This window comes from Numida meleagris, chromosome 8, assembly GCF_002078875.1.
Source record: "Numida meleagris isolate 19003 breed g44 Domestic line chromosome 8, NumMel1.0, whole genome shotgun sequence".
NCBI classification, from domain to species: Eukaryota; Metazoa; Chordata; class Aves; order Galliformes; family Numididae; genus Numida; species Numida meleagris.
The window spans coordinates 1,159,781-1,226,674 of record NC_034416.1 but is presented as its reverse complement, the minus strand read 5'-3'; the positions used below and the strand labels follow the sequence as shown (position 1 = coordinate 1,226,674).

The 66,894-nt window shown below is 55.2% G+C and overlaps 6 protein-coding genes across 15 annotated transcripts in view; 1 reads left to right on the top strand and 5 right to left on the bottom strand.

Annotated features, from left to right (window-relative positions):
• The window catches only part of P2RY4 (pyrimidinergic receptor P2Y4), a 5,400-nt gene extending 2,807 nt beyond the window's left edge, over window positions 1–2,593 (top strand). The window contains exon 1 of the mRNA XM_021406550.1: window positions 1–2,593. This exon is cut by the window's left edge and continues 2,807 nt beyond it. Coding sequence (XP_021262225.1) covers window positions 753–1,874 — 1,122 coding nt within the window. The 5' untranslated portion in view covers window positions 1–752 and the 3' untranslated portion in view covers window positions 1,875–2,593.
• Window positions 2,871–8,404, bottom strand: LOC110403393 (diacylglycerol O-acyltransferase 2-like). Of its 6 annotated transcripts, XM_021406547.1 has the most exons (8): window positions 6,620–8,243; window positions 5,387–5,515; window positions 5,216–5,323; window positions 4,989–5,059; window positions 4,565–4,769; window positions 3,777–3,951; window positions 3,501–3,703; window positions 2,875–3,358 (listed from the first exon to the last, which is right to left on the bottom strand). In XM_021406547.1, exons 1-8 carry the CDS (start codon window positions 6,657–6,659, stop codon window positions 3,204–3,206), a joined length of 1,086 nt encoding a protein of 361 aa, XP_021262222.1. In that variant the 5' UTR covers window positions 6,660–8,243; the 3' UTR covers window positions 2,875–3,203. The 6 variants fall into 6 exon arrangements, with proteins under 6 accessions (XP_021262219.1, XP_021262220.1, XP_021262223.1 ...); XM_021406544.1 differs by lacking the exon at window positions 4,989–5,059 and adding an exon at window positions 8,322–8,404 and having other exon boundaries at window positions 2,871–3,358; window positions 5,413–7,399; XM_021406545.1 differs by lacking the exon at window positions 4,989–5,059 and adding an exon at window positions 8,322–8,398 and having other exon boundaries at window positions 2,871–3,358; window positions 5,413–7,127.
• Window positions 8,400–13,378, bottom strand: IGBP1 (immunoglobulin binding protein 1). 2 transcript variants are annotated; one of them, XM_021406551.1, is made up of 6 exons: window positions 13,110–13,378; window positions 12,737–13,021; window positions 10,717–10,912; window positions 9,629–9,714; window positions 9,191–9,303; window positions 8,400–8,932 (listed from the first exon to the last, which is right to left on the bottom strand). In XM_021406551.1, exons 1-6 carry the CDS (start codon window positions 13,361–13,363, stop codon window positions 8,784–8,786), a joined length of 1,083 nt encoding a protein of 360 aa, XP_021262226.1. In that variant the 5' UTR covers window positions 13,364–13,378; the 3' UTR covers window positions 8,400–8,783. The 2 variants fall into 2 exon arrangements, with proteins under 2 accessions (XP_021262226.1, XP_021262228.1); XM_021406553.1 differs by having other exon boundaries at window positions 8,400–8,929.
• LOC110403401 (protein Wnt-11b-like) lies at window positions 13,446–23,506 on the bottom strand. Its single transcript, XM_021406568.1, has 5 exons — window positions 23,433–23,506; window positions 22,984–23,219; window positions 22,614–22,891; window positions 21,713–22,005; window positions 13,446–21,491 (listed from the first exon to the last, which is right to left on the bottom strand). Exons 1-5 carry the CDS (start codon window positions 23,504–23,506, stop codon window positions 21,317–21,319), a joined length of 1,056 nt encoding a protein of 351 aa, XP_021262243.1. The 3' UTR covers window positions 13,446–21,316.
• Window positions 28,424–31,513, bottom strand: LOC110403392 (leucine-rich repeat-containing protein 32-like). Its single transcript, XM_021406543.1, has 2 exons — window positions 31,050–31,513; window positions 28,424–30,373 (listed from the first exon to the last, which is right to left on the bottom strand). Exons 1-2 carry the CDS (start codon window positions 31,155–31,157, stop codon window positions 28,448–28,450), a joined length of 2,034 nt encoding a protein of 677 aa, XP_021262218.1. The 5' UTR covers window positions 31,158–31,513; the 3' UTR covers window positions 28,424–28,447.
• Window positions 35,026–57,778, bottom strand: EDA (ectodysplasin A). 4 transcript variants are annotated; one of them, XM_021406286.1, is made up of 7 exons: window positions 57,565–57,771; window positions 44,681–44,710; window positions 41,287–41,466; window positions 40,718–40,752; window positions 40,344–40,395; window positions 38,270–38,349; window positions 35,026–36,279 (listed from the first exon to the last, which is right to left on the bottom strand). In XM_021406286.1, exons 1-7 carry the CDS (start codon window positions 57,713–57,715, stop codon window positions 36,028–36,030), a joined length of 780 nt encoding a protein of 259 aa, XP_021261961.1. In that variant the 5' UTR covers window positions 57,716–57,771; the 3' UTR covers window positions 35,026–36,027. The 4 variants fall into 4 exon arrangements, with proteins under 4 accessions (XP_021261961.1, XP_021261959.1, XP_021261960.1 ...); XM_021406284.1 differs by having other exon boundaries at window positions 38,228–38,349; window positions 57,565–57,768; XM_021406285.1 differs by having other exon boundaries at window positions 38,270–38,358; window positions 57,565–57,767.

Here is a 66,894-nt window from a genome sequence, read left to right as displayed (position 1 = left end):
GTGCAGCCTTTTTACAGCTTGCCCTCGCTTTTCACCCCCCGGGGACCAATTTGCCGGGACGATGAGAATCCCAGTCTTTGATCCAAACAATGCGCAAAGGGGGAAATGTCCCCATGGCTTCGAGCTGGCGCTGTGTCGGGCTGGGGCTTGGCTCGGGTGCAGCTCCTCTCTGTGCCGCTGAGCTCATTGCTCTCCTGGGGAGGAGAGCCTGCAGCTGGAGGCCCCTCGCTCCCAGGGACGCTCTCCCAAAGGCTCTTCTAACAGCCCCCCGAGGATTTCTCAGGGCCATTGTACCCCTCCAGACGATCCTTTCTTCTCCTCCTGCCTTTCTTCTGGGGAGGACCCCTCCGGGACTGGCAGCATTGTCACGGTGGTGCCAATTAGGCTGAGCCGGCTTCCAAGAGGCTGCGCTGGCACCGCGCGGGGGCTGCTGTTGCTGATCAAGGTTTCATTGTTCGCCGCGGGTCTGCTGGTTGGCCCTGGGCACCCTGCCCGGCTCCGCGCGGTGTCACGGCGCGCTGCTCCGAGCCACGATCCGCGGGTGTCACTGGGAGGGCTCCGGAGGGGAGGATGTGTCAAGCCCAAACCCAAGAGCTGAGAAAAAACAGAGAAGCATCAAAGTGGCCGGAGCTCCTGGAGGGGGGGAAAATCTGGCATCTTTGGCCGCCTGCCCCGCTTTGTGCCTGACAATGCTCGGGATCAACAGCTAATGTGTTTTTATTAACTGCTCCCGCAGCTCTGGCTGGGAGAACATGGACGCTCCGGTGAGGATGTTCTCACTTGCCCCGTGGACACCGACGCCGACCCCCTGGCTGGGAGGGAATACAACCGCTGCAGAGGCAAAGTGCGTCTTCAATGAGGAGTTCAAGTTCATCCTGCTGCCCATCTCCTACGGCATCGTCTTCGTGGTGGGTCTGCCCCTCAACTCCTGGGCCATATGGATTTTTGTCACAAGGATGAGGCCCTGGAACGCCACCACCACCTACATGTTCAACCTGGCCATCTCTGACACGCTCTACGTCTTCTCCCTCCCCACTCTGGTCTACTATTACGCTGACCGCAACAACTGGCCCTTCGGGAAAGCGTTCTGCAAGATCGTGCGCTTCCTCTTCTACGCCAACCTCTACAGCAGCATCCTCTTCCTGACGTGCATCAGCGTCCACCGCTACATGGGCATCTGCCACCCCATCCGCTCCCTCAAGTGGGTGAAGACCAAACACGCTCGACTCACCTGTGTGTGCGTCTGGCTGGTTGTCACCATCTGCCTCATCCCCAACCTCATCTTCGTCACCACCAGCTCCAGGGACAACAGCACCTTGTGCCATGACACCACCAAGCCCGAGGAGTTCGACCATTACGTGCACTACAGCTCCTCCGTCATGGCCCTTCTCTTTGGTGTTCCCTTCCTGGTGATTGTCGTGTGCTATTGCCTGATGGCCAAGAGGCTCTGCAAGCCCAGCTTCCCCAGCCCCGGCCCCCGCGTGCCCTCCTACAAGAAGCGCTCCATCAAGATGATCATCATCGTGCTCACCGTCTTCGCCATTTGCTTCGTGCCCTTCCACATCACCCGGACCCTCTACTACACCTCCCGCTACTTCCAAGCCGACTGCCAGACCCTCAACATCATCAACTTCACCTACAAGATCACGCGGCCCCTGGCCAGCATCAACAGCTGCCTGGACCCCATCCTGTACTTCATGGCAGGGGACAAGTACCGGGGGCGGCTGCGCCGGGAGGCAGCCCAGCGGGCCCGGCCTGCGCCCACTTCCCTGCTGGCCCTGGTGTCCCCCTCCGTGGACAGCAGCGTGGTCGGCAGCTGCTGCCACAGTGAGAGTCGGGGGACAGGGACAGCATGGAGCGGAGGTGGGCAATGAGAGGTGAAGAAGCGGGGCACACTGTGGAAGCCACAGTCCCACAAACCTGCCTGGAGCATTGACCATGGGTCTGAGGGCAGGTGGCCATGGGGCGCATCCCAGGGCATTCGTGGGGACAGGTCACTAAGACAACAAAACTTTTGTCTCTCCCCAGGCACGCACAGAGTGCATGACCACAGAGTGCATGGAATGGACTGGCACTGGGAACAGTGGAGGAGCAGCCCTGTGTCAGCAAGTGGTGACAGTGCAGACAGCATGAATGCTGGTCGTGGTCCTGGCCAGGGTCTCCACTGAGACTTTGGCCCTTGGTCCAGTGCTGCCGGCGCTGAGGGCTCAGCCCCCTGCTGCAATGCCCTGCACGGTTCTCAGGGTAGGGACACCTGGGGGACGGGCACAGATTTCAGAGATATCCCCATCTCTCCCACAGCATCAGCCTGGGGGAGGCAGTGAGGGGCTGTGCTGCTAATGGACCTCAATAAAGCACCTTCCCCTTCTCCACATCCCAAACTGGTCCTCCCTGTATCAGGAGGAAGAGGGATGACATATCTGTGGTGAGAGGACAGCAGTGTGGCCCCTTCGTATTATGGCACAATGCGGGGCAAGCTCGGGGCCATGGGCTGGGGGGGGTGGCACCACGCTGACAAGGGAGGGGTGGTGGAGGCCTGCAGGGGAATCTGCCTTTATGAGTGTTTGCTCTCTAAATGTTTACCCAGAGTTTTGTTTAACTGAGTGTCTGCGTAAAGACGAGCTGCCCGGAGATGCTTATCAGCTGCCTCCTGCGCCAGCCCGCAATGGGATGGGGCTAAATGGAGCTGTCCCTCCCCCTCAGTGCCCCCTCAGTCCTCCCAGCCCATGCTCGGGGAAGGGGGGCACAGCACCGTCAGTGTGTCACCACTACCTCCAGTGCCACCAAGCCCCACCGTCCCCACCCACCCCCATGCTGTGCCCTGATTGATCTGGCACCCCCAAGCACACTCAGGACACGGTGAGGGGGTTGAAATTTGTATGAGAAATATCACCCAACAACCACATCGAGGCCACTGTCACCAGTCCCCGTGCCTGAGTGTCGCTCCCCCTGCTCCAAGGGGGAACACCTCCCCAGCCCAGCCCTGCTCACCACAGGGATGCAACCCTGTGACCTCCCTCCTCTTCCTCATGACACCCCATGCCCTCCCTCTGCTCATGGTCACCGTATGGGACTGTGCCCATCACTGCAGTCCCTGCGGTGGCACCTCCAGGGCCTCCGTCAGCCTCTGGGTGCCACGGGAGGAAGAGGAGGAGGGGGAGCAGCGAGGCCTCGTCAGCCACATGTCCCCATGCCTGCATCACTCACACGATGCACAGCTTGTCCCCCTCTGACAGCCCGTACTTGGTCTTGTTGTCGTTGAAGAGCTTGAGCAGGGAGCGCACATACATGCCATGGTACAGGTCCACCACCTCGCTGCTCGGCTCCTCGATCTTGGGCACCATCACCGGCTCCCCCACTGCGGGAAGGGAACCCATCACCCCACTGGGTACGGGGCAGTGCTCGGCTCCATGGGTCATAAGCTGGGTTACAATTCCCAGCATCACATGGGGCATCCTCCTCCTCCCCACGTGCCCCACAGTCCCCCTGCAGCCACTCACCCACGGTGGTGATGGGCCGGGCGTAGGGCAGGAAGCCCCGCGAGTGCACCGAGGTGAGGCCGCGGCCGTAGAAGACGCAAGGAGCAAAACCCATCATCTTCTGGAAGCGCTGCTGCACGGCCCGCATCCAGCTGCCCTCCTCAAACACCACCTGGCGGAACAGCTCGTTCTCCCCAAAGGAGAAGGAGGGCACAAGGAAGGCGCTACGGAGGGGACATGGTGGTGTTGAGGGGGTGTACCGGGACCCCCGTGCCCCCCAGGTGCTCCCACGCTCACCCGTGCTGCAGGGCCATGCGGACGAAGCCCTTGCGGTTCTTCAGGATGAGCGTGGTGACGCCGGGGCTGCAGGAGAGAGACTCGGCCGCGCCACCGATGACGATGGCCACGGCATTGCCAGTGCCGTTCTTGGAGAGCAGGTAGCTGATGGCACGGCGCGTCACCGGGCACAGGCCTGCGGTGGGAGCAGTGGGGTCTGTAGGGCAGGGGGGAACCGTGCAAAGGACCCCACTAGGGAGCATGTCTGGAGGGGACAGAGCAGGGGACAGCAGGGGCTGCAGGCAGGATATGAACAAGGTGCATACAGAGCGCAGGAGCGCATATGAAGTTGTGCACGGGGTGCAGGCAGGGTGTGCAGAGGTGCGTGCAAGATGTGCAGGGGGTCAAAAGAGTGCAACAATCTGGGCACAGGTGCAAGCAGGGCATGCAGAGCATGCAAGCAAGGTGCACACAGGTGTGCGCAGGGTGCAGGCAGGGTGTGCACAAGGTGCAAACAGCACACATCAGGAGCACACAGGATGCGAGCAGGATGTAAGCGAGGTGTGCAGATGGTGCAAACAACGCAAGAGGAGGTAAGCACAGGATGCACACAGGTGCAATCAGAACGCAGCCAAGATGAGCAGAGGGTGTAAACAGTGCAAAACAGTTACGTGCAGGATGCCAACAAGGTGTGCACAGGGTGCAGGCAGTCTGAGTCCATGCCTCGCTTGCTCCTTGAGAGCACAGGTGGGGACCAGAGGTCATGGCTGGGAGCGGGGACACAGGCACCAGACCCCCACCCCACTCACCCCCACTCATGAGGTACTCCCTGAAGAGGGGAAGGCGGAAGTTCCCAGCCAGTGTGGTGAGGAAGGGCTGGATGCCCGGGAACAGCTCGGAGAAGCCGGTGGAGCCGGTGATGAAGTTGCAGAAGGCGCCGACGCAGAGGATCCCGTGGGGGTGGGAACCAATGATGTAGTTGTGGCCAGGGGACAGGTCATGCGTCTTCACCAGCTGCGGGGACAGAGGCGTCTGACAGTGGGGACATAGGGGACTGACAGTGCTCCATGGCAGCAGCGTGTGCTGCAGGCAGGGCTCAGGGACACCCGGAATAACAGCGCTGCTCCCGACCGGTTCACAGCAAAGGGAACTGCCTGGAGAGCCCAGCAGCTCCTTTAGGATGGTGCCACCACTGTTTGTGTCATCACCCCCACCCCATACCCTGCCCCGCACCTTCACAGGGAAATAGTCCCGAAAATGCCTCCACACCGACCACCTCCGCAGGCACGGCAGCCTCCTGCCCCCTGAGAATGGGACAGGAATGGGGTGAGGAGAGCCCATCCCAGCAGACAGAGGGCTGCATCCCTCTTGCTGCCATTTGTAGGTGGAAGGAGGAAGATGTGGCACTGTGCTGGGATGGACCCAGAGAAATGGGGTGTCCTTAGGGTGCCCCATCATACCTTTCTCCGGTGTGTCCCAGTCAAAGATGACCCAGGCCAGGTAGAGAGCAGAGATGGGCCAGAAGCGGGTGAACACCAGGTAGATGAGCAGCACCAGGGTGACGGGGCCTGCGGGATGGGGTGGGTGAGTGAGCGCACGCCCGGCCCTACAGCCCCCACGGCCCCACTCACCCAGCAGCAGGAAGCTGAGCACCCACTGGAGCACGGCGAGGAGCTGCAGCCAGGCACGGACATCCCGCTGCGAGGGCCAGGGCACGGCCAGCAGCGTGCGCAGGGCGGCATGGAGGCTGGCACGGCTGCCTGCAAGGACACGGGCACGGTGAGCTCAGCGTTCCCATCCACAGAGCCACCACTGTGCTAGGAATGGCCCTGGTTGGCTGATGCTGGGACATGGGATGGATGGGCTGGGGATGCTCGATGTCTGCCCCCCGGCAGTGCCAAGGACAGCGGCATGGGTGGCTGTCCGCATTGTCCCCGCAGGGACAGCCCAGCCCCACTCCCCTCTGCTGGATCTGGTGAACCATTAACAGCCCCGGACAGTGCCAGGATCCAAACTCCATGCAGAGCCCCATCCCGCCTCCCTAAAACGGGCCTGAGCCACCGGCCAAAGGTCTGAGACGCAGCAGGGCCTGTGAAAACAACCTGAAATCCGCAGTGAGAAAAATGCACAGGGGGAGAGGGGATGGAGCTGTCCCCATTGAGGACCAGCACCAGCCCCGGGGGGAGGCTCAGCTCTTCCCACCTCAATCCAAACCAGGAACAGGCAATTGGGAAAAACAGAGTACTGGAACCACCCCAGCAGAAGGATTCTTCCTCCTCAGTGCTGTCCCCATTCCGAACACCCTCCCTACTCTGCTACATTCCCAGAAATCCTCCAGCCCCACGGCTCTCAGCTTTCCCAATGCCCAGTGACTTTTCCAGCGAAGACACACAGCCCATCTGCGCCTACCCCAAAGTTGCTTTTTTTAGCCCTTTTTGCAGCCCCTCGAGCGCTCGCTCCGTTGGTTTCCAGACTGCACAATGAAAACCATCAGCAGAGTGATGGGCGATGCCCAGTGCTATGCTCACGCCGCTCCCCAGTCGGGTGGTGGGAGCCTCCCCCGAGGAGCTCGGCCTCTGCGGCTCCGGGCAGCGCGGAGATGAGAGCAGAACTGGCATCACTTTGCAGCATCTCACAGGAGGAGCGTTTCCTAACGCCTGGTCAGCATTAACTTAAGAAATCCCATCCTGTTGAGCAACTTTATGTTTTCCTCTGGTGCCGCTAACCCCAAATCGCTCCCAACACCTCCCTTTCCCCTGAGCAGTCTTAAAGCAAACAGACAATGGCGACAGCAAGCACTAATTGCCCGAGCCCCTACAGCACCGGAGCGTTAGGAACCATTCAAACATTTGGATCTTCCTTACCGCTCAGATTTTGGGAACAGGCTGCAATGATTGTTTTCATGGTGGCGGGGAGCTCTGCTCCGCAGCCCGGCTCAGCGGGTTAAAAGGCAGGTTTGGAAATCCTGGGCGGCGATTGATCGCTCAGCCGGCCTCGGTGACCGCCCCGGCCGATGCGAGGGGGACGTGCAGAGGGGAGCGGGGCCAGGATGGGAGCTGGGGCTCCCTGGGAGAAGTCACACTGAGTGACAATTCCTCCTCCTCGGCACCAGCGGCTGCTGCCCCCCAGGAACAGCGCTGTCTGCACCGTGGGTATTTCACAAACCGCTGTCCCGCTCTGCTGGCGCGATCCCTTCGAGAGCCGCCTGAAAACGTCACCCTGATGCTCGGTGGGGTGGGATGCAGCTTGGCGAGCTGGCTACTAGCCACGTGGTCCACTCCTCAGCAAACCAGAAGGATGGCCGGGGTGGTGCCCGGCACCCAAACTTCTTCCACTGGAAGATGCCTTCATGCTTCACCTGGTCCTGGCTTGCTGAAGGACAGGAGTGGAAGACCGAAAAGATGGAGTGTAACTAAACGAAACAAAGATGGGAAAGGTTCCCTTCCACACGTATGAAGAAAAGAGAAAACAAAAGCAGCATGGAAGCAGCATGGAGAGCAGGCTCCAGGCCAACAGTGAAAGCGACAGAAAGCCTGCAGGACCTCATCCAGTGGAGCTGCATCTCCTTCCATACGGACTTGCCAGGAGCAGCAGGCTGACAGCAACACAGGAAAGGGGTTAATTCCTATTTAAGATTGCACGCGCTGTTGAAGCAAAAAAAAGTTTCGGAAAGTAAAGAACCCACAGAAATCCATAATCCGTTCTAGTAAATCATAGAAACAGTATCTGGAAAAAGAGGGCAACTCCATCCATTGCAGACTACACGCAGTTCCACAGCATACACTAGCCAAGAGGTACTGAGATTGCTATGTCTAAGCAGTCCTGCAGCCCAGCTGGCTGCTCAGGTGTGCATGAATCATGCTCCTAAGAAGAACAAAGAGCTGAATTCTTCTCAAATCCCATTGTGCCCAAAGGTAAGGGAGCAGCCTGCTGATGAAACCTCTGACTGGGCCAAATAAAAGACTGGAACAGCGCTGTGGGCTGCTCTGGGTAACACGCTACCACACAAGGAGCAATGGTGCTTAGTTTGTTGTTGTTGTTGTTGTTGTTGTTTTTAATCCTGACATTTGTAACACGCTTTGTGTTTTTAACAGGTTTAGAACAACCTTAATGGCTGCTGCTGGCCCACAGTTGGCAAGGCCAGAGCTCCCAACAGCTTGCTTTAGAGGAATCCAGATCCTGCAGGGTTGTTCTGTAAGCAGATTTCAGAGCACGCTGACCACCAGTGCACTGCTCCTCTGAACAAGGTACTGCTTTGTCCCAGCATTGGCCTTGACAACATGCCACTAGAAGGTCCTGGGTACACACTATACATACATATGTACGTATACCATAGCTGCACAGACTCCACATTACACTAAGCAAAAGGACAAATGTTCATATTAAGGCATTTGTACTACTTGTAGTATCAGCACTTCAACACACTGCCCTCAGAACACCTGAACTACTTATAACACAAAAAACCCACATGTCAGCCTGCCCACATGGGAAAGAATGGAGTGATGAGGCAGTGGAAAGGCCAATGGTACCCCTGGCCAAAATAACTGCCCAGCTGACACTACTCACCTCTGACCTCCTTGGCTGCTGACACACACGCTCTGGAAGAAACCAGGACGAAAAGCAAGGGATTTTCACAGGGAGAACTAGGCAACACAAGAGGTTTTATTTTGTTTAAAACATAGAGGAAAAAAAATAAATACATCCACCAGCAATAGAAAGAGCGGTTTCCAAACTCAGGTACTTTTCTTTCAAGGACTTCCTCTGACTGGGAGAGCAGAGGCAGCCTGACCCATCGTGCAGCGCCCGCTGACAGGAGCCCCGTGGTGTCACTGCACACGACAAGCACCCTCCCAGCCTGACGTTTCATGTAAACCAAAGCAAACTGTCACGTTTACTCCTCTGACTCCAGTGACTCCCAGAGAATTCAAGGATACCTCTGTATATGTACAGTGTATTTATTCCTATATCTGCGAGACATAGGCAACTCTTACAGGATTTCCAGGCCCTGCTCTCTCTGCTGCTAGAGCATCAGCCCATGTTCTGCCGGTTGCCGTAGCCTCTTGGGTGTGTATCTTTCCAGTCATCCCAGTCCCGAGCTTTTTGAAGAGCTTCCTCATCATCCTCCTCCTTTAGTTTTTCCTGCCGCTCCTTCTGCAGCTCTTCATCATTTGTGTCTGCTAAAGGCCAAGAACAAGAGTGAGGGACAGCACAACACTGGAAGTTTCCCAGTCGTGGTCTCACAACTCTCCTGCAGGAATCAGCCTAGACAGAAAGCAGGCATTGCTGAAGAGCAGCCCAGCGACCCATTTATTACTCTCAAAGCCTAATGGAGAAAGCTAGAGCGCGTTTTACATCCTGAATACATCCCCATTCACCCTTCTCCTCAAGAGGGTTCCCAAATTCTCTATTCCCATTTTTGCTCTATTCTGCCTTACCTGGCGGCCTCTGAGGTGCGCTCTGCCCACGTGCTGCTTCTTCTCTTTTCCTCTGATCATACCAGTCATTTACAGTCATAGTTGGCAGGCCAGGGTATCCAGCACCAAACACTCTACAGGAAGAGAGAGATGGCCAAGGAAGGCACTTTACGTTCTGTACATTGATACTGGTTCAGTCATACAGAACTAATCTGTACTCCAATTTGTACCAATAGTTAAGACACTGAAGTATGCTGACAACAGAACAAATTAGAGAAAGTGGAAGAAATGTATCAGAAGTTTCCCCATCCCTCGCCCGTACAACACATGCAGTCTTGAAGTGACATGTCTGCCTGAAGACAATGACTGCTTTTCTGCATTTGAAGAAGTATCTTAGTCTCACCATGAGAACACAGCACTGCATCATACTGTGTTTAAAAAGTAAAAAAACCAACATACTTAGCCTGAAGTGCATCCCGGGTGAGAATGAAAGGTTTCAATGGAGTCCTGACTTGTTGAGAAGAACCATGTGGTGGTGCTGAAGACTGAAATGGCAAACAAGAGTCAGTAATCATGTAGATAAGAGTTCCCTTCCTTGCCCACCACCCCAAGCAAGTTACTAAGGGTCTTGTAGAAAAGAAATGCCTCTGCTGGCAGTGCAACATCCCAAACTGGACAATTCTGCCCTTAATCCAGTTTAAATCATGAACTCCATCTGTGAGCTTCCACAAATCACTTCTCTTTGTGCCTTTGTTATACCCATTCTGATCAAAGCAGAAAGTCAACAGAGCTAAACCAGATCAGCTCGGATCAAAGCATGAAATATAGCTTATTTTTTCCATGGATCAAACACAGTACATTATGAAGCAAATCAAGCTCATCATTCACGAAGATATCACCCAGGGCACTACAGAACAGCAGAGCTCTGCAATAAAGAATTGCACAAACCAGCTGTGCCAGCAAAGCTAGACTATGGTACACTGAGGCACGTTATGATTTTGTAATTCCAGACAGACATTTGAGGTGAGCAGCATAAAGTCCAGAAAAACTGTTCTACACACAACTGACAGGTCCCTACGCAGCTTTCCTCACATGGAATGGACATGTCTTACTGTAACATCAGGATTTTCTGTAGGCTTAGAAGTGCAGGCTTGAAAAAAATAAAAGCCACAAGGGTCTTGTTTTAATTAAAAAATGTATTTATTTCTTTAGAGTTAAAGGTCTGGCACAACCCTGCCAAGTGAAGAAAAGCCTCTGCTCACAGACCAGCTACGCCCTGATATTCAGAACTCGAGCATTTAACAAGCCACGACTGCCTAGGATGTATGGCAGCACCACGCTTTGCAAAAATCTGACCACTGGCCATTCAGAATTAAACCAAGCCTCATCCATTTATATTGCACATGAGTTAAAACTCTCATCTAGAATTCACAGAACAACATTTAGGAAACTCTGATGAATTCCTCCGAGGTTCATTTAGCTACAACAGTTTTTATCATCAAGTCTAACTATGCAGAGTTTGCAGGATCTCAAGAGAGATTTCCTACCTGTTTCATCGTATCTCTGCTCTTCAAGATGACCATTTCCTGGTCGATGCTCTCAATTTCCTCAAAGCTGATGGTGATCCATTTCTGGGCCTGCAGTAGATACAGCTCCCGTACTTGCTCCTCATCTGCCTGCCCACTCTCCACAAAGGTTCTCAAAGAGGCCAGCTTGTTCTCCAGTTCCTTTTTCTGCTTATATCTGGCTCAAAGAGAAAAAAATAATTAGTTAATTTCAATAAACTTTCTCCAGCACAGCCCAGACACTGTGTGTTCTAAAACAAACAATTTCTTGAACTTGAGTAAAATTTAGTTAGAGAGCTACCTCCTGTCCATGTTAATTGCTTTTCACAGAAGTGCCAATTGCTGATCACTGCTCATTAGGGTAAACAAATCCCAGACATTTATAAAGAGACTCATATTGTTGAGGAATGCACAGGTGAGAGCAGGATCCACTCATTCAACAACAGACAAACAGTCCCATAGAGCTAAAGCAATGACTTTCAGGAACACAGCACCAGATCTTACCAGCTGTCATTTCCTGATGACCTCTAAAGAAGCATGAGCATGAGGCAGAACACCAAGCATGAAGATGTAATCCCACCTCAGCGTGACTGACAACAAAAGTTTTTGACAAATGAAAACTACAGAAACCAGAAGAGTTCCACTGTGCTTACAAAGGCTTTGAAAATTCATGACCATATACACACCTGCAGCACTCAGATCTTCTCCACCCATCTTCCCCCTTGTGTCCTACTCTCAACTCCAACTTGGGCACTGCAATGGATTTTTACTAGTATTTGCAAGAGGCTAAAAGGACAACTAAGCACATTTCCAATTTCTGTCTCAGATGGTTATGTGCCTGCAGATGAGCTTTTTACTATACTTTTGGCTTTCTGGATTTTCTTGGTCTAGTTAAGAGAAGCAGGGGGGGGAAGAAGGGGTCTACCTATCCAACATACTTCCAGGGTAAATCCTTAAGTTACAGCATCACCAAAGAATTAACAGTAAGAACCAAAGATTAGAAGCCTATGGGAGCTGAAAGGACACAGAGCCTGTGAGCTGTTCTATAAAATGCTCCACAGAAAACCCTGAAAAACACGGTTTAAGAAGCTGAGCACCTACCTGCCCAGCCCTGTGCTGCAGGGAGGCAAAGCAAACCGCTCCTCTCTGGTTTGTTTGCAGCAGGATAAGCTCCCTTTAATCAACTACTGACAATGCCAACTGGGAGAAGACAGCTCTGGAGCCTGCGTGATGACACAGGCCTCTGAGAAGTTTTGTCCATGCAGTCTCTGCTGTTGTAACTGCAGTGTCTCGCCCTCCAAGCAGGTCAAGCACAGACCTGCTCGTGGCAGGGGTTAGGGCAGACACCTCCCGTCTGATGCAGGTGGGGTCAGCTGTGGTTGAGCTCAGCAGGAGCTGCAGCGTGGCTGCCTCGTGCTCCAGCACACACACAGTACCCATGCTGAGCAGCCCATGCAGGAAAGTCTCTGCTGTGAAGGGCATCACAGAACAGCTGGGTTGGAAAAGACCTTAATGCTCAGCCAGTCCCAAGCCCGGTACCATGGGCTGGGTGTCCCCCAGCAGCTCAGGTTGCCCAGGGCCCTCCAGGCAGGGCAGCCTCACTGCCCCCTGGGTAAAGGACTCCATATGAGAATTTCATAGTATCCACTACCCAAACCAGTCCCACTTGGGCTACTCCCTAGAACAGAAAGCACGTGTCAATATACATGCAACCTGCGTTGCTCACACACTTGTCTTGTGGCTTTCACTACCACCACGATAAGCAACAACCCGACCACCACAATCCTCAGCTAAACACGATGACGTATCGATGTGCTCTGTATTAAAGCTCGGTAGGAATAAAGCCGGGTAGGAAGCGTCCAACCTGGATGTCCTCACACAGTGATCACAGCTAAACCCGACGAGCCCCGTGCCCTCCTCGATGCCACCTCCGCCGCCTGGAACCGCCCCGCACCACCAGCAGCGCTACGCGGGGCGGATCTCCCGACGCGCACCCTCTCACCTCTCGATCTTGGCCTGCCGGCTGGAGGCCATGGCCAGCAGGTCGCGCTGGACGGCGCCCCCGGCCCCGCTGTCCTCCCGGGGGGCGGCGGGGGGCGGCCGGGCGCTGCTCATCCCGTAGGCGCGGCACAGCTCCAGGAAGCGGCAGAAGTGCCGCCGGGCGCTCTCCAGGTGCTCCCGCCGCCGGCTCGGCTCCACCTGCCGCAGCGTCAGAGCGCCCAGCAGCGCGGGCACCAGCAGGTACTTCAGGTCGGCCGAGGCGATCTCCTCCAGCTCCTCGTTCTCACTGCAAGGGAGAGATCGGCATCACAGCCCCGCTCAGCGCGCCGGCCCCGGCCCCGGCCCCGGCCCCGGCCCCGGCCCCGCCACCTCACCTGAAGAGCTCCAGCTCCGCCACCATGGCGGCCGCCCGCTGCAGCGCGTCCAGACCCTGCCGCACCTTGACCTGCACGGCCGGGGCCCCGGAGGACGGCTCGGTGCTGGTCTCCACTTCCTCCAGCAGCCGCCAGCCTGTCTCCAGCAGCTCCGGGAGCCGCGGGCCCTCGCCCGGCGCCTCCGCCATGCTGGGCCGGGAAGGAACCGCCTGCCCGCGCACTTCCGGCAACGGCGGCAACGCCCCTTCCGCCATCTTGGTGAGGGCGAGGCCGCCATCTTGGTGAGGGGTGAGGCCGCCATCTTGGTGAGGGCCGGCGATAGTGCCAGGCCCGGGGAGGGCACGGCGAGGGCTGGGTGCCCGCCTGGCAGCGCCCGGGGCTCCGCACAAGTGTACCCCAAAGAGCTGTGTCCCTCACAGGCTGCATACCCTCACTTTTATCTCCAAACTCCTGGATTAGTGCACAGAAGGTGGTGTCCTGTGAAAGAGCAAAAGCAGTGGTTATTGTCTGGCAGCATTGTGTCTGCCCTCAGAGAAGGGAGCAGGGCCGGGGCCTGCTCAGCACCAACACAGCTTGTCACTGCGCGGTGTCATCGGCTCTAAACAGTTCCTGCAGAACTGGAATCACAGAATCATTAAGTTTGGAAAAGACCACTCAGAACCGAGCCCAAAGAGTAACGCGAAGGAGAGTGTTGCATCAGGAAACAAATCGGAGGGACAAATCAAAATTAAAAACACACCTATTTAGATCTGCTCACCTCTCAGCCTCCAATTCAAGTGCACCCCAAGCGTGGCAGCAGCTGCCCCTGTTTTTAGGCCCCAGTGTATTTTGTAGTAACGTGAGATAATGTCTCACTCAAATTGTTCATCCCAGATTGCCCCAAGCCCCTCCAGTTCACTCTTATTTGACTCTTGCTGCGATATCCACTCCTCTGGAGATGATTGTTTTCCTGTTTTTGTTCCCATTTGTTCAGTGGTGTGAGTCTCTTTCCATTATCTCCATTAATTTCCATTAATTAAATAAAAAACACAGCAGAAGGCCAGAGTTTGCCCACACAGCACAGTGCAGCACTCTGCAGCAGGAGCCAAGCTGGAATTGAATGTGTTTGTTCCAGAATCAGGAACCATCACTGTAATCAATATTGTCTTGCCAAACCCAACCAAAGATCAGGATAACGAGCTGCCGTGCCCTACAACCTCACGTTGGTAGCCCTGCAGGGCTCAGCTCCCTGGGTTGGGTGCAGCCACCGTGTTTTGCTCATGTGGCTGCACCAGAGGGAGCCAAGCCATCACCGTGACACCCACACGCCAGGCAGCACAGCTGCCATGGGTCCCTGCAGATGCCCCCAAATCACTGCAACCACAGAAGTGTGTGGTGAGAAAGGCAGCGTGTCCTGCCCCAGGTTCAGGGCAGGTGCTTCTTGTGGTCCTCTCCTGCTCTTGGACGAGCCTTGATGGCACCTGGGGACGTCAAGGCTGGGACACACCATGGGCTTGTTCTGCACACAAACACCACTGCACAGCCTGGGACTGGAATGTGACAGAGCATCCATGCAACACAGCATGGACACTTGGCAGCGTAGCGCCGTGTTTTTCTGTTCAGGTGCAGTGCCTACTGCTGTTTCTTCTCCATGTGTTCTTTTCTTTGGTTAGCTCCCGAGTCCCTTATGACAGTACCCCTGAAATTAAAACAGGCGTAAGACAGATAAGGGTTAAAGCTTGGACTATTACAAACACAGAAACATGATACAAGTCATTGACCTAGATGTGATAAATTTATACGGTGTGACAATAATTCAGGGCAGGCTGGGAGCACTCCGTTTCCACAGATGAGTCAGTTTATGATTCGCTCTATTTGCTTTCTTCGTGCGTACATGAGATAGCATGATAAAAAGTTAATCATAAAAGCTGAAGAGTTGTGGGTTTAGGTTCATGTATGCTGTGTCCTGAGTACACCTCGATGGTTTTACTTTTCTGTCCTCCTCCCTCTGCGTGACCATTTTTCGACTGAAAACACAGACACCAGTGGTGTGAGCTATGTCAACAGCTTAACACATCATTCTGTGGTATTCCTGCACACAAGACAGGAAGTAAAGAACACTATGTCCAGCGGTGGGAAAACTAATTAATGTAATAACTGGAAGTAAAACAGGGCCAGGAATCTACAGCCATTTGTTCCTCACCAGCAGCAGATACTGTGAAATCCCCAACAATTACAGCCAGTTCACTTTCATTAGAAAGGCAGCACTACAGTTGATATAGCATCTTTCACCTTTGTGTGCATTAGTTAAAACCCACAGTAAACCTATCTCATCATCACCCCACCAAGATTCTAAATTTCAACAACGTTTTGAGGATCAGAGCAATAGAGAATGCTGGAGTGAACTCCTTCACCTTTGTGTTATCGAGATAGCCTCTAAGTGGTTCAGAGATCACATTGCCTATAGGATATCTCTATTGTTAAAGATTAAACATCTCCTTTGGACATTCTTCTTGGAGGCCTTCACCTCTCAGAACAAGCCAGACGGGTTCACAAGGAGCTATCTACTTGCTCTCCAAACAGTTGTGCATAGGCTGATGATGGAGCACGGGACCTCAGCCTGCTTCCCCTCCCTTTAGAACTGGGAAAAGAGGGAGGAGTCAGTTTTGACCCAGATTATCAGTGGCAGCACAGGACTGGCCTCGAGCAGCGCATTATCACTGCTCACCAGGCAAGCTGGGCTGAGAGAGCAGGAAATTTGTGTAAAGCCCTGTTTCCTCCAAGATAGAGAAGGAAGAGCCAAGTGGGCCACTTGCAAGAGCCAAGTGGGTGAACCTGTTTGCTAGTTGGAAGCTCCTACAGCTCTTTGCTAGCAGTTAATTACCCCTGGTTTTGTCTGCTGTTCCAAATGGTCAAGAACAGGCTTCACTTACACTGCAGAGCATGAAGTCAGTAAGGGCTAGTGACCAGATTGCCCGTGGTCTGTCTACTCTTCAGCCTCAATATAATGAACGGCACGTACCCATGCATGTTGTTCTCTTACAGACTGAAGACTGCCTGGCAGGACATGGTATTTTTTTGAGCTGCCTCTTCCAATTATAGAGGTGGTGTTCTCAACACAGGGGAATACTAAATGATTCTTTGCCAGGTGTGATTACCCAGCAAGCCCCTGACTACAGAAGTGGTGACTCTGACTGATCCTGCTACATGTGAAAAGGAGGAGTGTCCAGGCTTTTGCAAGTGGGATTGATCTCTCCTGCTCTCCCATTCTATTGGGTGTCTTGGTGTGGTAGGTTTTCAGCATCAAGTCAATGTCTAGAGCCCAGCTTTGCCCCAGATTCTGGAAAGCTCTTATGTGTCTCAGCCATGAAACATGCCCTCATGCTTTCCGCTATACAGGTAGTAAACCTAGGACCGCTGTGGTGTAGTATTGCATTTAAGGCATATGTGCAGAACATCTGGCAGTGCACAACCAGAAGGCCTGCCTGGTGCTCCCCGGCAGCACCAGCATATTACAAGTGCATCCAGCCTTCCTGGAAGGTGTCTGAGCTCCTGCTATCCCCTACAGCACAGCACACACCAGTAATGCTCCAGCCAGACAGAAGCACGCCTGGAAATCCCTTGCTCCACTGCGCAGTGGTCAAGGCTGACACATACGCAAACTGAGAAAGTCCTCAAAATCTGTCTGGCTGTGCTACCACGCCATGCCTGAAAAAGCCCCATGGCATAGAGACCCTGGGCAGCTCATGGGCTTGTGCCTGCTTCTGCTTTGTAGAGGTGGCTGTTCTGCAGTCCCCATCCTGCCTTATCCCACTTTCTGACTGCCTTCAGAGGCAGTACTATTTCATCATTCAACAAGAAGACCACAGCACCTTTTCTGTACTGGCAGAAAGATGGTTGGAGAAGGCCACAGAGTGCTGGAACAGAAGCAGGTAGCACTGTGCTCCTGAGCTCTCTGACACATGGATTTTGTTCTGGAGAGCAACAACCAAGCACCGAGGGAGGTTTTAACTTTGGAGTGCCGTTCTCTGTAGAAGCCTTTTGCATCTGGGAATTTTACCCTGCAACTTGGTGAACTGCAGGGTGCAGAGCTGGAAGGGTTTCCAACCTGCTGAGCCTCAAAGAAGGGATGGAAGACTCCTTCCTCTCTGAATCCAGCACAGCCATTACTGCAGCTGCCCTTTAAACTATGCTCAAGAGCCCTCGGACTGCGAACCAGTTCCCCCTCTGGTCTTATGTCTGTTACTCACCTACATCTCTCAGTTGAAGATCCCCACAAGGGCAATCCCTGTTTGTTACTTGTTGTCCTCAGGACTTCATGACATTGCCGAACGCTCTAGAAATAAAGGAGAACAAAGAGGCAAGGGTTTTTCCTTAAATACAAGTCTTCACTCATATTTGTATCTGGTGGTGTGATACTGTAAGCAGCAAAGGTCAAGGTAACATTCCCCAGATCCTTACAACAGAACAGGCATTGATCAACAGCGCTAACAGTGGGCTCAGTTGTGCCTTCCCCTTGTTCTGGCTCAGCTTTCTGTGGGCCAGCAGAAGGAAGGAGCTGTGCTGGTGCAGGTGGAGGTCTTCAAGCACTCTCCTCTCAGAGCTGCAGCCTAGGGCTGTACAGAAGAAATATCCCAGAGCGTTCTTGAACACAGCGCCATTCTTCCCACATAGATTTTGCTAATTAACAAAGGCTTGTTGCCCTTGCTTGGTTTGTCCTCCTAGGATTAGTTAAGCAGCATCCTTAACCAGCAGAGAATAGTCTCGTTCACACCTGTTTTACTCTTTTCAAACACAAAAGTCAAGCAATAACAGAGAGGAGGCTTTTCAGAGCAAACTCTTTGTCTGGTTGTCATCACGTTTCATGGAGAGGGAAGGTTTTCTTCTGTGCATGAGCTACATTCAGAGCCATCTCTCCCATGTCAGTTCACAGCACTGGAAAGTGAAGAACTTCTGCCATGACCATAGGGAATTCAGTTCCGGGAGTCTCATTTCCAGGGACTGATAAACAAAAAGCCACGAGACATGGGGAAAATGGGTAATGACAGTGAAGTCAAAGAGGTAGATCTGTCAATTAGCAGTGAGCCCGATGAGGGTTTGTGAAGCAGAGGGTAGTGACAGCAGCCTGCCACAGTCTGGAGAGGGCTGACTGTGAAAGTGGGGGCAAAAGAAACAAGGGAGGATGTGTCTGAAGGGCTGCAAAGCCATAATTGTTAGAGTGTTAGGGACACTGCTGCCACCATTGTCCAGCTGAATTCAGGTCCTGAAGAGGCACCTACCACCCCCTGAGGTGTTCGTGGAGGAAGTGAAGTTGTAGGCAGCTAAGGAAAAGCCCTCCTGCACTGATTTCTCTGGCAGCGTCACACTGATGGGTGCTGGAAGCCATGCGAGTGTGGTGTCAGGGTCCAAGTTTTCCCATCTTTTACCTTGACGGGTGCTTGCGCTGGCCTGGAGGAACAGGGCTCTGTGTTCCCTTGGCAGCCTTCTGCTGGCTTGCCTGCCCTGGCAGGGTTAGAGAGAGAAAATACACCCAGCAGACCCTGGGGCCAAGCAGATGGTTTCTTCCCTCTCAATCTCTTGCTGCATTTCATTTGCCTAGCTCTGGCTCCCAGTCCTGAGGAGACTCCTCCAGCCTTGCAGATCTCACGAGGCTGGAAATTCCAGCTGCAAACTCAGATTGCAGCACTTCCCATTCTAAACATTGTCAGTGAACTGCCACCACCCCCACCGCAGCCCCTCCTGCCAGCCTGACCCCTTTGCACTCTTCAACTAATTACAGCACTTCCCCGTTTCCCGCAGGACATAGACGGAGCCCAGCATCCCACTGCCAGCCGCCCCTGCAGCCCTTCCCTGCTGGGCCTGCAGAGAGAATGCAAGCAGCAAGAGGAGGAGAGGGCTCTGCATATTCCGCCCTTGACCCTGCCTTTTCCCAGGCAGATATTCAAACAGGACCTCTCTAGGAGGGGATCACGACATCTCCCCAGGGCACTCCTAGCTTTTGTGGCTCCTCTCCTCCACCCCAGGCGTTGTGTGTTTGCAGTTACCAAATGCAAATCACATTTCCCACCCTCCTGGCGGCATCTGTCTCTTCACAGTATCCTTCCCCTCTTTTCCTCACCCCAGTTCATTTTGCAATGCCCTGAGGAGTTCACAGCCCCTCCCAGTTTCACCTCCCTCTGATCTTGCACTGGGGGGGGGTGGGGTGGTTATGGGGAAGGTATTTAAGCAATCCTCCTAATTAAGTACCTGCATCACCTCTGTACTCAGCCCAGCTCTGGGCATGGAGCTGGGTTGCAGCTGAAGCCTCCCTTTTTGAGGAATGCTGGGGACTAACTCCTAATTGTATTTTAAAAGACAAAAGGGAGATAACTCCTCAGCCCTAGCAGCTGCGGCGGAAGCCTCACAGCTGCGGCCTTCCTGTGGCTCTGGGAAGGCTGTATGTCAGCAGCCAGACCGAGTCAATGCTGCATTAACAACTGATAATGATGGTTAACTCACTTGGTTAGCTATGTGAGCATATGCTTCACTCCTGAGGATTTCGGCTTCCAGCTCCCAGCCTTGTTTCAAGCCACCTTGGACTCTCAGCTCTTACTCATTGTTAATAGAGAAACCTGGAGCACATTAAATGGCGGGGATGGTTTACAATAAAAGCTTATGAATTGATTCTGTGACCCAGCTGAGGCTGTTAAAAATGATTGAATGAATATGGAAATGAGTAATCTTACAGCTGGACTCGGGGCTGAGCACAGCCAGCTCCATTCAGCGCAAACCACAAATTACACAAGGCGCACGCAAAGCTGCCAGAGTCTCTAGGCCGTGGTGGGAGCTGCAGGAAGCCGTCCTGGGATCTCAGGCGCATCTACCTGCACTCCTCATGCTGCGGGTTCTCCTCAGCACACGTATGTTTAAGTTCATCCCTTCTCTCCAAAGGTCGCACGAACTGGAATCTCTCATTCCATGCAAGCATTTCTCTGTCTCCTGTGTTAGAAGCAGTCATGGCAACTGAAGGGAGGAAGAGGTGAATCAGGACCCCATCCACGATGCACACTGTGTTCCAACCCATATGCATGAGGATCAGAAAATGAGCCCCAACTGCCTCTGTTTCCAGCCACCAGAACCTTATGCTTTGTGCTTCACACACTCCTTCCAGCCTTGTGCCCTCTGGGGCCAGCTGAATGCCAAGGGGATGGAGGGAGGAGGTGACACGTAGGTCTGTCAGAGAGGCATGGTATGGTACATTTATTTAAACAACACACACCGGAATCACACTTAACATTGAGACTAAAGAGTCATTCTTATTTCCTCCGGACCCTGGAATCCTGTCCTCTCTCCAGGCCAGGGCCAGCACACCTGGGGTCAGGGGGTGGAAGGAGCAGCTGAAGTGTCAGAAATCTGAAAGCAGAGGCAGGAAGGACACCACAGGTTGAATGGGCTTCCACCTCCAAGGTAAACGCAAGGGGCAGAGCTTCAGTGCTGCTGTGGTTGCCTTGTGAGCATGCGGCTGAGGTGCAGTTCTGCCACTGTTCCCTGCTCAGGACTGCTCCTGCCCGCAGACCTGTGTGCTGCCATCAGCCACAGCTGAAGTCTTGTCACCGTGAGACCTGCAGCCATCTCCATGCGGGTCGTGGAGGAGAGCAACGAGTTCTGTCTCCTGGAGACATAACTGGATCTGCCTCTGCTCTTTATTTCAGACACTGCAAAAAGCACTGGAACAGGTTTGCCCATGAGGAGGAACATTCGGTGGTGTTGGGTGAACCCACAGCAGAAACCTGGCCCCAGAGGATCTGCCAGGACCCCTTCACCCTCAGGAGCTTTCTTCCCTGCAGCCTTCCCCACATGGACAGCTCTTTACCCCTCTTCTCATCCATCACTCCTGGCTTTCAGGCCACTGTCAAAAACCTCCTGCAAGAGGACAATGGCAGTGCAGGGTCTCCATTCTCCTCTGTGTGCCAAGTGATAAATAGTTGTCCCCAGCTGGGGACAGAGGGCCGGATGCTGATCAGCTGCAGGAGGGCAGCCCTTTGTCTCGCTCTGGAGAGATGGGGCAGAGGTCACCCTCTGGTTTGAGGCTTGCCATCATCACCCAGTTTGAGGTCTTCTGTTGTAGTTCCAGACTCCAGTCTTGCAGCACAGTCCCCTTCAGAGCACTGCTTGCAGATGGTTCCCAGTCTCCAGCTGCACGCTGGAGGACACGGCACAAGTCCTGCTGCCTGCTGTGATGCCCCATGCTATTTACAGACATATTTCTCCACCAGCCGCCGGCATTTCCTGCACACCACGTAGCAGCACCAGTGGTACTTGCAGTGGCACCTCTCCACCACTTCCTCCATGTAAGCATTGTAGCCACGGCCACAGCACAGCAGGTTGCAGCCGTCACTGCCCGTGGATGTCTTGTTGCACTGCCTGCCAAGTTGGGATGCACAGGTCAAAGTGAGGGAGTGTGCCACCCACCCACAGCCCTGGTGCCCACCCACGGGTGGTGGTGGTGGTACCCACTCTGCATAAACCTTCTCCACACTGCTGAGAGATCGCATTGACCGGCATCCAGCATTTCTGCTGACACGCGGGCAATGGGAGCTCTCTATCTGGGTGGCTCTCAGAGCATATTTGCAGCAGCTCCTTACCTATTCTGTGTCCCCACAGACCCCAGGTGGACATTGGGCGTGCAGTAGTCGGGGGAGTTGATCAGATATACCAGGTCAGTCTCTCTCACCACCCTGATGTCCATTTCTGTGGGCTTCAGCTGCTTCCTGCGCCCCACGAGGCGGTGGCTCACCCTGATGGCTGCCAGGTACCTGGACCTGAGCTCGGAGGCGATTTCACCCAGACTCGGCAGCGCCTTCCAACAGGTCTTCACCGAACAGGAGCCTGAAACACCGTGGCATTTGCACGTGGTATCCAGGGACTCACTCAGCACCTGCAGAGGGTGGAAATAAGAGTTTAGCGGCTGCTCCTGGTTCCCGCTCCACTGACTGATTTGCAAGAACATCCACGGTGAGTTTCAAGAGATGGAAGAGCTCAGCTGCTTCCTGCCACCAGAGACTTCTCCTCTCTCATTCAGAGGTGAAAAACAATGGTGATGTTGGGACAGCCAGAAAGTGCCTTCTTTCAATGGGGCAATTGAGCACTCATCCCGCTTTGTTCCCCTTGTGATAAGAACCTAAGTCTTGGGAAGTGCCCTGGTGGAGCTTGCAGTAGGGAGGCAGCTTCTCCAGCCCGTACGAAGGCTCAGGAAGTCTGTGTCCTCCCCTGGAGCCTACCTCCTTTCCTCAGGCACCTGTGCACCCTGTGTCATAGAATCGTAGAATCACTGAGGTTAGAAAGGCCCTCTCAGATCCCCAACCCCAACCCACCCCACTGTGCCCATCCCCACGTCCCTCAGTGCCACATCCTCGTGGTTCTGGAACACTTCTGGGGATGGTGACCCCACCGCTCCCTGGGCAGCCCGTGTTGGTGCATCACCGCTCTTTCTGAGAATAAATTTTTCCTAATATCCAACCTCACGGGGCCAGGGGCCGTACCCACCTGCCTGCCCGCCACGTTGTTATGCCGATTCACGGCCCTGAGAGCCTGCATTCCCAGCCTGCTGGATTTGAGGGGGCTGTCAGCAAAAGCAGCGCCGAGCTGGAGGCCGTAGCGCAGGTTGTCCCCGCAGCCGCCCCATCTGAAGTCCAGCCCTGGGACCTCAGAGGGGACAGAGCCACAGGAGCAGAGCGGGAGTGACCCTGAGGCGCAGGCTTGGGCGATGGAGTGTGCGATGGCGGCGGCAGCGAGCGCGTGGACAAAGGCGGATTCCCTGGTCCCTGGAAAGAAAGTGGGTGATGTCTCATCTCCTGCAGAGTGAATGGCACAGGATTAACACCAGTGTAATGGCAGCAAGTTTTCTCTTCTTTACCTTTCAGCAGGTCGGGACCAAAGCTGGGGGCACGCTGGATGGAGGAGCAATTCCATCTCATGCCTGCAAAGGTCTTCTGGCAGATGCTCTTGGTCTCGCTGGCAGCCCGGACGATGCTGTGCATGACCTCCAGGTTCCTGCGGCACATCTGGACCTGGTTGGGCACGAGCCCAGCCAGCAGCCGGCAGTGGTGGCTTTCATCCCAGGTCACTCTACTGCCGTTCTCTGCCAATGCTCTGTTGAGAGAGGTTGGGTTGTGAGGGGACCAGAATGGGGATAAGCAGATGGGGTCGATGGGCACTAGGATGGAAATGAGAGGTTGGGGTCTGCAGGCATCAGGATGGGGACCCAGAAAATCCCTGGGAGACAGGGGCAGACCCCAGGGGACCTGCTGCAGGGGACACCCAAAGAAGCCTCCTCCTTTCCCCCAATTGCTCCCCACTACTCACAGCCACTGGATGGCCGTGGTGAGCCCCAGCTGGCAGAGCAGTGCTGCAGCAGTGGGCACAGCGAGGTGTCCCATGGCTGGGGATGGGACTGGGGCTACGAGCAGGGCCTCTGCTCCCTTTATACCCTCTGGCCACTGTCCTGCCCACTGGGGAGGGGAACAAAGGCGGTTTTGGTGCCATTCACAGCTCGCAGCTGCTGGGGGAGGATGGAGCGGCCACCCCTGCTGCCTGCCCTGGTCCCCAGCCCTGGTGCTCCTGGAGTGGGGTCTCACTGATCAGGTACCCCACTATTGCTGTGATCAGCCCTGAAACAGCAGCTCCTTTGGGAGCACAGAATAGCACAGAGCAGCTCGGTGCAAGGGGATATCACCTTCAGCCTCTCCAGGAGGTCTCCATTTGTTTGCAAAGCAAACACACACTACTTTTCTCAGCAGATAAAAACTTGTCCCCATAAGCAGGAGATGTAGGCTAGTGGGAATCAGGCAGGAATTACATTAGTACGGAACAAAAGGGGTTGGCAAGGAATGATACTGATTTCTGGCTTTTTTTTTTTCTTTTTTTGCTTGCTGCTAACTCCTCCTAAACACAGCACAGCCAGCTTCCCAACAAGCCAGCCCTGGAAACCTCCCAGCCTGGTGCTGCGAGCTGCCTGCACACAGCTCTCAGCTGCAGAGGTGCCACTGCTGGGGCTGCCTTACAGCGGGCAGAGGGGATGCACTGCAGGGCAGCAGCTGGGCTAATGTCCAGGGCTTCTTCTTGGGAATTGCACTTTCTCCCTCACTGTGCCACTTCCCTTCTGGCAGGAGGTGCTTTCTCTTTGCAGGACGTTGCTGCTGTCTGGTGAGCACTCCCTGACCTCCCACTGACTCGCTGTCCTGTGAACCAGAGCTGGGATGCACAGCGTGAATGGCTGACCTCCCCAAAGTGCTCTGTTGGGATGGAGAGGCCACAGTGCTTTGTGCCTACGAGGAAGGGTCCTGCTAGGAAAAAAACTGAGGTCACTCCCAAATCCTGAGCATAAATACAAAGGGCTGAGCAGAAAGAGGAAAAAGAAATGCAGGAAGATGCTGCCCGGCACAGCCTCCACGGTCAGAGCAGAGAAGCACTGCAGGGCAAGAGGCAATTCCTCAGCCCCAGCTCAGCTGCTCCCTCGCCAGCCCAGCACCTCCTGCAGCATCCCTGCTATCTGGGGCAGCTGCTGCTTGCTTTGCTCCTTCCACACCTCAGGCTCAGCACTGCTGTCCTCTGTAAAATAAACCCACTCTGGGTTATTTACTCCAACCCCAGGTGGTGAAAGGTAGAGAGGAACCAATCTGTGAACCCCACTCACCTCTGCCGAGGGCAGTGAAAAGATGCAATCCCCCCTGGAGCCCCTGGTGTGATGGGTTTGCTGTATAGACACCATGGCACATGAGGGTCTCTGGAAGTCCCTGATATTTTTTGACTTCCCACCTCTGCACCATGGCTTCTACAGATCCTTCTCTTACCTTGGCCAGAACCAGATGCGGTGTCCACACTTCTCCCTTCTGTGAGCCCAAATGGGCCTTTCACTCCAACCCCAAAGATTCTGGAGTTGTGAAGCTTTGCTCTCCCTAAGTTCCCTTTTTTCAACCTTAGGGAATGGGGAAATGTCTTGTGCCTGGAGGGGGACATCGTGGGGAAATCTGAGCAGCTTCTGCAGGAATGAGGAATTTTTTCAGCAGGCAAAGAAGCTTCTGTCAGCGCTGGGAGGTGCTCGGGTGCTTTCTGTGCACCACATGCTCAGCCTGCAGCGTCCCACCAAGCACACCGGGCAGAAATCACTGAGCAAAGGCCACCAGCTGCCCCTCATAATGTGAGGAAAGCAGCTGTCAGCGCAGCTGGTGCTGGAATGGGGACTGGGGCAGGAAGGGCAGGAAGGGCAGCAGTGCCCCAGTCTCCGCTGAGCGGTGCACAGAGGTGGGCAAAGTGCGATCCTCAGCGGGTGCTCAGGGTCAGCCCCAGCGGGAGGGGGCACATTGCCACCTTCTGGCCAGTGGCTTTGCTGTTAGGGCCACCCCTTCCCCTCGGGGTCCCCGCCTTCTCCCTGCTCCTCCCGCCTTGGGGCCACAGGTCCCACACTCAGCCCTGCGCTTCGTGCCCCACGTTGGCTGCATCACTGCCAGGAGAACTCCTCGAGGTGCAGATGCTGTCATGGTCTGGGATCTGGAGGGGTGCCATTTGCCGGGACACGTGGGGGACAGGTGGCAGTGGGATGGCATTGGTTGGGGCCCTGAGCATCCGTGTCTGACACCAGCCTCCTGCCTCCCACTCGCTGCCTCCCACCAGGCGATTTCTACCAACCCCTCTTCGCAGAAGTTTTGCAATGACTGAGTAGCAGGAAAGAAAGGATTCCTTTTAAAGCCAAAGCCGCCCTTCGTTTGATGTCACTTCCTCTTTCTAGCCTCATCCATGAAGCGAGCATGGGGCAAGCGCTAAAAATACCTCTTCCACTTCTATGTGGGGCTGCCTCGAGGCAGGAGGAGGTGAGGAAGGGGATTCCCAGCCAGGGAAAGGCATCCCCTGCTCTGCCTGGGAGAAAGTGCAGAGATGCGCAACCGGGGCCAGGTATGGTGTGAGAGCAGAGGGGGGACACCTGCGAAATGCGGCCTCCACCCCATCCCCATGGCCACATCTGTCATGTCCTGGGGGGTGCGGGTGGTGCCGGAGGTGCCTCGGTGGCGGTGGTGGCAAGTGACCTCAGCCAGACCTCCTCCTTCCTCTTTGCGAGGTGTCGGTGACCTCAGCGCAGGACGGATGCTCGCCCGGGCTGTGGGAGGCAGCGACCTGCCCGAGGTGCCCATCAGCTGATCTGTGGGGAGACTGACGCACAGTGACGCCGTGTCCCTGCTTCCCGCGGTGCTCGCTCAGCTCTGCCTGGATCAGCGGCGCCTTAAGGCTGGGGACGGGGACCACGGGCGTGCAGAAGCCGTGGGTGAGGGCTCAAAGGGAACAGAGCACGTGGGGACATGGCCACGGGGTGACTGTGACAGCAGCGTCCCGGCACAGACTGGGCTCTGCTGCACGCCCTGTCCCCAGGGCACCAGGATAGAAGGCGGCAGGGCGGGGGCACCCAGCTGCAGAACAGCTGTCTGCATCTGCACGGCTGCCCCTGAGAAAAGGCAGGGGATGCCTGGGAGCCGCCTTCCTGCTGCACTCGCTGCCAGCAGCTCTGCGGCTGTGTGCTGGAGGGTGGTGCAGGTCCCCGTCTGGCCGGAGCCCCAGCAGAGAGGAAAAGAGTGTCATGCATGACACGTCTGACCTCACCAATGAGGCAGGAGTGGCTGGCGGGGGTGGCACTGAGTCACGCAGCCGAGGCGGTGGTAGGGAGTGATAATGGGAAGCAGCGGTGGCACCGTCCCGCGGGAGGGAGGGCACCGGGCAGAGGTCCTGGAGGACGAGCAGATGGGGATGGGATGTGGAAGAGACACTGCCATCAGCCCTGGTCCGATCCCGAAGCCACAGAGTGAACACCACAGCTGCTGGAAACATAAATCCCACCTGTCTGCAGTACGGGGACAATGGTTTTAAGATCATCGCCGGCAAGAACTCGAAAGGAAGGGACGCCTCCAGCAGCAGCTCTGCTATCGTGGCTGTGTGTGGCTGCGGGTGTCGGGTGCGATACGGAGCAGGAGCCACAGCAGCATTGCAGGAGCTCCAAGTGCTTGGCCCTGCGTTACCCTACAGCGGAGCTGGGGGAGCTGGGGGCTGAGCTGTGCCTGTCGGAGGGGCAGCACGAGGGGTCTCTGCCCGCTGCATCCCACAGCTCCCAGCCGGGCTCCTGTCCCCGTGGAGAAAAGGGGAAAAAGCTCAACTGTGCCTTACCTCGGGTCAGTTGCAGGCAAGGTAATTTCCGCGTGAGTTAGCAGAACAGCTGGTTGGGAACTTCTGATAAAATCTATTTTACTTTGAAAATGAAATGATTCAGTGAAATGTGAAAGGTTTCCACTGGAAAGAATTTGTTTTGCTGGATTTCTCAACTGATTCTCCAGAAAATCTGTAAGGGTCAGAGTCTGTCAGCCACCAGCGCTCCTCTCAGACCAGAACTTACACTGCCCACAGCTTGGCACAGATCGCAGCATGCGGACACGATCATTTCAGTTGCTCATCATCAACATTCTTCAGATCTCTTAACCTCACGTTCAATCAAGAAAAAGCTCAGAACACCAAAACCACGGGGCTCTCCTGGGAGCAACCATGGGACACAGCTCAGAGCCCCGCTTTTTGAACCAGACACAGACGCAGAGAACCGTGCACTTTTTCCCTGGATTGCTTTCCACACTTCAGCCCCTCTCTGCCCTCCTCCACTGGCTCTCCTTGATTTCCCAGCCCCATGGCAGAGCCAGCACCCATCTGCTGCCCCTCGCACCCCGTGCTGCGTGGGGAAACTGAGGCACGGTGTCAGCACGGGCCCACCCCCCACTGGGTCCCATCCAGAGCAGCGTGCTGCAGCCCAGCAGGATGTGGGCAGCTCTTGGTGAGTTGTACAGAGAAAACATTCTCTGCTTCACAGGAAAACTGTGGTAAAAAATAAAGAGTTCGGTAATCAGGATTTTAAGTGAACTCCAAGCTGTGCTGCTCTCACATCCCCTAACGCCCCAGGTGTGCAGACACGGAGGTGGGTGCCCTGGGCTGGGGACTTTCAGAGCAGAACCACAGAGATGTGAAACACGGGAGGTTGGGGCACAGCCTCGTCCATCCCTTCCTGACCCTATGGGTGCCAGCTGGGAGCCAGGCTGCCAAACTCACAGTGGTGGCATCACGCTCCTGGCTGCGGGGACGATGCCCTTCTCAGAGCAGAGGGCAGAACCTCCCCTGACACTGCTCATGGCCCTTTGGATGGGAGAACCTTCCTCCCCGAGAGGAATGGGCTGCAGGGACCCAGCTCTGCCCGGTGCCTGCTCAGCGCTGGGCGTATGAGTGTGGGGAGAGGTGCCTGAAATATAATCATATTAATAATATTATCGACAACACGGAGCTGCAGTTTGTTCTCCCGGCTATACTTTAGTGTCGCTGTGTGCTGGCCCCCCCCCGGCCGCTCTCTCTGTTTGGGGCTGGGGAGGCAGGACCCCCACCCCGCGGCCCCGCAGCCGGCACGCCCCGCAGCCCGCACACAGCAGGATGCCGAGCAGGGCCAGCACCAGCACTGAGCTGCCACCCCAGGGCTGCGGGCACGGCCACGGCGGGCGGCTGCTGAGCGGGGCTGTCCTGTTTGTGACGCTGTGATGAGTGCAGCGCGCACGGTGCACGTCGGGCAGTTGCACACCTGCTGCCTGCAGCGCATCCAACCAGCCCAGCCTGCAACAATGGAAGGGGTTCCCTGCCAGGCACAGTGCCCGCAGGCTGTGGGTCCACCCCACCAGTGCCTGCTCGGGCAGCGCTGGCAGCTCGTTGTCGCTGACATCCAGGATTTGCAGCGGGGAGCAGAACAAACCCGTGGGCAGAAGGCTCAGGCGGTTGCCCGAGAGGTCCAACACCCTGAGCTCATCCAGGCAGGGGATCTCAGCCCCGCTGTCGTCCATGTGGTTTCCCCGCAGCCAGAGATGCTGCAGGGAGTGCTCCAGCCCCTCCAGCGCTGCCCGTGGCACGGTCAGGCCCCGGTTCTCGGACAGGTCCAGGGAGAGCAGCGGGGTCTGGCTGAAGGTGCGGGGCAGCAGCTGGGTGAGGCTGTTCCTGCGAAGGCTGAGGTGCTGCAGGTGGGGGATGTTGTGGAAGGCGGTGCAGGGTTCTGCCCCTGGAGAGCCGCCTCCCGACGTCCCCCCCACGTCACTCCCGCAGGGCTGGAAGCTGTTGGAGCCCAGGTCAATGGCTTCCAGCTGGGGCAGGGCATCAAAGAACCAACGGGGCAGAGCACGGATGGCATTGCCATGGAGGTCCACGGAGCGCACGGAGAGCACCGCGTCCTCCTGCCACGTGGCCGTGCCATTCCTGCCCCTGTCCCCGTCCCTGGTCAGCAGCTCCATGGTGATGTTCTGGAGGCAGTTCATGGCCACGCTGAGAGTGAACAGGGAGCGCATGGCACGGAAGAACAGCAGTGGGAGCAGCTGCAGGCTGTTGTAGCTGAGGTCCAGCTCGGCCAGGCGGGTCAGGCTGGCTGCGGTGCCCAGCGATGTGTTGAAGCTCACCACCTCCTCATAGCGCAGCACAAACTGCACCGGGCGGTGCGAGCCGGGGTCCAGCGAAGCGATAGCGTTGTGGGAGAGGTTGAGGTGCACGAGATGGTGCGCGGCCGGGAGCTGCGGGAAGGAGAGCAGCCGGTTGTGGCTCAGGTCGAGCACCTGGAGCAGGTAGGGACCCTGTCCCTCCTCCCAGCCAAACAGCTCCAGGGCGTTGTGGCTCAGGTTCAGGACTTGCAGCTGCCTCAGGCTGAAGCTGGAGAGGCAGTGCAGGGAGTTCAGGGCCAGGCTGAGCACCGCCAGCTCCTGCAGCGCCTCGAACGCTCCCTCCTCGATGTCCATGATGTAGTTGTTGCTGAGGTCCAGCTCTCTCAGCCGCGGGGAGCCCCGGAAGATGCCCGCTGGCAGCTGGCTCAGCTTGTTCCCAGGCAGGTGCAGTGCCCGCAGTGCAGTGAGGCTGTCCAGGAACCCCCCCACCATGTGGCTCTCCAGGCCATTGGCCGACAGGTCCAGCACCTCTATATCCCGCAGTGCGACGAAAGCCATCGCATTGTCCTGGTAGCTGTGGTGCAGGCGGTTGGAGCCCAGCAGCAGTGAGTGCAGCCGGGGCAGCCGGGCCAGCCCCGAGATGGCCTCCAGGCGGTTGGAGCGCAGGTCCAGGTGCTCGAGCTGCCCCAGCGCAGGCAGGCAGCTCTCCGACAGGTTCTGGAGGAGGTTGTGGGACAGTTCGAGGCGCTTCACTCCTGGGGGGAGGTCCTTGGGAAAGCTGTGCAGCCCAGCAGCCCTGCAGGACACCTTCGTGGGGCTCTACAGAGAAACGGGGAAACCCATCAGCACCGGCCGGCACAGCTCCTGCCAGCGGAGCTGCTCTTTGCCATCTGCTCTGCACCTGCAGTGGGAAGGGCTGAGGCCACCAGGAGCTGCTCAGGAGACCAGCAGCTTCTCCATGGGGTGAGCTGTCAGCGGTGAAGGACCTTGCTTTTTCCATCTGTTTTTGTGCATGGTGCCATTTGCTGGTTTGGGTGCAGGCCGTCACCAGCACTCCTGAGCCTTAGCTCTTGAGGATAAGCGAGGGAGAGGAAGGCAATGTCTGCCTGATGGTGCTCCTGGTCGTGCAAGAAGCCCCGCGCTCTGGCCCCGTAGGCTGTCCTCTCATGCCGTGAGTGAAAGGTTAATGGCATCACTGACAGTGCTGCCCTGCAGAGCATCCCTGTCCCGTCCAATCCCCTGGAAATGGTCTCACTGGTTTGAAAGGTGCCACTGATGGGGAGCAGCTGTGACAGGCTATGGGCAGACAGCTCGAAGCCAGCAGAGCAGAGGGGAGCAGGAAGGTGGGGAGATAGGGATGGATAAAGAGGTGGGGGCTGGATGAGGTTAGTGCCGTGGGGGAGAGGCGTGTGAGACCTCCCTTTGCTGCACAGAGGGATGGGTGCTGTGAACCAGCACAGAGTGCTGTGACAGCCTCGGGAAGCAGCAGCCTTACCTGCTGGCACGGTGGAGGCCTGGGCTTCGCCTCCCCACCAGCGTGGGCCTCGAGGATGGCCGGCAGCAGGCAGAGCAGCAGGGATCCTGCCCCAGGGACGCTCCGCATGGTGGCACCGCCAGCCCTGCTCGCGGCTCCACTGCTCTGCTCCAGCCCCTGCCCAGCGCCCCATAAATAGGCTGCGGCATGGACGGGGGAAGGAGATAGCGTGAGGGGGTGTCGGCAGCTGCGGAAGTGGGAAAGGAGACATATACGACCACGGAGGGGAAAAACAGTGCACAAAACCACAAGGAAGGGAAAGAGAAACCGCTGGAGGCAGGGCTGCACGAGGGCTCAGGTGATCCACTGAAACCACCGTGGAAATGAAGCATCAGGAAGGAACGCTGTGCTTGGGAGAGCGGAGGGTTCTGCAGGAGTTCCCCGCTCAGAGCTGCTCTTCCCCTGCCCTGTGCCAAGGCTGTGCCTGCAGCCTGGACACCCCCAGCTCCCACTGGGGCTCCCAGCACCACAGGTGAGCTCAGTGCCAGGGGAGCAAATCCCCCTCCTGCGCGACCTGAGATACAACCGCTGCGCTCTCACCGCTCGGCCCTTGGTTGGGGGGGCACGAAGCAAAGCTCTGGGTGGGAGCTGGGGTGGACACAGCCCTTCCCTTGTCCCCAGAGGGGACACAGAGCCAGGCTCCTCACTGCCACCTCCCCACTGGGCCTGGAAGAGAGCTGCTGTGCCCCCAGCCCACCCTGGGGCTGTCTTTGTTCTGGGTGCAGCAGTAGAGCGGTTGCTCTGTTCCTAGACATGCCTGGCAGAATAATACATACTAAAAGCATTTTTCCCCTACTTGCATATTCCATACATATGTGATTATATCTAAAGACACAGCAGTCTGTCTTTTCCCGGGGTTGCCCTTGGCCAGCTCACACCACGGAGAGCATTCTGTTGCCTCTGGGCTGTGGTTCCTCCTGGACAGACAGACAGCAGCGCTGGACCCCCCCGGTGCCGAGGGCTGAGCCCTCCCCACCGCCCGCGGTGGATGCGCTCGGGCCAAGGGCAGCTGCAGCGGAACAACCCCTGATTGTTCTCAGTGCACATCTCTCCAGATGTGGAACCAGGCAGCTCCACCCAGGAGCCACCGGCCTCTGGCTGAACCCGCACGTCCTCATCTCCCTGCACCGGGCGTCCTGGGGTGCCCCAGCTGTCACCCGAGCCCTGGGTACGGGTCTGCAGGGCACGCAGGAAGGAGGAAATCAGCCAAAAGTCCCCGATCAAAGGCAGGGACTGCTGCGGAGAATCCCTGGCCGTTCGCATCCTGCGCCTGTGAACTCCCCGTGCTGGACCCATGTCCTGTCCCCTCTCTTTTGGGGCACTGGTTTAGGGCACAGCCCGCCCTGCTCCTGTGCAGGGATGTGTCTGAGCTGGGGCTGCTGCAGCACGGGGACGAGCCCCTCCGCGCCCACCACCTGGCTGATATCCAGGGACACCCAGAGATCAGGAAAAAGCTTTATTTGCAAAGAAAATATTGACAATTTACATAAACTTACATCCTAATTTATATACATTATGTATATTTTATATACAGATAGTGTCTTGAATAAAGATGTCGAAGCACAAAACAGCATCGGTATATCTCTGTGCAGCTCAGATAACGGGTGTGGAGTTGTGCCTCTTTTTCCCACAACTCCTCTCCCATTCTGTTTTGGTTGGGGGGCGAGGAGGGGCTTCCTCCCACCCCTGCAAGCGATGAGGGTGGGCACGGCGTGGGGCCAGGCCAGAGAGCACAGCACCCACACACGGCTGTGCCTGGGCAAGGGAGAGCCCAAGAAATGGGGCAAACCCCAGCGAGAGGGGCTCAGCCCACAGTGCTGAGTGCTGTGAGCCTGCTCCCATGCTCTGAGCCGGGACAGCACCTCTGGATTTTGTGGGGCCGGGGAAAGCGCTCACCTGAGAGCAGCCCCGGGGTGAGCACCTGCCCTGTACCTCTCAGCCTGGGAAATACAACGGCCCTTTTCTAACGCCCAATGCTGAGAGGACAGTGCCGCGACCCTGACGGGCTGGTGGTGGCAGCAGGAGCCCCTCAGCCCCCGCCCTGGGTGAGGTTGGTGCTGGAGGAAGCACAGCCGGCATCTGTGGGTGGGGAGCCACGACCTAACGAGCGCGCTGGGGAGCATCCCTCCTCCCAAAGGCCCCAAACACAAAAGCAGAGCTGGCTTCCCTACGGGCTGTCTCTGTACCGGAGGTCTTGGGAGGGAGAAGGGTTTCAGACACTGAGTTATATACCAATTGGCTGCTTGCTACATTTCTGCAACTGGAGTCCAGCCGAAGGCTGAGCAGCAGAGCTAAGGCACGTGGGTGTGGGCGAGCTGAAGGAGCGCCGGGAGGAAGGCAGCGGCGGCTGTTCTGGCGGAGAGACACCAGAGGCAAGGATGGAGCGAGGCCCTGTTCCTGCTGGAGCTTACAACCTTCCATACAAATGAACCCCTCCAGCTGTCCCGAGCTGCTTCCAGGCCCTTTGGCTCCAACGACGGAAAGGCGTAGAGGCACCAAAGGCGGTGGCACAGAGCAGTGTCAAACAGAAGCAGCTTTACTACAGCCTGGGTAACCGCGCCGCAACACCGCACCCACGAGAACGCGCTGCTGGAGCGGCCCAAGGGTTTCAAGTACTGAGGACTCCACGGCTGCCAGGCACGGAGCAGCGAGGGAGGACGGCCACCAACAGCCACCAGTGGCCACCAGCAGCCACCAGCAGCCACCTCCTGCTGCCCACGAGGAAGGGGCACCGCCTCCTGCTCCTGCCCCGTGTGCACACCAAGAGGGATCGCGGTGCCAGCGCCGGGGTGTTCGCAGCAGATGGGATTCTCCCTTTTCCTCCTCCCGCTCGCGGGCGCGTTCAGAAGCGAAGCACAGCTCCTGCCAGCGGGGGACGAGGAATGCCAGCGACATCCACCGCGCTCTCCCGAGCCATCGCGTTATTTATGCTTGCCCCTAAGCCTCGCTGCTCAGACTGTATTCTAAAGCAATTCTGTTAATGATTTGCTTCATGTTCTCACTATACGCAGTTGTCCCGATTCATTCTTGTCAGAGGAACGTGTCCTTCTTAATCCGTTTTAAAGGAAGTAAACCACAAAGGCTGGTTCAGCGCCCCTCAGGCTCTCGCTAGCCCGACACGTTAAGGCTAGAAAGGAGGAGAACATATTGAAAAAGAACTCGCAGGCAATTTTTCATGCAGCTATTTTACAAACTGCACGCCTCCTGTGAATAGCGAGGCTGAAGCCAAAGCTGAGTGCCCCCGAGAAAAACTTATCTCCCCATAACTGCACTATTTGGCAAGTGAGATCACTCGCCACGGCCGAGGGGAGCAGCGGGGCCCGGAGCGCTGCGGGCGGGGGGGACCCCGCGGGGGGACAGCAACGTGTGACGTGGGGGGACGCCGGCTCACGCTGCAGGTGACCTCTGCTGGGGGAGGCCTGGCTGCCACCCGGACCTTGGTTCCCCGTCTGCCTGTTGGCGTTTGCCATAGGGTCTGCCAGCTCACTGCCCTCTCTGCGTCGCGAAAGGCGCTCGGAAGGAAAGCCGCTCGCCGAAGGACGCGAGCAGGCGTGCGCTACGGCACGGCACGGCACGACGCGGCAATTAGCGCTTCGGCCTCAGCTCCAGCGCAGCTTACAGCTTCAGATCTCGCCCCCAGTTGAGGGGAGGTGACGGGAGAGAGTTGCTCAAGAAGCCAAAAGAAACAATAGCGTCCTCGCTCCTCTATTAGTCACCAGAAATCGAGTTACGACTAGACCCAGCAGGGCTCGGAGCGAAGAGAAGCGGTGACTTCATGCTAGACCAGGCTTTTTAAATACACATTTTTGCTAGAGACTCCATCACCGCTCCTTGGAGCATTTTAGGTAGGAGGCTGCCAAAAGGGACGGGGTGTGGGGAGGAAGGATGAAAACCACATCTAAGAGCAGGGCAGTTGCTATTAAAACAGAAAAAATAATTTCCTGTTTGAATATTTTATTCTTAAACACGACAAACTTCTTCAGAGTGTTTTCACAAGTACTTGTGTCTGCTCTGCGTGGCTCCGGGAAGCCCGTAGAAAAGTGTTCTGGTTTGCAAAATATTAATTAAAAAGACACCAAAAATTAAAAAAAATTAAAAAAAGAAAAAAAAAAAAAAAAGCCCAACCCCCAAATGAAAACCAAACCACCGGCAGCTGTGACAGCAGCAGTGGGTGAGGGCAGCCCCCGCCGGGGCAGCGCGTCCCCCCGGGGGTAACGGCAGGAGCTGGAAGTAGCAGAGGCTCTGGAACCGGAATTGTCTTTCTCTTTGGGACTTTGTGATTTCTGGAATGCGGAGGCAGCTCTCCATGTGCTAAGCCTGCTCTGTTAAGCACCCACCTTCCCCTCCGCCGCGCTGCTCTCGCAGCCCGCTTCCCAGCTCTGGCTGAGGCACTTTGCTCTCCTTTCTCCCCCTCCTGAGGATGAACGCAAACACCGCTGACTCTTACCCAGCTCCTCTCGCGCCGCGCATCGCTCCAGTTAGAACTGAGAAGGCAGGAAACCAGAAACCCCCGCTCCTTGCTCTCATCAGCGGGCAGAAGCAGGAGCGCCAGGTAGGGCCGCCTGGCAGGGGTCTCTCCTGCTCCTGCCTGGGATGATGCTCGTGCTAGTGCAACATAAAAGCAGAGACCCACGTCACACCCAACAAGCCCCACGTGAAGATCACAGAGCAGAATATCAGTGCAGTAATACTTGAAATACTGAGACAAGGCGGACACAACAGCCTTTCTTCCTCACCACGCTTTTTCAGCTAGCTTTTTGATCCAAGTCTCCGTGCAAGTCACAGAAGACATTGTGCTTCCTGCATTCACATATAGGAATAAATAGCTCTGGATCAGTTTTCTTTATGGCCGGATTACAGAACCCCCTGAAATACTGATACGCTTATGAACAGCAGCACGGTGCAGTTCTGTGAGTATCCTCGGATGTGCCAAGTTCATCTAGGACGCTGGCGCATCTCCTAGGCGGATGGCCCCGAAGAAAGTTGTGTGCTTGCTCATGTTGATGGAGATGTCAGCGTGGACCATTTTCACAGCGATCTTCTGCCTGGCTTTGAGGAGGCAGACCCCGGCTGTGTAGCAGGTATTGAAGTTGGTCTTGCCGGTCTCAATACTCCGAGTGCATTGCAGAAAGGGTTTTTCATCTACCACCACCTCATAGCTGGCAAAATCTGTGAAGTTTATGTAGTATACCTGATGTGAAGCAGGAAGAAGAAAGATCGTTAGGCAGTGCGTTTGTGAAGCAGGAACAAGCCCACGTTCCTCTCGGTGCATACGTTATGTTCCCTCTGCTAACGATCCTCTCCTCGGCCCCCAGCCACCCACACTCACGGGAGGCTGACTTGTCCAAACGACCCTCGGGCCAACGAGACATAAGGAGACTCCGTATTTCACTTCATCCTAATACAAGCATGCAAGTGCCTGTGAATCCGAGCATCTCTATGGCTGAGCTGGGAATCCTCATGCCAGACCCTGCTGTCATAGGAAACGTACAAACCTGTGCAGGCCTAGTTACTACAATCTGAGAACAAATCTATCTGCCGCAAACAGCTTTCCATCCGACAAACAAACAAAGTTGTTAACTGAAGTCCTCTGGCACTTACCTGGCAAGTCCTGCTTTCTGGGTCCCATGAGCCTCCTTTAGTGCTGACATCAGCAATGCCCTAAGATGTACTGGGAGCTGCCTTCTTTGTAACTGGACTTGAGGTGCTCTCAAAGGCATAAGCTGTTACAGGGAAGACACTGTCCCAACCTCCACAGCTTGGAAGCAAATGACCTTATCGTATCTGTACTGATTGAACTCTTAGATCTGGGGACTGAGTCCCCAGGATTGTGCAGCTTTGCTGTAACTTAACGTCTCCCACGTATTGATTCTGAAGAACTCCAGGATGCCTGAGAAAGGCCTGCACAGAGCGAAGTCCATCCCAGGGAGCTGCTTCTTCCCAACAGAAGGAAACTACTCAGTTTGGATGCATCTGCTAGTTCTTCTTAGCCTACACTGTGTGACCACGGAAGCTGAACAAGGCCGAGTCCCCTTTTTCCTTGATGGACCACAAATGTCAACAGCTTCGGTGGCCAGCAATTAGCACAAAGCATTTGGGAAACAATCATACTTTGGCCCAAGTAGAGTTATTTTCCCTGTCACCGTCCAAACCGGGCACACAACCATTCCCACAGAAGAGCCCTGTCTATCCTGACGTCCACAGCCCATCCTGCCTCCTGCCATCCCAGTGGGGCTGCCCACTGAACGCAGCCAAACCGTGAGCAGGAGTGCAGAAATCTGCCCCACAACCTGCACTGCTTTTCAGTCCACAGCTGCCCGGACACCCCGGCTGCTGTGGAAGGGCAGAATGTGGCAGTCCATACCCCACATCAGAGGCTTGCAAGAATCCGGCAGCGCTGCATTAAATGACAGTACGCCTCCTGCTTTTTTTTTTTTTTTTTTTTTGAATGGGAAGATTATGGAAATTGTGTCTTAATTAGCTCCATCCTAAATCGTAATACAACCAATTGTTACTTTGTTCAGTTCTTCCCACATAAGCAGGTCTGTACACCCTAAACTAAACTAAAGCAGGCGCTGAGCCATCCTGCTGCACAACGAGGTTGCTGGTGCATGGCATCAGTCTGAAGCTACACACAGAAAGTGGAGGCAAAATGGAATTACCTGGGCTGCAGTGCAGCCGAGCCACCGGGGCTGGGAGTCCTACGCTTACAAAGAGTGACACAGTTGCTCAAACGTCACAAGCTGCGAGGGTTTTGGCATGACATCCCTCGTAAAGCACAGAGCCCAGCTTCCCGCTGGGGCTCTCGTTCTGCAATAAGGTTTAGATTTGCTGGCGAGTGACTGCACAGACAATGTGGAGGGGGAAAAAAAAAGGCACTGGTGGCACGTGGGATTTGGTTGGGCTTCTGTGCATGTGTCGCAGTAACTAGGCTCTTGCAGCTGGTGTCGTGGCGGAACGTGTGACCTCGCACTTCCAAACTCTAACTTCTTCCTCTGACACACATTTCCTAGAGCACGAAGTGGTTAAAAGTACATACAAGTTCTTGGCATTTGCTAGTTGTCTGGAGCCCTCTCGTGGTTCATGCAAGGCTTCCATTGGAACACAAGAATAGGAGTTAGGCCTAGGACCGTACTCACTTCTACCTGACTATAGATGAAGTATGTGCCGTCCACCAGTACCTCCAGCTCCCCACTGCGGGCATGCAGCTTAAACACCTTGGGGTTCATAGTGATGCGAGACCAGTCATTGAGGACTCCACCTGAAAGATCTCAGTATGAGAAAACGGCAGTCACTCAGTACCCGTCAGAATGAGAAGCGCGGGAGCACACAAATACAGTCACATTGCAACGTTTCATGCACAGTGGCTGACAATGGAAAAGTCAAGGGAACTCGGTGAGAAAACCCCAGAACGAAGCACCGTGCTGCGTTAGTTCTGGCTCCTTCCCATGGCCCTAGCTCTACCTGCACCATCTCCTGCTGCTGCTTGAATGGGACACCCGCTCTGCTCAGCGCACACAGGGTGAGCGAGTCACATCTCTGCTCCGTTGTGGTTACGAGTAATTCCCACCCTTGAAATGCAGCGTGTAGCCCTGCGTGCCATATGGCATTCATCCCCAGAGCTGGGTGCAAACCGACTTGTCTTCTCCTGATACAAGGAGTCTCTGGCACACAGACACCAGTGCCGGTATTTCCAAAGTATTCGCTATGTTTTCTAAACAAGGCTAGGGTGAGAACTGCAATCCCTGCCCGTATGGGAACAGGACTAAACGTGGCAAACCTGCCCGCATGAAATGGCATCACGTCACACCACATTAACCCGTGCTGGGGTCCTCAGCACAGTTTGGGGTGTGTAGATCCACCACCCACTCCTCTGTCATTAGAACCAAGGGGATAACCGACAGCATCAGCAGTCACATCCCAAGGACACACTCTGCAGTCTGCAGGTTGTATCAAACACAATCTTTCCCCTCCCAGCCTTCATCTGCTGTTCTGCTCCCTGCCCCCAGCTGCGAGCCAGCCAGGCTGTGCTTTCTGCTCTCTGTCAGCTGGACAGCATTAATGTCGGAGCGCCCGAGGAAGGCAGGCTCAGCACGGCAGATTGTTCCCGAGCAGCAGGGAAGGACAGTTACAGGGTAATTCCCACTCTTAGAGAGCAGTGTATGCTCTGTAAGCATAGAAGGGTCCCATTAATAAGGGAATAATTGCTTTTTGAATGTAAGCACGACAGCATCTTTTCCTCCGTGCTGTTGTTAGAAACAGCAGATTTCCCTTTTGCTGCTGGGAGCTTTCCCCCACCCTGCTACAGTGAACACATTCAGCTTGAAGAACACTCCCCTAATCGTGAGAAATGTCAGCTCCCTCAGCTCACGCCTGGTGAGAGATAAACCAAGCCATCCTACAGGAGCCATGGCCAGCCCTCACCATCCCACGCATGGGGCAGCGGTTGGTGAACCCATTCCTGCAGCCCTGTCCCTTTCCTGCAGCCCTGTCCAGGTCCTGAGGTCCTGAGCCCTGACCCAGCACTCTCTGGGTCCGGGCAGGGGACAAGGCAGCTCCTCTCCAGCACAGCGAGACATCGCCAGCAGAGAGGCAGCAGCTAATGAATGAGACCCAGCTGTTGGCGAAGGGAACATCAGCAGAAATCGGAGACGGGTTTGGGGAGGAAGGAAGAGAGCGAAGAAGTGCTGGTGGAAGTGAGATGGCTCAGCAGGACTTGGGTGGGCATGGACGGGTGGGGATGCTCGGGGGCTGCATGCTGTGTGCCTGCAGCACGGCAAGGCAGGAGCTGGTGCCTGTGCATCTCTGCACCCTCGCAGCTCCCACTACAGCTGTGCTTCCCCTGAAATAAATTAATGGGGAAAATGGAGAAAAACACAGGCTAATGGGGCTGAGGCGGGAAAAGGATACACTGCAGGCTTAGAACAGGAAAACAAAACAGACTGGGAAAGGAGGCTGCTGGCCAGGGGACTCAGGAAAACTGATGATTTTACCACAGGTGGGAGGAGGTCATGGTGAAGTGAGCTCTAGTGGGGCAGAAGTACTGGGAGAAGCACAGAGACAAACTGGGGGATGAGTCTGACTGCAGGAGAAATGGGAGGACACTGAGCAGGGCTGCTCAGTGGGCTTTGGGCAATGGGAATCGATCTGACATGGTCAGCCAGCACTGACCCACGTCACTGTGGTCTTAGCTCCACATATACGCCCGGGGCTGCAGGATGGGCCCAGTAAGTGCCAATAGCATGAGATCCTTACCATTCTTCACTTGGATGGCTGAGCCTTGGCCTTGCAGGTGGACCACAGCTGGCTGCAAATGAGATCACAGGGATTTAAAGTTGGTCAGAAACACCGTGTCGTTTTACAGTAACTGGACATAGCTCCACAGCTCGGAGATCATTACTGCTTTCCATGAACGCAAAAGAGCAGAGAACAGGATCAGCACCGCACAAGGAGTGAGAAGCCCAAGCCAGATTAACACAGCCTGCTCCTGAGCAATGGGAAGAGCCAGCTCAGCCAGTCCCCTTGGGGTAGCTACAATTGAGCACACTCAGGAAGGGTGGGATTTACGTGTTAGTAAACACAGCAGATAACGTTAGTAAAGCTGGTTACTGGAAAGGAGGCCAACCAACCTGGGTGTCTCGGGGGCCGGCCTTGTCCGTGGCACCTGCAAAATGCAATTTCACATCGTTGCAGAGTAAGCCTGAAGGAGCTGCAGTAACTATTCCTTTAGAGAAACCTTCTCTTACCCCATAATAAGCACGAAAGACACCTTTTTTAACAGGACACTAGCAGCTGTATGGGTACAGCTCCGGGTCAGAAAGCACAGAAATAAGGAAAGGCCTCATCCCGCTCTTTTCCAGTTGAAATCCTGCATTTCTGCCCAGCATCATCGAAGTGTCCCCACGTCATTCAACCAGTGTCCCCTGGCAAGACAAACTGCAGCACTCTGCTCCTGACAGCAGTGGCAATGGAGGCTCCGGGCTGCAAAGGCCCTGGGTGTGAGAGCCAAAGCTCTAAGAAAGAGGAGACGCTCGTGGGCACCGCTCTGCAGCGCTCAGGACCTCGTGCTGCTGCTGGCCTGCACTCAGCAACGTCTGAGAGAGAGACTGACGTCAACCAAGCTTCCCCTTGAGAGCTGTGCGAGCCGTGGGGTGACAGCCCTGGCTTCTCTGAAGTGTTTTCTAATACGAGCGCTCACCTGAGGGGCCCTGCAGCCCTGGGGGCCCCTGAGGGCCTGGTGGGCCCGGGGGGCCGGGTGGTCCCATCACAGTGGTCCCGGGAATCCCGGGGATGCCGGGAATGCCAGGTGGGCCCTGGGGCCCGGGGGGGCCTGGTGGCCCTTGGGGACCATTGGGCCCCGGAGGACCGGCCTTCTTACCTGGAAAACACAAGGCCGAGCGTTAGCACACAGGATCACAGCGTCGTTCATGTTGGAGGAGACCTCTCAGATCCCCAGCCCAACCCCAACCCACCCCGCTGTGCCCATCACCACGTCCCTCAGTGCCACATCCCCACAGTTCGGGGACACCTCTGGGGTTGACCCCGCCGCTCCCCGGGCAGCCTGTGTCCGTGCATCACCACAGGTCGTCACCTGCAGTGTAATTACACCTAAACGAGGCACACACCCCCAGGGCCACCCGAGGGATGGAGCGTCTGCCCCAGGGACGTGACTGGAGCTTTCTGATGGAAAACAGTTGCAATCTTTCCCACCTGCTGTATGCAGATGCACTATATATAAACCTTCAGCATCACCATCACACCACAGCACGCCGCCCCAGCAACGTGACCGTGCACTGCTGCATTCCAGGCTGAGGGGCTCCCCCAGAGGGCAAGGTTGGGGCCGAGCTGCAGCTCCCTGCCCGCAGGATGGGAGCACTGCCTGGGCAGCCAGCACACAGCCAACCCTAGAGGGGTCTGCAGGGGAAGCCTGACCTGCCACTTCTGGTTTTCCAGATTCCCCAAGAGAAATTAGGGTCTCGTGGCATAGTTTTTGAAGCACAATTGCATCACTGCTTTTATGCCAAAGAGTTTTGATTGCACAGCAGAGCTGTTTCATCAGCTGCTGCAACAAACTCCGGTGGAGCACAGAATCACAGTTTTTAAGGCTGTGAGGATGGGAAATAAAGACTCTTGGGAAGGTTTCTGAGTACATCTCTGTACTTGTTTCTCTATGCATTGCTGCCACGGGACAAAACCACAAGAAATTTCAGTTCACACAGAACTGGAGGGGTATAACGTGGTGCACTGTGGCTATGAGCCAGGGACGAGGGACAGCTGTGCTGCTCAGCACCTTGCAATCCCTTCTCATGTTGCTGCTCCCCCAGCAGCCTGCACACAACTCACCTCCAGCCCTGTACAGAATCCTAGGGCTAAAGGAAGCAGAATGTTACCTTCTGAAGCAGAAAACTAAGTTAAACTAGCTATGCATAATTAAAATAATATTGCGGTAACGCCGGTATCCCACGAAAATAAGGCAGGGCTTAAGGGGACAAACTGTGACCTGCAATATTTCTGCCCAGATCAGCAGCTGTGCCTTCACACCTGAGCTGGCCAGGCTCCAGGCTGCCTCTACGCCAGCAATCCTCCACCTCGGGACGGTGACAGCTCTTGGCAACGAGCAGCTCGAGTCCCAGCCCTCACCTATTTCCCCTACAGCACACAGCAAATCCCTCTCCTTCAACCCAGGCAATCCCGAGGAAGGCTCACACGTGGGGCCAGCAACGCCATGGCTGGCTCCCCTGCTTTCTTTCCCAAGGGGACACACACCACAGCTGCTTTAACCAATTTATCTCAGAATCAGGGTCTGCGGCTCAACGTGCTGCTGGTTCAGCAGCAAAAGAGACACACATCGTTCTGCGGCCGCACAGGGCCGTGCATTCTGCTCCTTTGGTTAATTTCAACTCCTCCTCCGCTGCAATGGAATCCTGCTCACGGCTGTCACAAGGCAGAAAGTGGTTCCTCAGTAAAACATAAAGCTCGATTCATCTTCCAACTGAGGAGACCACTGCCGGGAGGGCTGTGGCATAGAGCAAGCGGTGCGCCGGGAGCTCAGCACCCACAGACGTTTGCAGTTGGATACGTGGGATCGAGACACTGCTGCTTCCCCTTTCTCCCCCCCAGACTTTTTTCAGAGCCCCTCACTGGGGCAGAGCTGCTGGTGGAGGCCCTGCTCCCAGGAGCCACGCACACTGCGCAGGCAGCGTGTGTTTTCCCTAATTGCCATTTGCCAAACAATAAGCTCTCGCTCTAAAAAAAAATGAAAATAAATTAAAAAAAAATGTGACAACGCCATAACACAGAAATATTTTATGCAGCCCTACAGCTGCATGTAATACAGCGCTGCGAGATCCCTCAGCCGCTCCGGGATTGCACCAATACCGCAGTCATCGTTTGCTATTAGCTCAGCTGATTTAGCAGGGTTTAGGGTTTCGGAGTTTTGTCAGGACAAACTTTGCGAACACAAAACGTGACGCTGCTCTGGAGCACAACCAACAGCCCGAGTTTCCGAGCGCGGCAGCCATCCGCTGCGAGGCTGCATGCAAGGAGCAGGAGCAGGCTGCTGTGCTGAGCAGGGGCTGCAGCAGCTGGGCCGCTCGGTGCCGTGCAGCAGTGGGTGCAGGATCCTGGGTGCTCCATCCCCAGGCGCTGTCACAGCCCCAGCTGGGTGCAGCCCCGCGTCGGCAGCGAGCGCCGTGTGCTGCAGAGACAGCACGTCCGGGGGAGCCCCTGAGTTGCACACAGCTCGCACCTTCCTGCAGCCTGTGGGGCGCTGAGGGCTGAGGGCGCGTGCTGGGTCTGAGAAGGGCAGATGGGGGCTCTGATGGGTGCGAGGAGCAGCAAGGGGCCAATGGGCACGCTCCCCTGAAACAAAGCTGTTGCTTGTTTTGAGAACAAGTCTGCAAAGCAGCCCAGATCTTTGGATTGTGTTCTGCTGGCAAATCAGTGTTCGGCCACTGCGCGTGCCAAGGAGATGGCACCAGATACCCCACAAAGCATGGAATTGTGTGCCCAAAACGTGAGTCACTACACCTCCCTGATCTGCTTCTTGTGGAATAAGTGCACCTTGCAAACAGCTCAAGGAACACGGTGAGAAAGCCAGGCAACACCTGCAGGCCGACCCACGCTCAGCATGGGAACGTCAGACAGTACTTCTGCATCTGGTGCACAACCAGGAGCTGCAGAGCGTATTCACAGTGAATCTGGTGGGTCTGGAGGAGGCACCAAGCTGCAGCCAGAGCCACGGCAGAGCACAGGGAAGCTGGAGCTGCAGAGAGCAGGCAGCTCGCCACAGCTGGCACACGGCAGCGCAGCTGTTTGTCATGGGAACGACTTCTCTGCAATGCAATTAACTTCCCTTCACTTTTAAAGAAGACTTTAGTAAAACGTCTCCAGCCCCGCAGTGCTGCTGGGGGATGCCGCGGTGCCATGGCAATGCTGGAGGCACAGAGAGCAGCCCCATGTGCTGCATCAGCACACCATGCCCACCGCACTGGTTTTCCCATTCACACTGGTTGGAGAACTCATAGCCGGAGTGCTAACACAGGTGCACCGAGGGGTAACTGAAGTCAAATTAAATTAAAAATCAAACTTACCCTTTTTCTTGTTTTTAACTGAACTCGGACCTATAAAGAAAAAAAAGAAAAAAAAAAAAAAAAGAAAAGAAAGCCAGTAAGATTCAGTGATCGTTTCATCTTAAAAAATCCCCACTGCCACCCATAGCACTTGGCGAGAGGGTTCTCTCCAGCGCTGGAACAGAACTGGTGACAGAAGCAGTCAGCCCAGGCCGAGAGCCCCCTGCTCCGTGCGGGATGCTCCGTGCACAGCTCCCCTCCTGCTCCCAGCCCGGCTGCGGCGCTGCCCGACTTCTGCACACAGATGAGCTGCGTGTATCCGCTGAGGTCGCCAATGCAATGGGGCACATCAAGCTTTTGGACAGCAGAAATCCTGAGCCACGACACAATCCCTGCAACACGGAACCCTGCGCACAGCGCAGCTGCTGCTGGGAGGTTCCGCAGAGCCCCTTGGTGGCACAGTGAATGTCCCAGGGAGGGCAGGTTGGGACGGGAACCTGGCTCAGCTCCTGGCTGAAAGCGGGGAGCAGAGTGCTTGCAAGCCAAAACCAAACCCAAAACCAGCCCACCAAAAGCAGAGGCTCGTACCGAGCAGCTCGCTGCAACAACGGGAGCGCGGCTGCCCTGGCAAGGAGCAGAAACATTGCTAGAGAAGCTGAGAAAGGGCACAGCTTCTTGAGCACCATTTTATATATAGATGTACAAATGTATACCCTTCTGTCAGCCCAGCACAGACGAGCTGCCAGGCACCACACCTGGCGCCCACCACCACGCTGCCCACACCCGCTGAGCACCACAACTCTGTGCTCAGGGAAAGCAAACGCTGCAGGGGACAGCACCCAGAACACAAACCAGGGCGGGCAGCGAGAGGCAGCGCCGCGTATGTGTCTCTTCAGACCTCGGAGTCACGAGAGTTTATTTCATGTTATATATATCACACCATTAGCGCCATAACCAGAGTGAAAGTACAAATAGCTGCGGCGAGCCAAACACATTGGGGATGGATGGAACCAATTAGCTTCAAAGATGAATGGGAGGAATGAGAACCACATGTGACGGGGATGTTCGCAGTCTATATTACAACACACGCATCTGTTCCAGGCACGGCAGAGAGAGATGTTACGGCTGTGCAAGTGAATCTTTCGACAAACACAAAAATACTTCTGACATGAAAAAAAAACACAATATTATTAGCCCTGGGAGCTTCTGAGCCTCTGGGGTTTGCATCTGTTCATCTCCCAACAGGGAGGGATGGAGAGTTTAATTGCACAGAGCCGCGGGGTTCACGGGATGCGCCAGAAGCCAGAGCTTCGCTCGGTTTTGCTCACAGCTCCTGGGATAGCCCTGAACTGACTCGAAAACGGTCACAGTCTCTCACTGAGTTTGGGAAGCAGAGTTCCACCCCAATATCTGCTGTGCGTTCCCTCCCATGCCGCAGGGCCGGGGCACAGCGACACACGTCGGCCCAAACACATACGTGCGGAGGAAACAAACAGAATCCTTTCTGCCACGCTTCCCCCAGCACGCAAACAGCGCAGCCCCTGCACACTGCATGGCTGAACCCACACCGCCCTCTGGGCACCTGCTGCTGGGGGGAGCAGGCTGCAGGACCTTCTTTTCCCTTGCTCCCAGAGAGAACCCGGACCTTGCTGTTCTGCAGCTCCCTGCTGTAGCCTCTGCTCTTCGTGCACCGCTGCAGCGTCTGCCTGCCTCAGCCCACTGGAGAGCTGGCTGGACTGGGTGCCAGCAGCACTATGGCCACAGCACGGGGCTCTTCTGCATTTGTATTCCTGCTTGACTTCTGCTTTTCTTCCTTGTAACCCCCACTTATATCCCTCCCTGCAAGCTTTCTGCTTGTGCTCGAGGCCAAACCAAATGGAGGGAAGTTTATCCTCCCCTCCGTTTCCTTCCAGCTGAAATGGAATTGGTGCTTACGCTGCAATCCTTCCTGGAAGGAGCCCGCAGTTCTGTGGAACCCTTTGCTTCAGCTTTCCTCTGCACAGGAAGGAATGCTGATAAGAAGCTCTAGGACAGAAGAGGGGCTGCAGAGGGAAGGCCTCGAAGTACGGGATGGGGTTCACTCATACAGGATGCACAGTCCTACAAACGACCCACACACATGCAACAAAGATTGGTGCCGCATGCTGGACCTCCTCCATACAGAGGTGAGTTTAAATGAGAATGTTTTCCCAGCCAGGTTCCTGCCCAAAGGTAACCAAGCTGGAAACGAGGAGGCTATTCCTAACCTCCAGGAGGAGCAGCATGGGTCTGGAGGGGTCTGCTGGCTTGGTGTGAGCCCTCAGCCCCAGAGGGCATGGCCAGGAAGGCTCAACAATTCATCACTCCTTTTGGAGAGACCTTCCCTATGGGTATTGCAAGCTGTAAGCACAGAACACGAAGCAGGCTGCTAACCTGGCTCGAAGCACTGAAACCAGCTTCCTGAGCTGCTTCTACTGCTCACAATCTCCTTCATCATCCCCAACCCAAACACGACCCCCACCCTGCAGAGGGTTGGCACAGCGGGGCAAACACGGGAAGGGCTCAGGGGCAGAGCCAAGCGCTTCTTCCAGAGTAATCCCTGCAGCCAGTTCTCAGAGCCAAGGGAGGGATTTGCAGCAGGTGAGCTGCTGCTGCGCAAGGCAGCACCTGTGGCTGTGTAAAGGGCACTGCAGTGCTGCAGGGATGGGGCCGGCCCCAACATCTGCTGCGTAACCACCACGGGCTGCAGAGAAACCAGATGGTGATGCAACCCGAGGATATTACACATGACATGTTTTCGCTTATGAAGATTAAGAGAGTTTACTTTTTTCCCCCTTGATTTTACTTTCTGCATGCTCCACGCTGCTCTGATTTGCTATAAATACAAAAATATCCCAAACTCCTTTAGGACATGTGCAGATATAAATAGCATATTTAAGAAAAAAAAAAAACCCACAAAAACAACCTGCGTTCACTTATTAGTTGTGTGTGTGGATTAACGAGAAATAGCTTAAATTCCTTCAGAACGGTTCAAACTGGTTTTACGGACGGGAACAGATCTTTGTCATTACGCTGATTTTAAAACCTGCAAAAGGCCGAGCACTGCAGAGAGCTGTCAAACAAAGCACGGCCCCAGGGAGGGCTGCTGAGCTTCGTCAGGTCCCCACTGCCAGGAGCAGGGCTGTCAGGGAGCACCACGGCCACAGGCAGAGCCAGACCCCGAATGCAGCCATTCCTGAGCCGGCAGCATCTTCCAGACACGTCGCTTCACTTGCAGCACAGTTGCACGCTGAAGATGAGAGCAGAAGCGGGAGCTCGATGCGACTTATCCAGCAGGCATTTTCCCAACGTCGTGGGCTCACAAAAAACCTGCAGCCTGTTGTTTGAAGCGGGAGCTTCTGGTTGTGGCTGCAAGAAGAATGCCAGGTTTAACAACCGCCGCTCTCAACAGCGATGGGAATTTGTGCGAAGCACTTTTCCGAACCCTGTTAGCCATCTGGTTTAACAAAGAGACCGTGTGCTGGATCTGAGGGAGCTCTGAATGCTGCCCGACTCCACCAGCGGCCCCTGGAGAAGAGAGGGAGGATCTCAGGGGAGATTTAGGTTAGATATCAGGAGGAAGTTTGAGGTGGTGACGCACTGGAACAGGTTGCCCAGGGAGGTTGTGGATGCCCCGTCCCTGGAGGCATTCAAGGCCAGGCTGGACGTTGCTCTGGGCAGCCTGGTTTGGTGGTGGGCGACCCTGCACTCAGCAGGAGGTTGGAACTCGATGATCTTTGAGGTCCTTTTCAACCCAGGCCATTCTGTGGCTTGCAGCGCCCACCTGGCCACGGCGGGGAAACCATCAGCAGCGAAGCGGCTGAAAGACATACTGATGGCAGTCACAGAGATGTCCTTCTGCCACTCGAGGCGTCCCAAAGACAAGGCCGTGGCAGTCGGTATAACCTTACCAGGGTGGGCACTGTCATCTTTCACAGCGGGGAAGACCAGAAGGAACCATGACGATGACCAAAGTTTAACAAAGTCCTGCCCAGTAGCCTCCCATTGAGCCCCGTATCCCTGCTTGAGTAATACAGGGGGAGCGGGGAAGAGACGAAGAAAAGCTCAAGTGTTGCTTCAGAGATGAAGATTTCAAGCAATGATGAATCCAGGACATGCTTTGATACGTTGTCTCAATGGGTGAGATCAGAAGGCCCCGTTCAAGCTCCACAACTCCATCATGTCGTTAGCAGGATGGGCGCAGTGCTGGTTCTCAGGGCTATGAGATACGTGGGGCTCCTCATTTCTAAGTGCGGCGTTATTAATGCCAGACTACGGCGGAGCTGGGGAAAGAAGGATGTTAGCTCCCAACACATGCTTAATCCAGAACACGTGGGTTTGGGGAGGTTCTGAACCAACATGTTTTCAACATTTTCAGGAAATTTGGCCTAGCCAGATGAAAGCTTCTTGGACTCTACTGAAATATCAGCGATGCAAACACTGAAGCAGGATGAATTTTCCCCTTCCCCTAAAAAGAAAGCACTTCTGCACCAACTCCAAAGAGCGAGGCAGCGGCTCCCGAGGAGCAGCTCTTCTTTGCTATTATCACTCCAGAAAATAGGATGAATTATAGATGTAGGAAAATATCCAAGACGTAAAACATCTCATGAGCTGCTCCAAACGTCTGGTATGCTTTGGCAGAGTGGGTTTTGGGGGTGGGAAGAGGAAGGGCGGTCTCCTGCTGAGCGCGGAGGAAAGATGCTGTCAGCGATAGCAGGAGGAAGGGGTGAACCCAAGCGAGGGATGGGATGTCCCAGGTACAAGGCCTGGAGTAATTTCAGTACATCCAAATATACCGAATATATTACAGAACGGAAAGGGGAGCTCACTGTACAAAGTGGGGGAGAAGGATGAAATTGTGCTGTTTGATGTACCAGCTTGCAAGGCAGAGCCCTGGGCCATGCAGTGATTCTCAGCCACCATTGTTGCCTCTCTCTCTGCTTTTGTTCCAATTATTTTTTTAAACTCTTCCAAGCTCATGCATGGCCACAGTCACCCTTAATTGTCCTGCTCTCCTTCTTCCTTTGAGATGCTCCACGATGGCCTCCCACACACCATAGAACCTATGGCAACCTATTCAAAATTCTATTCTATCCTATGTCCCACACTTCAGGGGTCTTTGCTTACAAAACAGTGACACTCCCAGCTCACTCTGGAGCTACACGCTGCTGAGCACCCGGCCCTGGTTTGGTCCCAGGTCAGAGCTGCCGTGGTTCTGACCCCCCACCCCTGTGCTGAACTGAACTAACACTCAAAACCAATTTCCCCAAGATGATGAGGATTTTTGCAGCTCTCCGTGCTCTTTCGAGACACTCCCTCGGCTCCATCCACTTTTGAGGCTATTCTTCATCTCCCTAGAGGACTTTTCCCACATCTCCACATGTCTCCAAGGGAAGTATCCCACCCTGAGGTCTCCCCTGACACTTCTGGGTCACCGTGTCCTTGGCCACAAGGCTCTGAGAAGAGCTTTGCACCAACGCCAAAGGCTGAAGATCATTTATCTGCTGGTGAATTCGGTACAAGAGCGGCTTTCTGCTGCCTCGCCGCTCTCCTCTGAGCAATCTGTCAGGGGACAAACCCACACCCATGTGCCATCCAGATGATCGTTCTGCTCCAGGAGCCCCACGGGTAGCAGCCTGCTCCCTCCCTGCTGCTCTGAGCCCACGCACCCCTCTGGGAGCAGCCCCAGCTCCTCGCTGCTGCTCTTGTGCTCCCTGGAGCCGCACAGCAGCCCAGCAGCAGCGCTCCTCCTCAGATCGCCTCGGGCTGCCTGACAGCTCAGCACCTCGCAGGTTTGTTGCTGTCACCATTGTTTTTCTCCCCTACTTCAGAGAGATTTCTGCCTGCTTTGACAATTAAGAAAGCAGGGCTCTTCACAATGGGAATAACTTGGTCAAGCTCATGAGTGAAAGGCAAGAATGCAGAGATGCTGGCTAACAGAGTCAGGCAGCTGTGATGCACTTTACAATGGTCTTTAATCAGATTAAAGGGAAAAAACCCATCAGTCAGAGCCTTTCAACTGATCCGGACCGAAGTGGGAGCACGACAGGCAGACCCAAGAGAGCAGCAGGCACAGCCTGGGTCCCATCTCCAGGTGGACGTACCCTGTGCAGCAACAGCCCCAGCAGGCAGCTCCCAACTGTCCCTTCTGGTCACGGTGACCCACCAAGCGCTTCGTGTCAGCTCTCGGAACCAGGCCCAGCCAACAGCTGAAACTCCAAGGTTTCATCACACCAGAGGTTCTTGTTCTCATCGCTGCCTCGAAAAGCTGAAAAACTTCAGCAAACTGAAATGAAATCCCTCCGTGTTGGAGGATTCGAGGCAAGAGGGGCCCAGGGCCAGCTGGGAAGAGCCGAGGTGGCAGCGGGCTGTGCCTGTGCTGTAGGTGCACTCACAGCTGCAGGGCTGAGCCCGTCCCCCCCAGCCAGGTGTGAGCACATCGTGGTGCAAATGCACCCACGAGCAAAGGCACCGTCCTGCTCCCAACCAGCAGAGCCACCGCTGCTGGCAGAATATCGCCGCGCCGACTTCTCCAACGAACACAAAACCAATCACACATAAATCTCCTTCCTTCGTAGCTCGGCTCCCACATAATCAGTCCCAGCCAAGTTCCCGGGGCTCGCACCAGAACCTGCGGCCGTCAGATTTCATTTTTCCTCACTCTCGCTGGCTATGGAAGAATACGATGTGCTTTTGTTTCCCTTCGGGCGCCGCGGGTGGATTCCAAGAGCTGGATCTTTGCAGCAGAGCTGACAAACAGCATTACTATTTCCAATTCGAGTATCTCACGGCTGGTTTTTGGCTTGCTGGCCGGCCTCGCAACGCTTGTTTTCTACACACCGCTGCAGCCTATTGCTTACTTTATCAATACCACATATTTGAATCCAACTATTTAAAGCGTAGTATTACAGCTGTGTTTTTATTTTGTTTGTTTTATTCGGTTGTTGCTTAACGCAAAACATTCTGACATTTTAAGTCACATCCCACTAAGATAAACAAGGAACATGTGTCCCGAATTCCAGCAGAAGCGATTCCCCAGCGGTGCCGCGGCAAGGTTGGAGCCGAGCGGATGGAAGATGCTCAGGAATGGGTCATTTCCAATGCACGCTTCCCCACGACAGCCAGCCCCGAGGAACCCAGCGCAGGTGGGAGGAAGCCCGCTCAGCTCTCCCCTCTCTGCACGTGGTTCTCCTTCCTCCCGTCTGCAATTTAATCGCGGCACAAAGCTCCGCAGCGTTCAGCGCTGTTCCGATCTGACGGTTTGATGACGCGGAGCCGCACGGGCTCCGTCGCCGAGCATAAATGTGTGCGTGCGCACGCGGGCTCGCATTTGGAGGAATCTGAAAAGGAGCCGAAAGAAACCCAAGGGAGAGACAGAGACCACTTCTTCTGGGAAGCCCGCGCCTTTTGCACGAGCCCACTGACAGTGTTCCAACCCAGCACAGCGCTGCCCGGCTCTGCCAGCCCCAGCCCATCCATTCGTTCACTGCAGACAGAAGAGTGAGCACTGAACCGAGTCCTGCTCGCATTAACAGCGTCGGCTAGGAACCCACCAATGTTGCTATACATCACGGCTAACAAAGCCCTCATGAAAACATGGAATTGTCGTGCCTCATTCACAACGTTTTCCCCAAAGAGCTTCTCGCTGGTGCTGTTCTGCAGCTTTGTGCAGCTTTTCCTTTTTTATGGCGAATGTATCTGGTCTCGTATAACTGAGCGGGTTTTTAACGAGCACACAGACAGGCCACAACTGAAGGCAGCTCCACAGTTCCGTCGCCAGAGCTGCAGCTCTGCATTTGGCTATTCAGTCCTGCCCTGGCTGCCACGGACTGAAAATAAATGTATTCAAGGAATCACAGAACGGCTCGGGCTGGAAGGGACCTCAAGGATCAGCAAGTGCCAACCCTCTGCCTCTGCAGAGCTGCCAGCTGCTAGATCAAGTACTGAGTCACCAGATGACATACTGTTCTGCCCCAAATCTGCAGAAGGCAGAGCGTGCAGTCACCAAGCAGGACCCTGAGCTGCATCCCTGGCTGTTTGGAGAGGTCTGCACCCGACAGCCAGCTCTTCCAGCAGCACAGCTCAGCAGCCAGATGGACCACAGCGTGTGCTGAGCACCATCCGCAGGCAGAGCGCTGCGGGGCCGCGGCCAGAGAGCAGTGCGTGCACAGAAATCAAAGCTCAGCTGCAAATACTTCCGCACGACAGACAATGGAGCCTCTCGCACACTGTGGGAAAGGAATCACCAGCCACCAGTCCAAGTTAGCGTTTACAGTGCCTGGTACGTGGCATCCACGGTCCAGATGCACACAGAGCTCAGACGCAATCGCATTCCTGCCCTGCTCTAACATCTGTTCTCCTCTCATTAGCCCGGGCCATGCTTTGTAACAGAAGAAACTGAGATTCTCAAACGTCAGCATTTGACCAGAGGCGTTATGAAAAGCCCCAGCTTTCACAAGTGGAGTTCATATGGAGTCACCAATTACTTCTAATGATATTGGTCCCTGCTCAACACGCAGCTATAAAAGAAGTTTAAAAGTTTAATTCAAGCTCCAGCTCAGCCTGCAGCAGCAGCACACGGCGCTGGGTTAGCCCTGAGGATCCAGCAGGACAAGACTGAAACCCGTCCAAAAGCTGAATCAGCACAAGGACCCGCAAGCACAGCCTGGATGGAGTCTTGAATTCTCTTGCCAGCCTTCCAAGTTTCATCTGCATCTCGGAATCCTTCCATGGTGTCCTCCCACCTTACCCAAACCGGACAGGAGACGAACAGGGAGACCAGAGCAGGAGGACAGACACACACACGTACACACAGGGAGCCGCATGGATGAACTATCAGCAGCACTCCATCAAGGCTTTTAGGAATATTGAGGAAGCAGGGCTTCTTTCAGAACAGAGCAGCTCACAACTGGAAGGGACGCTATCGCGGTAGCCACACACCACTGGAGTTCGGTGAGCAATTCCGGGCTCCATTGGTTTGCAGACCCCGGTCCCTCCTTGCTGGCCAACGCAGTACACCCTCACCCAAACACCACCGACACATGCTGCTGGAATGCACCTCCCTGCTGCAGAAAGGGATTCGAAGCCCTTCGAGCTGCAGTAACATCGAGGCTTGAGCTGCAGTGCTAACATCTCTGCTCTGCCAGAGTCACACGGAGCATCCCTGAGATGACGCCTCTGCTGCTGGGCGGGCAGGGCCGCCTATGGGTACCCAAGGCAGGCTTCAGCAAAAACCATTAGCGGAGACTGCGGTGGATTTGGCCTCAAAGCAGTTTCAGAATTAATGAGTAATTTCAGAACTCCAAGCAGTCCGAGCTGAGGATGAGCTAAAAACGTTTCCACTGTCTGCGCTGCCTGACACATCACACCTGGAGCGAGAGGAGCCCCTGGACGCAGCTTCCACCTCCGCCTGTTTCCACAACGGGTCGGTGTTTGTCACTGCTGTAAGAGAGCTGAGAACCACCACCTGGACATCACTCTGAATGTTCCAGCAGCTGCTCAGCTTCTCTGGATTTGTGTCTGTGGAAACAGCAGTTAGAAGCCAGCACAGACACCAGGCCGTGGTCTACAGTCAGTTTATTGCATTGGTAGCCACGAATGCTCCTGGCAGGGCAGTGCATGAGCTGCTGTGTGAGCTATACAGGTAGCACATCTCACTACAACAAGCACAGGTATATCACAGGCAGGGGCTGTAATGGAGCTGTAGGCTGAGTTTTAACAGTGGTAATAGAAAGTACTGACAGTGTCAGCACGGGGAAGCAACGGTCCTTGCACGTGAGGACTCAGACATCTGCTCTGGCATATCTTAACTCCTCCCTCCTCCCAGTCCAGGGGAAATCACAGAGAAGTTCAGGGGGAAAGCAGAGAAGAGCAAGTGCATTCCGGTGAGCCCTTCTTCTGGGACCGTCTCCTCCACTCCAGTATCCAGGAAATGCTCTTTATTTATGCAGTGCTCATCACCATGGTTTCCGAGCACAATAAAGCCCTATCGCCCTTCATACATCTGCGTTTCTGAGAATCCCTGGGCTGCAGGGAATTGCACGGGGCCGGCACAAAGGAACCGATTGTTCCGGGCTCTGGAGTCGGAGGGCTGGATCTTCTCCTTCCATCGGAGAGCAAGCGAGCAGGAAAAGTCCCTTTGTGACCTCTGCACAACAGAGCACCGTGCACCAGCCCGCGCCGTGCAGCGCCGGGCGCGAGGGCAGCAGCCAAAGGAGTGCGTTTTTGTTCCAGCAAAACCCATCGGCAGCACTGAAACCAATGAGCACTCATCGAGGACTTTCCCCGGCGGTGGGGCTGCCAAAGCAGTAGGAACCAAAGTGTTGGCAGCTAAGGAGCGCCGCCTGCCCCAGCTGCCGTGCTCCCCATCAAAGAGCGGGCAACAATCAGTTGTGTTTCTCACCAAGCGCCCTAGGAACAAACCTAGGAAGGGGAAAAAACAAAAAGAAAGGCCAACCCCAAACCAAGAAGCGCAAACCAACCAAACCAGGAAAGCAGCACCGCAGGGATCGCGCTGGGAACAGAGATGAAAGTAGGAGAAAAAGAAACTGGTTTTTTGTTTGTTTTTTTTTTTTAAACAATGTTTTTTAAGGAGTCCTATTGACATCTGCTTTGTAAATGTTCTGTCATTATTTATAACCTCAAGAGCACGGAATTGTCTCTGTAGTTACAACCATGCTACTCCCATATTCTGGCTTTGTTAGCAAAGAGCCAGCAGCGTTTTTACTGCAGCTCTGGGAATAGAGATCTAACATTTCATACACAGTTTATTTAAAAGTGGACTAATTTAACATTCTTCATGGTTCCTTTTAGCACAACTGTTGCTAATTACCAGCTCCAGAATGATTTGTCCATCTGGGAGCTGCAGCGGTTCCACGGCAGCATAAATACAGCGAGACAGCAAGGATGGAGGGGAAAGGAGGAGAGGAGACGTCGCAGAGGGACGATGTGGAGCGGGCTGAGGCAGGTGGAGTCGGTACCACGGGCACTGAGAGAAGAGCAGCGGGCTCCTGGAAGAGCTGAGAGAAGTGGCTGCAGCTCAGAGCAGCGTGAGAGATGCTTTTGGTGGCACATGGAGGAAACCCGACCTGGGCTCAGTGGGATGGGCACCGGGCTCATGGCACTACAAGGCAGACTCCTCCCTAATCCTCCTCCTCCTCCTCCCCCCAGGACACGATCCTGGCTTTGTTTGGGCGCTTCCAAGGGACCAACCAAAATTAAGTCAACGCGCTCATCAGCCGCGAGCATCCCAAGCTCCCGAGCATCCCAAGCTCCCGCCCTGAGGAGGGGATGGGACCAGCTCCGACCCCTCCTCCAAACACCCCGCTCGCTGCCAAAGGCTTGAGAGCTCATTTTCCCAAAGAACAACTTTTAGGAAAGGAGCCACATCCTTGTTGCAGCGTCGCATCCCGTGTTTCCATCTCCCAGCCCAGCGCGGTGCTGGTGCAGTGGCTGCCTGCCACCCGGCCCAGCACATCGGGCTGCACGTGGGAAGGGGCTCCAGTCAATTCCGGACCAATATTCTCAAGGCCTCAAGTGGAAGGCACACTTCCCTCCTCCTGCCATCTGCAGTGCATCCACTGTTATCTTCTGGGGGTTCTTTGGAGACCATAGGTTTGTCCAGCTTCGCAAAACTCCTGAAGAAAACGGTGCTACCGACGCCATGTCAGCACCGTTTGCTTGTACATACATTGCTAAATGAGTCATTTTCCTTCTGTGAAAAACAGATTCCCGCACGCAAACCTAAAACAAAGCCCAGGAATCACATGGGGTAGAATGCTATTTTGTTTGTTTATTGACTTTACGGCAGTTACCAGAACAGCCCCTTCCCTGACAGCTGACGCTCGTTAAATACCTCTCTACCCAATAAAACCGTGATAGCCAAACACTGGGTAACCGCTCGCCAACGTAACCCCTCCCGCTAAGCTCACCAGGACGCAAGCCATCACCGCGGCAATTTCGCCCATCCCCATCACCTCCCGCGGTCAAAAAATAACTTCAGAACAGGCACGGTGGGAACGCGCCGTGCTGCCAGGACGGCCGAGCCCTGCAGCACGCGGAGCCCAGCGCGCACGGGGAGGCTGCGGCAGCGCTCCGTGGAGGGGCACGCTGCCCCTTCGGCACGGCAGCCAGGGAAAAGCCCCCGCCGGCCCGCTGCCTTTCAGCGGCTCCTGCTCGGCGCACGGCTCTGCGCACATCTGTCGGCGTGAAGCCGGCGTTCTGACAGCCTCGTGGACCAGACTCATCCCCCCCAAACATCTGCTGACAGCGCGCAGCTCCCGGAGAGGGGAAGCTTGTTTCTCGGACACGCGGCTGCTCCCGCCTCGCCCCACACCCCGTGCACCAGCCCAGCTCCGCCGCAGATGGCAGGAACGGGCTCCACCGCCCATGGCTTCCCAGGTCACCCATTAAAGGCGTGCTTTCAAAGGCAAACGTACGCTTTGAAGCCACCTGAGATCCTCCGGCGCACTTGAAACCCTACGAGAGCACAGCTGACATTCTGTGGTGCAGATGGTCACTTGATAGACTGCGAAGAGCTGCCTGATGATCTACAGCTAACAGACGAACAGAGCAACAAACACAGGTGTACAAGCACAAACAGTTACCTGCAGCGAGCACAGAGCCTCCGTGTTGTGGAAAAATTAAGGACAAGGTTACCCAGTAGCACGACTTTGCACAAGTTCCCTAGGCCTACGGACGTAGAAATAAGGACTGCTGGAATTAACACCCTGGAAGGCAATCAAAATCATACAGAAACTATTCCACACCACAAATGCTGTTTGTTTTTTTCCTTTGCAAACACGATTCTGCATATAACCATGATCAGAAGAAGAGGCCCTTCTTCTGCTCGCCGCTACGGAGATGACAAGGAACTCAGCAGGACTCACCATCTGGCCCCTCGCTGCCCTTACTCCTCTTGTTCCGGCGGACACGTCTCCCTTCTCCAACGTGCAGCTTCTCTTCGGGGTGAAAGAAGTTCAGCAAGGCCAGCTGCAAGACAAGGACAAGGTTAAGGCTGCTGGGGCAGAGCCCAGCCATCCAGCCAGGAGGGTACCTGGACACACAGCGCAAGGCAGAGGATGAAGTATGGGCATTTCCCAACCGGGCTGAGCCGCACCAGAAGAGTTATTTCTGTTCTCTATTTGGTAATCCAGTAAAAACCACCTTGCTGCCCGCAGCCAGCGCACAGATCATGGAGGGTTGAGCTGGAAATAAGCAAAAGCCCCAAACGCTGATGCAATCACTTTTCATTATCCTCTGCAAAACTTGCTCAATCCTGGAGCTCTCCCCAGTATCGCTCACTGCCAGTAAGTTTTCCTCTCTCGAGCTCCCTTCTGTAAGCCTCATTAGCTACTGAGATTCAGAGGTCTTCAGGGACCATTAAATCCCATTCAGCATACCACATCATTAACACTTTAAACCTAGAGCAAGTACGTCGTTACAACACGACCTTGGCCAAGAGGGAAACATTTCTCCGCAGCGACCTCGTATTGGTGGAGAGCACTCGCTGCCCTCCGAACCCCGTGATGGTGACCAGCGCACAGCCCAGCCTAGGAGCTGCCTGGCAGCACAGCTGTGGCAGCAGCCCATTGCTGGGGGCATCCCCTCACGTCCTCCTGCTCCATAAAACAGGAGACTGCATGGCAGACACCCCCTTCTGCCCACGCTGCACCCGCTGCTGACCTGGATGGGGTTTTCTTCCTCGCACTGAAAGAACCTGGTTGCATCTACTGATCCATGAAGGCACACCCACATCAAATGCACACGTGCCCATCTAAGGAAGGAACGAAGAGGCTTCAAAAAGCAGCACCAAAGGTGATCAGCGCAGAGAACAAAACCCAGGTCATCAAAAGCGGCCTTTAAATAGCAGGGAGGAACCAACCCCTTCCATGGATGAGCAGTTAGAAGGGCGCTGTGTGAAGCTGCAGGCCATAAAAGCCCCCACCAGCCCCAGCTGGGACCCCTGCTGCCCAGTCCCCTCGCTCTGTGCAGGGCTGGGTGCAGCACACCGTGCTCGGCGCTCAGCAAAAGCCAACCTGGGAAAGCAGCCCACAAGCACGAGCTTTTCTACAAAATAAAAAAGGAAAAACTGAGAAATTGTAAAAACCCATTCAAAGTTTTCATTGCTCCACTCCCTCCCCCTCTTTTGTAACGCGTCATCTCCAGGGAACAAACACACATAAGAGGGGACTGAAGGACCAAGGTGTGGAACAGCTAACCCTACAGAGCCCAGCATTCAGGCAGTGACAGCACTGTGGGTGCAGCCAACACCTCGCAGCCCCCAGCCCCATTCCCCTTTGCCCACCCACTGTCAGCCCGTGTACAAAGTCAGTCTTACGAAGATAACATAACTTATTGCTCATGGCAATGATGGCGACCACAGCAGCTCTGAGCGTTCTGAGAACAGTTCCAGAGAAAGCAAGCTGTCCGGTAGAAGTAACTGCAGCCCTCCACACTTGGACTGCAAATTGACACAGCTGGTGTAGAGAAAAAACAGTGCAGCTTGGCCTAGGGACTGCTTCTGCAGCATTTATGAAAGCAAGTAGTAGCACTGAGTCTATGGGAAATGACATGCAGGGGCTTAGAGAGGTCTTCCTCGGGATGGAGGAGGAACATCAGCACTACTTTCAGCAGAGGGTCATGCTGGACCGCAGGCTGCCCAGGGAGCAGTGGAGTCACCATCCTGGAGGCGTTCCAGAACCGTGGGGATGTGTACTGAGGGATGTGGTGATGGGCATGGCGGGGTGGGCTGGGGATCTGAGAGGGCTTCCGCATCCTCAGCGATGCTGTGATTGTAGGGAGCTGTGCTCCCAGCAGCGCACACAGGATGGCACAGCCAGAAAAGCTCCACCAAAAAAGCTGCCCAGACTGATGCCCCCCCTGCTCCCACCCAGCAGAGCTCTCACACACAGAACTCACACCCACACGGGTGGAAACAGCACTTGGGTCCAGCGCAGCTGTGTGGGGCTGAAGAGCCAGAGATGCTCCTCCCATCCACCACCCCTGAGATGTGACTAACAGCAGCACGCAGCTCGCGGGTCTGCAGCTCTTGGTCTGACCGTTGGGCTGCACGTTGCCTCGAGCTAACCTCACCTACCCTCTTGTTTTTCACACGTCTCCAACAGCAGAGGCTGCGCCAGCGGAACGTGCAGGTGTTTGCCACCCAGCTTGCGAAACACAGAACAGCCAGGGGGAACGATGCACGGGGACACATCATCTCCGGGCAGAACACTCGGTGGGTCGGCGTCACAGCACAGATGTGCTGCAAAGAGCCCTCCCCACCACGAGCAACGAGGATCGGATCGTAGAATATCCCGAGTTGGAAGGGACCCACAAGGATCATCGAGTCCAACCCTCGGCTCCACACAGGACCACCCAAAAACCAGACCGGGGCAGCCCTGCAAACACACCTGCTGCCAAAGCAGCAGCGGCTCCTGCTGCAGTTTCACAACAGCTACGCACAAGGCTGCAACGATCAGCGCCTCCCATCCCAAGGACAGCACTGCCAACACCGTGTAAACCCATTATGACTCCCTACGCTTAATCACCAAGATCGCTATAGGATGCTAAAAGGTCAAAAAGCAAAGAGAGGAAAAACCCCCGGGGGAAAACATACCTCAAAATAACCTGCGGAACAATAGCCAAAAGCACGCCTTGCCGCAATGAATCAGTTCTACCTTGCTTTCTGTCAGCAGAATAAAGAAAACACAAAGGCGTGCACACAAAAGCACTGGCTTTCTCTGCAGCAACATGCAGAACCTCTCTGGAAACGCTGAACAATAACGCTCTGGAATGTCATGGGAACACAATAGGAATGACCAAAATAACGTCGCCTGCAGTTACTCAGAAGCGAATCTGTTTCGTAAGAGAGGACATTCCTCACTCTACAAAAGGAAGAATAAAGACATTTTATTGTATTTATATTATATATATATATAAATACATTTTAAAGGTACCATAAAATAGGAAGCTTTCTTCAGGATATGAGACCCAGATGGAGCATTGTTAGGGCTGGATATACAAACTACACGCAATAAAGAAAAGCAAAGCGGTGCTGGGATGCTAAAATAATTGCGAAGGCTTGTGGGTTTAATTGCACCCCTCCTCAACACCACGCAGCCTTCAGAAACGCGTCGCACCGGCACAAAGACCCACTGAGCACCACGACCCAAAGGGGTCAAGCCACTTCCAAGGGGGAAGCCACGTCCACCCCGTGCAGCTGCGCACGTGTTCCATGCACACTGCACTGCAGGCAGCACCCGGGCTGCAGGAGGAACGCCCTTCCCCGAGCAACAGGCGGCGTGGCGCAGGAGCGCGGTGCCACAACGAGCACCCCGTCCCGCTGCACCCTTCCGACCTCCGATCCAACCCTGGCCTCGCGCCCTCCTATCGCAGCATCCCACGGCACCAGCGAGAAGGCACGAGGCCGTCCTCATCGCGATTACTCAACGGTGCCCTTCAAGTGAAATCCGCGCGTTCGTTCGCAGCTTTGCAGATCATCAGCGTGAGAGGACCGGCGGCCAAGCAGAGCCCCTCGGAGCCGTTCCCTGCGAGCAGCGCTGCTGCGTTTTGGCTCTGGAGGTCAGCAGGCAGAGCCTGCGGTTCCAGCAGCAGCTCCCTAAATCGCAGCCCATTGTCCTACAGCAGGAATTCGCCCGTGGTGACACGTGGTGTCAAACCCTAAGGAGATTATTTATTTTCAAACAGGCTGGAAAGAAGTTCGGGGAGTTGCTTTGTTTTTTTACCAAAGAAGCCACTCGACATATTTTCAGCCTTGTTTTTGTCATCGTTACTTGCTCTTATAAAAATGCAAGAAGTGAAAGAGTAAACAATTCGCATTTCAACATGACAAAAGCACGACAAAAATTTACACACGCCGTGCGCGCGAGCCGAGCCGCGGCTCCGAACGCAAAGATCCTGAAACGTGAGCTACGCTGCGAGCCAGCGCCGGGCAGAGCAGCACCGAGCCCAGCACCCAACTGCCCTCTGCACCCAGCCTCGTGCTGGGGGCTCAGATCCTTCCTTTGCGGGGGTCCCTGAGGGGCTGCCCCATCCCTGGAGGTGCCCGAGGCCACGGCTGGGCCCTGGGCAGCCTCAGCTGCTGGCTCACAGCAGGGCATGGAAATGAATGGGTTTTGGGGTCCCATCCCCTGCGAGCCATGCTGTGACTCTCCTCTTCTCCACAAAGGCTCAGCCATCCCCTCACCGCCCCAAACTCTTCTCGCCCTATTGCTCCATCTCTCAGCACTCCCTGCCGTCCTTCCCCCCCATAGCAGCCGGATCTCTCTTGCCAGCTATTCACACTGCAGCCCGAGGTCCCAGAGGCACAGAACATCAGCTTTGAATTGACAGGGAAAAAAAGGCAAAGAAAAACACAATTCCCCCTCATTCTAATCTGCACATAAGGATCCTCACTGAGGTTTTTAGACTCGACAGTCATCTTTAAACGCTTAACCTCCCAAAGCCAAGAGACAAAGCAATTCTCCAATCTCCATTTCATAGAACCATAGAATCGGTTGAGTTAAAAGGGAGCTTTAAAGGTCATCTAGCCCAACTTCCCTGCAATAAGCAGGGACGTCTCCCACCCGCTCCGGAGCTGCACTCCAGGGATTCCAGTGGGTCCCTTCCAATCCGAGACGCTCCATGAGCACTTAGGAGATGAAAGCTCCGGAGATGCCACCGAGCTCAGACCAAGTGACAGGGGCAGCCAGTGCGGACCGAGGGCTGGGGCTCTGCTGCCCACAGCCCCGCAGCACGGCACCGCGCAGCACGGCTTTTAAACACGAACCCAGCGAGTCGCGCCCTTGGGTCTTCGAGGCACTGCGGTAATATGAAGTTATTAGACAACAATAAAAGAGGAGGGAGCATATTTTCCTAAGTTTTTATTGGGATTTTGACTTCATTACTCAGGAAAGCCACTGTGTTTTGCAGCGCAGAGCATGCGATCCGATTGCCAGTTGTCAATTCAAGGCTCCTTAGGAGCCCACGGCACAGACAATTAATGGTCATTAGAGGCTACAACGCAGCTCGTAAACTCTCCTGCAGAGCTGAGCCAGGACCCAGCAGCCTGACCCCGCTCCTCCTCCTCGGGGCAGCATCTGCTGTGCAGTGAGGGGATCCTGTGGCACGGACCCGCTGGGAGCAGAGGACACCTGGAGCCCACGCCAATACTTTAAAATTTCAGTTAAGCACCGGTAAATGGTGACACCAACGGGATCCAGCACCACTCTGTTTCATAGAATGGCTTAGGTTGGAGGGGACCTTAAAGACCATCTCGTTCCAACCCGCTGCCATGGGCTGGTTGCCACCCACCAGCTCAGGCTGCCCAGGGCCCCATCCAACCTGGCCCTGAATGCCTGCAGGGATGGGGCACCCGCAGCAACCTGGGCAATAACAACCACAAGAATCCCTATCTTCAGAACAACTCCCCCCTACACAGTGTGGCACTGGCTCACGGTGCTTCTGCAGCCATCTCAGCTTTGGACAGCCAATCAAACAACTCCTGCGCATCCCATAAATTTAGCTGAGTTTACCGTGCAACGTCCCAAGTATTTATATTTCTACCACTAACTCATTTCTACCTTTCAAACACAGCTAACTGCTCGTAGTTAATGGCACAATCACGTTACAGAAGAAAGAACAGATGAATGCCTTCTGCGTGACTCAGGGCTGCAGTCCATCCTGCCACGCTGCCCTCCACGCAGGCAGAGCCCCTCGATGATGGCACAGCGGGGAAGGAGCAGGGGAAGATGCCTCCATGCCATGCACCGGACACCTCAGCTCAGCAGTTTGCGTGTTAATCACAGACCACAGAGGGAGATTTCTTAGCAGCTTGCCTGAGATACTTCAGGCTGAACGCCAGCGAGAGCAGCCTGCTGGGGAGCGAGGCCAAAATCTGCGCAGCCCTGGGTGGCAGAGGTGCCGCTGGGATCAGCAATGGGATTTGGTCTCTGCTGGCCTGGGGAAGAAATCCAACTCTCCTCTTGTGACGGCTCCTTCTTGGCCTGGGGGAACACAGCTATGACTGCTCGCCCACACCAGCAGTTGTTTTTACACGGCTTCAGCCCAGAGGGAGAGTTTCACCCCAACAGAAGCCTCAGCACTGTAACCACAGGCTCCACAGACACCGCTGAAGGGAACAAACCTTGAGAGCTGCCAACTGGAGATGGAGCAGACCCGTGCCAGCCGTGGAGAACAACAGCTCCAGGTGCCACGAGTCCCAGGGCCTGTCCTAGCAGGTGGTCGTGAGGTGATGGTGGCTGTGACCCTGGGCACTCCATCCCCACGGGGGCAGGAGCTTTCTGGCTGGCATCTCCATCGCCGCCTCTCGTGTTCAACGCGGGCTGGCCGTGCACACGCGCCCGTGCTCCAACCCCAGCCCCACGGCACACTGCAGTGGTTGGGTTCTTCAATTGACTGCACCTGTTGGCACGGGAAGGGAAAGCTAAAAACACAACCCAGATGCTGGGGAGAACGAGGTCAGTGCTGAGTTTAACACCATGCAGGAAGACACCTGTGCTGAATTTCTCAATGGTAGCGGCAGTAAGAGGTTCCTGCTGCAGGCTTCCCTCGGCGGGCAGGCAGACCTGCGGAAACCCAACACTGCTCTGGGAACACGCTGGTAAAAGGGCTGAGAAGTATCAGTGTCAGTGCAAGGTAAGGGCCTTAAATCAGTTCCTTTCCTCTCCCAAGGAAATCAGATTTAGCTGTGAACCAGTGCCAGACAGAGATCTGCTGTCTATTAGCACGAATTCTCAGTTTTTCACATTTTAATTAGCCTTCACAGCCTTTTTCAGTCCCATTTCCAGCCAGCTGGGCTGTGTCCCCCTCCATATGGAGGTCACAGTTTCTCCTCTTGCATATCAATAGCAATGCTTTTCTCATCCTCCCACCAAATCCGAGCAGAGCACAGCGCTGCAAAGGAGACGGCGCAGTGCCGCCAACCCGACACCAGGCAGCTCTCCCCATTCTGCCTTCCTCCATCCATGCTCTGCTCCTGCTTCCCCAGCACGGCCCGGAGCCGCACCAGCTCCTCACAGACTTTGGAAATCTTCAACATTTTGATATTTTGCTGCTGACTATTTTTAAAACTTCTTTTTTTTCGTTGCTCTGTAACAGAGCATAGACTTCCTGCTGGAGCGCGTCTTTGCTTCCAGCACAAGGGCTTTCCAATCCTATTTTCTAAAGCTGGATGTTCAAGCAGGCCTTCGGCCATGAGGAATGTTATGACATTTCACTGGAAGGAGAGACGGAAGGGAAGGAAACAGGAGGAGGACTTCAAGTAGTCCAAGCCAAACAGTATCGCCACGAAAAGAAAACCAAGTGCACTGTATGTGTGACGCCCACAGCACAGCCAGGAGCCAAGCAGCAGCAGTGCAGCAGCTGGGGCTGCCATCAATCTCAGTCGCACCATTGCCCACACGCTTCCAATGCCATCTGCATCGGGATGACTGCAGAACCGTGGGTTCTGGCTGCTGCTTCTGACCCCCGAGGGACACACAGCGGCCCCACACACCCTTTCATTCCTTTACGAGACACCTATTTTGCTAGGGAAGGTGAATGCCCACTCCCACGCCTGCGGGACCGCGTGGTATTGCGGTTCGAGGCAGCGACTGCCAGTTTAATTCTATCAAATTAACCTGCTAAATAAATTATGCTGTGTTGCCTAATTAATCAGATCCATTGCAATTACCATCAAAAGAGACTACAGCTGCATGCAAGCATGACCAAGCACTCTGGAAGCGCTCACTCTGCCGCGGGGCACAGCAATGCCAACAAGGTGCATCCCCCAGCACAAACTGTGATGCTTTGGAAGCAGAAGGTCTCGTGCTTTCAGCAACTCCCACACCACGGGGCTGAGGTTCGTGCATCACGGACAGGAGGGGGAAAGCACTTCCCACTGGGAAGATGCAGGAAGATGACCAGCTGGAGGATGAAGGAGCATCCAGCATGCACTCAGCTGGGGCATGGGACCGGGGGAAGGGGAACATCCCTCGAGGCCTTGCTCTTGAAAGCAGAGAGCTGCGAGGTTCTCCTCAGCACACGGCACCTGGGAAACCAATTACCTCATCTCCAGATCAAGGCGATCCTTGCCAAAAATCCAAACGGAGCCTGTGTTTGTTTGGTTTCCCCGGCTGCCTGCGCCCTGCTGGAAGGCGCGATGTCCTGGTGTGCGCTGGACCTCAGCACGAGGGGGAATCCAGCATCCCCTCAGCACGGCCCTTCGCCAAGCTGAGGCTGTGCCACCGGGATCTGCTGGTTCTGGAGGAGCTGGCTCTGCTGGGGGCACCTGGGCGGTCACCGTGCCCTGCCCAGAGCCACAGCCCTGCACAGAAACGGGCTGAGAAAGGAGATGTGATTTTGTATGACACCGTGGAATCCACGGGAAAGGAGCTGGGAATCCTTTGGGGACTTTAAGTCATTCACACTTCAGTTTTCCATACAATGCACACAATCCATTACGATTCTGTGCTGGCGCGCAGTTGGTCCCAAGTATCCTCAATGCACAGACAGGCGGCCACGCTCGAGGCTGAGCCCCAGGGCTGCCCTGTGCTCGCCGGGAGAGCCTCACGCAGACCTGTAAGCAGAACAACATTCCCCATCCACTCCCTACACAAAAGCCAAGCAGTGCTGTAATCAGGAGAAAAGAGCCTCCCACGGCCCAGCAGCCTGGTCAACAGCCACCGCAGCCAGAGCAGCGCGAGCGAGTGCGACTGGGAGCTAACAGAGCAACTGCATTCTCCTCCTAGCTAACAAAGCTCACGTACGAGCCTCCACCTCCGGCTGTGCGCAAGAGGCGCAGCAAAGCCATACAAGAAAGGAGAGGCGTTGGTTCCTTCTGCTTTCTGCAAGCCAAGCCTTTCTGCTTTCAACTTTGATGTGCTGAAACAGAGAGAGCATGCCTTCTCAAGAGGCGAGATGAGCGGCAGAGAGATGCTGTGCACAACGCGGCGGCGCAGCTTTCACGACACCGGGGCCGCGGGACGTCAGGCCGGCCAGATGTTCCCATCTCGTGCGCCAGCCCAGCTGCGGCACAGCTGCCGGGAGCGGGAGCTGCTCCCAGGTTTGCACGTTGGGATGCAGACACACAGTGCCTTTGTAGGGTCCTGAGGGTTTGTCAAAGCGAATTTAGATCTCGGGGTGTGACGCTGAGCTTGCAAAGGCGCCTCTGCCGCTTTGGGAGCTGCTTTCCCTAGCGCAGCAAAGCGAGGCACGGA

Excerpts from the sequence above, each read along its gene's own strand:
- LOC110403401 (XM_021406568.1), bottom strand. The coding sequence starts at position 23,506 with ATGGGACACCTCGCTGTGCCCACTGCTGCAGCACTGCTCTGCCAGCTG. Across the intron at positions 22,006-22,613 it reads ACAACGTGGCGGGCAGGCAG|GTGCTGAGTGAGTCCCTGGA; the intron begins GTGGGTACGGCC and ends CACCCTCTGCAG. Across the intron at positions 21,492-21,712 it reads TCTGTGGGGACACAGAATAG|GCAGTGCAACAAGACATCCA; the intron begins GTAAGGAGCTGC and ends CCAACTTGGCAG.
- IGBP1 (XM_021406551.1), bottom strand. The coding sequence starts at position 13,363 with ATGGCGGAAGGGGCGTTGCCGCCGTTGCCGGAAGTGCGCGGGCAGGCG. Across the intron at positions 9,715-10,716 it reads GCAGAGATACGATGAAACAG|TCTTCAGCACCACCACATGG; the intron begins GTAGGAAATCTC and ends TTGCCATTTCAG. Across the intron at positions 9,304-9,628 it reads CGGGATGCACTTCAGGCTAA|AGTGTTTGGTGCTGGATACC; the intron begins GTATGTTGGTTT and ends CTCTTCCTGTAG.
- LOC110403393 (XM_021406544.1), bottom strand. The coding sequence starts at position 5,787 with ATGGGGCTCTGCATGGAGTTTGGATCCTGGCACTGTCCGGGGCTGTTA. Across the intron at positions 5,324-5,412 it reads CAGCTCCTCGCCGTGCTCCA|GCCCCGTCACCCTGGTGCTG; the intron begins GTGGGTGCTCAG and ends CCCATCCCGCAG. Across the intron at positions 4,770-5,215 it reads CTGGGACACACCGGAGAAAG|CTGGTGAAGACGCATGACCT; the intron begins GTATGATGGGGC and ends CTGTCCCCGCAG.
- LOC110403392 (XM_021406543.1), bottom strand. The coding sequence starts at position 31,157 with ATGCGGAGCGTCCCTGGGGCAGGATCCCTGCTGCTCTGCCTGCTGCCG. Across the intron at positions 30,374-31,049 it reads GGCCTCCACCGTGCCAGCAG|AGCCCCACGAAGGTGTCCTG; the intron begins GTAAGGCTGCTG and ends GTTTCTCTGTAG.
- EDA (XM_021406284.1), bottom strand. The coding sequence starts at position 57,715 with ATGGCTGGGCTCTGCCCCAGCAGCCTTAACCTTGTCCTTGTCTTGCAG. Across the intron at positions 40,753-41,286 it reads AGGGCTGCAGGGCCCCTCAG|GTGCCACGGACAAGGCCGGC; the intron begins GTGAGCGCTCGT and ends TGCATTTTGCAG. Across the intron at positions 36,280-38,227 it reads TCATCTATAGTCAGGTAGAA|GTATACTACATAAACTTCAC; the intron begins GTGAGTACGGTC and ends GCTTCACATCAG.